The sequence below is a fragment of the Cygnus atratus genome, chromosome 4, assembly GCF_013377495.2.
Source record: "Cygnus atratus isolate AKBS03 ecotype Queensland, Australia chromosome 4, CAtr_DNAZoo_HiC_assembly, whole genome shotgun sequence".
Taxonomy (NCBI): domain Eukaryota; kingdom Metazoa; phylum Chordata; class Aves; order Anseriformes; family Anatidae; genus Cygnus; species Cygnus atratus.
In genome coordinates this window covers 39,103,853-39,175,941 of record NC_066365.1, presented here as the reverse complement: position 1 = coordinate 39,175,941, position 72,089 = coordinate 39,103,853, and the positions used below count along the sequence as shown (strand labels likewise).

Below are 72,089 nucleotides of genomic sequence, written 5' to 3'. Positions count from 1 at the left end.
ACTGAGGGAAATGAAGATAATTTTATTTATATATATGTGTATATATAAAATGCGCACATAGACCCTTTTTTGTAGTGATTGCTTCTGCCAGAAGGAGTTCAAGTTAAATGTGCTGGTCTCACTAAAATTGTACCTGTTTTCCTGCATTTTTCTAATCTACTCTTTCTATCAGTCCATTAGTCTTTATTTCATGATAGTAATTATCTGCCCAAGCTCTTCAAGAATGAGTGTGCTTCAAACACAGTGGTGCTCATGCTGTGGGTGAATTAATTAAAGCACCAAGAAATTCATGCTTAGCAATGAGAACAATTGGCTTGATGCACTCTAATGTAGATTTACTCACAAAGACCTAAGGGCATGAGAAGTAACTGCTGTGAGCATCTACCACATATTGGAGCATACTGTAATTTCTGTGTCTCTGTTTTGAACTTAGACTACTACTCATACAGCAAGTGGCCCTTTCACCTGCATCTGTTCATCCTGTCTCATTAATGGTGAAGACAGCTGTCCCCATTATGCTTCAGTGGGGTGAAATATAGTGAGAACAAAAGTCTGGAGAAGACATTATGTGTAGGCAAGAAGGTCAGGAAGGTGTCCAGGAGCCTGGAATGGAAGTAATTCAAATGAAGCTCCTATCTGACAGCAGGACCCGGAGACGTGTTACTGCCAAGCCATCTGGGATGGAAATTCGGTAATGAGAGGACAATACTGCCCCATTCCATCATCTGTGTTGATTTCCTGGGGGTTGCAAGCCTTGATATATGATGAAATCCAGAGCAGAAGAGCGAGGACTGGATTGACAACCTTTGTAAGAATTCAGCCCAATAAGCAATAGTCACCCCTAATGCAATTAGACTTTAACAGCCTAATTCAGTTACAGATGAAATTTCAGAGGTATCACTGTGGATAAACACTGTGTGTGTGTCACAGTTCATCCATTATTTAGCCAGTTAGTCTCAGAAGCCAGGTTTGCATTAGGTTACTGGGAGCTTGCCTGTGGACATGTATAGGCAGAAGTAATCAATAGCAAAGGCCTACTGCTGTCCTTATCAATGTCAATGAGTTTTGCAAACCTGCTTCAGAGAAGAGAGGGGTAGCATTTAGGTCTTCTATCGCATATTTGAAAACACATTAGATCGAATGCAAGCTGATCAAATAAGTCTCTGCCTATACAGCATTGAATATCACTATTCATCAGCGTACTGTTATTGCTTGATTTCACATGGGCTGTATTGCTTTTGTTGATAATAATTTCAGACTTTATTTGGTTAAAACTGTGACTTCCTATATGGACACTTTTGCTAATTTAGTTCAAGATTCTGTTTATTTATTTTATATGAGGAAGAAATAACTTTATATTGATATGAATTGGGTTTAAATTGGATCAGAATTGATTGCCTGTAGACACTGGTGAGTCCACAAACTTTGGCAACCTAGTAATAATGACAAGCTTTCCCTCTTTCAAGCTCTGTAATAAGTCAATTGTTTCTCACCCACTCATCTTCCAGCAAGACTTTCCAAAGTGAATTAGAGTTAATTTTGGTATCTTTTTACTTCTAACCTCCTAAAACCATAGACAAATAATGTCTAAAAGTCAGAAGCACTGTAGATAACATTTTAAATTATTAGAATGTATCAGTTGCATTTAACCTCCTAATAGAGCTTGGGGATCTTTCTGTTTAGTTAATACTGATTTTTTTTTTCTTATGTATTATGTCTTAGTGGAAACTTTAAAACATTTGGTTCACTTTTATAGCTGCACACCAAGTCTTCCGATTTAGCACAGTGCAGGTTTAGCACAGTACAACATACTATGATGGAGCCAACTAGCTTTTAGCTACTGTCATGCTCCTCTTGTTCTAAAATTGGCCATTGACCAGTCTGATTTGCTTCACAATTTAGAGAAAATTAAAGCTTATTGCCCTAGTGCTACTTATTGGTAAATAGGAATTGCTGGGACTTAAGGATATCACAGATCTGTCCATTTATTCTTGTGTTCTCTGCAATAGAGGCCCAGAAAAAGGGATGCAGCATCACACCAATGTTCCTGCTCATTAGTGAAAATCCTGTCCCTAGGGAAACTGTGCTGTTGGGCATATCCATTGATTGGATTCAAAGGAGCTGAAATAGTGCTATGTCTCTGGTAGTGGATTGTTGCATGGCAGTGCTACCAGCAGTATCCAGATAATGTCTAAGGTCTGAAATATATTCCTTTTAAAATATCTGAAAGATGAGATATTGGAAGAGAGGTAGTTGTTGCTTTGTTTTAATTGGGCACTAACATATCACAATAGGAGCAAGAGTAGTGATACTTTACAAGATTTTGGTTTTGCCTTTTTGTTGCTGTTCTCCCGAGGCAAAACAAAACCACGCACTAGCAAGCAGAAACTACCAGTTTAGAGGAAAAAGTACAAGTGAATGAAGGTGGTAAGAGAAAAGTGGTGTGTCTTGTTGCAATGACAAGACAAAACCAGATACAGTTGCAAACAAAAATCTTTGTCCTATTAGTAATGATTCGTGTCTGTCTTTTTCTGGTGGTTAGACATCCCACTCCTGGAGAATGTAAGGCTAATGTCTAAAAATGATGACAGTGAAATTATATCGGATTTGAAAAAAGCCATTTGTTCGAGGAAACAGCCTGTAACCTCCTACATTGTGCAGCAGTAGAAAGCTAAATAATGTGAAGTTATTGTCATTTAACGTTGGACATCAAGATGTGGCATTGTCAGACTGAAGGGCCTGAATGAGGTCTGAAAATACATTAGGAACTAAATTATTATAGTCATACTCAAGTAGTGGAGTTTCATTTTAGAAAGTAGTTTCACTGTCAGATGCAGTATGAAAGAATTTGCAGGAACTATGGTGTCTGGAAACATTTGAAAGAATAATTTGCATATTTTTTTTCATCTTTACAACTGATACATCTGTAGCCTGTGACAGAAAAGCAGACAAAATTACCAGAAGTTTATATTGCAGGATTTCTATTCAAAATGACTAATAGTAATGCCAGAATCTCCTAGAAATAACATTCCCTTTGGAAATTCAAGATACATATTTTCAGACTTATGAATTCAACATAGTTAAAGTTTACATGCCTAAAGGCACGTCTGAATATAAGCTTGTTGAATCAGAAAAAGGATCTGCATACAGATCACATCTTGTATTAGTCATACAACAGGTCAGATTAGATAGTCTCTTCTTGCCTCAAAAGTTCTATGAATCAAATCCAGTTTCTGAACTTTGGAAGCATCTTAGATTTCCTTTTCTTATGCAAATCATGTTTAATTTTTTTCCCAGAGTACTTAATCATCTGCAAACAATGTCACTAGAATGAGATCAGGTTAAATCCAGTTCATTGAATTAAACAGTTTCAATAGCTTTACTTTCTTTGAAGACTACAGGAAGCATTCTTATTAGATAATCAAAGTAGTAATTACTACTCTAAAATATGTACTTGAACACTGTGTAGACTGTATTACCAAGGACAATGGAAATGTGATCCGATCCTGCCCAAGGGTCAGATCATGACAGCTGTATCTCAGATGAGATTGCCACTTGTCCCACAGAAAATTATACCACTCGTAATGCATTTTCAAATCCCACATCCCCTTTTTTGAAGGTACACAAAATATTCCTTAATTTGTATTTTCCACTTCTATATGAAAAAATGAGTGAAATTTGGCAAACTGTACTGTTGCCAAATCTTTCATTTATCCCTAAGGTATTGCTACTATCCTTGATGGGTCGGAACACTTGTTTTTTTTCTGAAAGTTGTGGTTGGAGTCAACATCAATCCAACAAAACCGCTAATGATAAGATTTTCTCCCTTTTGAGAGTTGCAATCAAATCAGTATCTTGTGTTATGTGTTGCTGGATACATCCATTTGCTTCTTCATCTAACAAAATGGTTTATTATTGCTATCTCTCTATAATCCTGGTCTACCACGTGTGGCTGATCCAGGAATATTCAGGAGCATTGAGGGATGGGCATTAAGCAAGCATCACGATTAAGTACATATAGAGGAGGAAAAAAAAAAAAATCTTGTTGATAGGTCATCCATTCATGCACTTCTTCACTAACTGTTGCCGAGGCCCCTAAAAGTCTTAGCAATATTTGTTGGTGAATGCAGATGGTTCAGTGGGACAAGGTCACTAGTATTTATTTTTCTGAGGCTTAGCAACTTCTCATTTGTACCTTCATTAAAGAAATTTAGTGTCCAGTATCTTTTTTCATTCTCTAATCTGGCACTATAAGCAATCACTTTGCAAAAGCAGAGAATGTGGGCACCAAGGTCTGTGTAACCCACATGAACAACATGTTACCTTCGCATAGAGAACTGCAGGGGCTGCTGTGTTGGTGAAGCTTTAGAAGTGAAGAAGTGAAGATACATCCTCTTCAGATGCTATTTTCAAAAGGAAAAGACCATAAGAATGGGGTTTACACACTAAGGATAGTATGCTTTGTGCATTATTCGTGGATTATACTTGAATAGGTGTTTGTAGGAAAGGCAGGAGTATATATTTGTTTCCCTCAGTACGGACAAGACAGAACTGTAATTCCTTGAAAGCTGTTATTTTACAAGGTATCAAAGAAGCTTAATGCTCCTGCTGGTAAGAATAGTTATCTGAAATAGTTTGGTCCTAAATCTTCGTGATGATGTATAAAATACAATATTATTTTACATAACTTCAAGTAGTAAACTTTATTATGGTTATAAATGATAGGCATTAATGGATTGTAATGATATATCCATACTGCATTTTTCATAAAGCAATTTCAATTAATTTAAACTCTCCTTAAGAATCTTTGACACCCTCTACCAGAAAATGACTATTTTATTTATCCACGATCATTCCACACTTCTTTGGTTCCACTAATTACTGCTTCAATTCTCAACTATTTGTTCAGATCACCTTTAGCTGTGATTGCCATAAATTAAAATACAGCAACAGTTTGTCAGACTTCAGATAAACATGTAGATTTACTAACCAAAGTATATCCTATGACATAATACCTAAGAAGACTCCACACATGAACCTATTCTACAGAATAGGGTTATATTGCTACACTGTGTGCAGTTACTCAGACAGGTGTTTGCCACCTTAAGTAATCAGTCAATTATTTTATGTCTCAAGACAGCCTGAGATCTGCAGTTAATGATTATCCTCTTTCTGAATTTTGGCAACTTGATTTGTCTAAGTAGGACCTCATCAAACAATGATTGTTGAATTTCTGAAGTCATAGACTAAAATGATAATAAATGAGGTTGTACAGTTTGAACAGCTACTTTTGAAAGCTGTGTCCTGGGTTTAGGGAAAACTAAACACTAAACTCTAAGAGCTTATTGTTCACCTTTGTGTACTATGCAAATTTTCATTAAAGTCTATGCCTTTTGATTGATACCAACTGGCGTGTTCCACAGAAGTCAGGAAGCTGAGCTCAATTTATACCTAATGCAACAAAACTGCTCACGATCTAGTGAGTAAGCAAGGACAGGCACGACAATCTCAAAAATCAAGATCCTAAAAGGTCACAGTCACTTATAAACTGGATTAGCATGTTGGATCTACACTGGCATAATAAATCTCAAAACTATCCACGCAAATTTGGAATGAGTCTACTTGTCTGGTTTTTCAAATTCAGGTCTTTTTCTCATGGTTGATTGCAGTCTGAAAAAGTGTGCCTGTGTGTTTTGTTTATTAAGTCTGGGTAAATAACACTGTGGAACAAGTTAGGAACTTTTTGCAGTTGTGGCTGGTAAGTTGTATTTAATAAGTATAAAACAACTTTTTCATTGTTTAGATTTTTTTTTTCTTTCCTTCAATTGTTAACAAATTTAGATATACTTAAGCACAGACCTTTAGATGCCCAAACCTAGATGCACTTAAGCACAGATGCATCACTTATAGCTGCCTCTGCCACATTCCAACCTCTGGATCCGGTTGGATTTCTGGGTGTCTCTTCCTCACTCAGAGTAGTTGTATTTAAAAAAGAATCAGCATGATATTTGCTTTCCATGTACTCACATACTCTGCTAAAGTTTGACTAGTATTAGGAGCAACGTGTTTCCCTGAGTTCTGCTCTTGCTCCTACTTGTCTCAAGCTCCTACTTGTGATACAGAGGCTGCCTACTTATAGATTGAAGTCCTTCATGTCTATTATACTAAAATACTGTTCATAAAAAACAGGGCATCTAGAGATTTATTCTGACCGCTTTTGTATAATTTCTATGCTTATTGAACCTCAGTAGTAACCAGTTATGAACCATATAGATAGGCATCATCAGACTCCCAACAACATAACAAATACTGTATGTAGAACAACATATAAGAAATTTTATGATTTCCGTAACTGAAGCTAGAGGGTTTTCTCTTTTAAGCTAGAGGGTCAAATACTTGTAATACTTCTGGATCCAAAGGATTGGTATGATAGTAATGAATAAGATTTACCCACACAAGTATGTTCTAATGATCTGATTTTTATCTCATTTTACTAGATTTTAGTTGTACTTGTCATCAGGCTTCTATTCACTTTCAAAACTTCTGCTTTTTGCAATTTTCTTTAAGTAGTCCAAGTTTGGTTCAGTATTTTCAAGCCAGATATTCTGTAAGAGTCACTTTTGAGCCTTTTGTCATAAGCTGATCTTTGACAACACAGAAAGAATTTCAAATAGAGTGTGGAAATGCTTTGGTATTTTCCTGCTGTTTGTCAAAATGTTTTTGATTTTATAGGGGTGTATTTTCCTTGATCTTCATGTTCTGATTGACAACTTTTTTTTTTAAGTAACTTTTTTTAAACTTTCTCTGTAAAATTAACTTGAATAATTATCATATTTCTTCACTGAAGTGTTTCTGTGCTTTTTTTTTTTTTTTTTAAAAAAAAGGTGCAGTGATTGTTTGTTTCTGAAGAAACATCATCATGAATCAGTTGCTGCGTTTCCGAAGATGTAGAGGTCTTGGAATTGTCTCAATATGTTTTTAAACTTTATTTAAGATCCAAGAAGAAAAGCACTTAAAAGATATCCCTGTAAGGAATCAGTCCAAAATTCATATGAATCCCAACCTAACGCTCCTTCAAATTCAGACCGTGTCTGCAAACTTTCCCCTTTCTTGGAACTGGACATGTTTAGAAGTGACAGTCATAAAAAAAATTCTGAAATGATTTTCTTTCTTTGACCAGTTAATGTACAAATCATCTGCATAGAAGTAGGATAAACCTCCTTAAGAATTTGTTATGTCTGGTTTTCTGCAGTCAGAGAAAGAGGCTTTTTTTTTTCCTTTTTTTTTTTTTTAAACGCACCTAACTCACAGATATATTCCACATGGTCCTTGTGAGCCATGTAGCAAATTTTGCTATTTTTTTTTTTAGCTCCTGCTGTATAAAGAACACAGTATGTGAGACGGGTAATGCTACTCTACCTGAAAATAAAGATATATAAGAATATTTGTGTGAATGTCATTGTTCAGTGATAAAGTTCTAATTGCAGAATTCAGTGAATGTTTCACAATGATTAATCAATCTACTACATCTACTTTCTTGTTCTGGAAGCAGAACACCATTACAATGACAATTTATTGTATACTACAACACAATATTTACAATTGAAATGCTAAATGATAGAATTACTCTCAGACTTAAGGAAATCTAGAAATAATCATTTGTTTGTGGGCTCTTTTCTGCATTCCTTTTTAAATTCTAATGTATGTGATTTGCATGGGCATTGTAAATAAGCTGGTTGTAGGACATTTCTGAGTGAGAGAAATCATTTGACATAGTAGCAAATACCTTAGCAAATCTTCAAGCTATTCTATTCAATTTACAATGTTATAATTTTGCCATATAGGGCACACAAAGGAATGATAAAAAAGCTGATTTATGATGTGGTGATACTGTAAAAAAAACTATGATTTTACAATGGATCTGAATCTGAAAATAATAGAAATTTTATGTAGTCTGTTTTCCTTTTTTTTTTTTCTTTTCAAACCACCATATTAAAATTTTATCACAGGTTCGAAGAAATGGAGTTAGTTTATTGGAGGAGTCTGGTGAAGAAAAAACAAAAATTATCCTAACATTCTATTTTACATTTGTATTCTTTCAAAATTAGTCTATGACTATTTCTTCTTGTCTTATGAAGTTGCAGAAGTAATTTTTGGAGCTGTATTTTAAAATCAAATATTGAAAATAAGCCTGAGATCAATAAAAAGCTAAATTATTCAGTATGAGGAAGAACAAAACATTCTATTCCACCATTATTGTTGATAAATATTGAAATAAAATCTCTGAGTATTTCTGAAGTAAGGGAATATCTTATCTTTACAAAGAAAAGTGTGAGTCTAAAATCCACTTGAAGGCTAGTTTATTTTTTTAAATGCCGTTCTCTTTTTAAATTGAAAAAGAATTATGACTAAAGCTTTTCTTGTGTTGAGCTATTTATGTAAAACAAGGGAAAGATGTCAAGAACTTGATATTTAAATAACACAACCAAAGTAACTTCAGAAAAACAAAGAACACATCTTAAGCATTTAAAAACTAAGTTCAACATTTCATTGTTTTGAGAATTTCTCAGACTATGAACGGTGCACTTTCCAGTTCGAAACATGAAGCATGTGTTGAAACATTCAGGAAACTATGCCCTTCTGCTATTGGCAGAGCAGAAATTTTAGTGGAAGCAACTTTTCATATCTAGATGATGCCAGATGTTTCATATCTACAGCTGCCACTGTATCAGAGATGACCTAGTATAGCATTCATATACTTCATAGCAAGTATATAGAAACACAACGTTACTCACTGTATCCTGCTCAGCTACCACAAGAAGGGGCAGGTAGTACAATCAGATAAATTGATTTTAGTTTCAAGATGAAAAATGAGTAGAAATGTTGAAGTATAATTGTGAAAATGTTTATGAAATATTTTCATGAAACTACTTTACAATTTCAGTAAGAATAATATTCAAATTAGGCTGTAATTCTTTTGTTTGCTTGTTATTAATCAACCTTTTGTTGTTGCACTTCCTCTGCATTTTTACCAGCCAGAAGATCTTTATGATAAAGTGTTTTGATTGAAGATATTATGAGGAATTAAGAAAATAACATTTTACTGAAGAAAGGACTTTTTTTTTTTTAATCAGAGTGAAGCTACTTAAAATACACTTGATGGGAGAATATTAGCTTTTGCAAAATTGAAAATGGGTAGAATGCAAAGAAAGTAGAAAAAAATTTTCTTTTTGCCTATAAGTGTAGTTTTTTTGCCTCTGTAAATACCATCTTCATATACCATTAACAATCCACTTCCTCTCTTTTATGATGATAAATATTTTTTAATGTTCTAAATATTCCCTGAATACTCAAGCCACATAAGGCATCTACATGCTGGGTCTTTCAAGACAGCTTCTGCTGAAGTCTAGATGATTTCTTAGGTCTTAATGATTTTTTTGGTTGGCTTATTTAAATTCAAACCTCTGACATGCTGTGCCTTTACAAAGTATGTTACAAACTAAAGTTTCTGGGGTTTATAAGACTTTTTGAGTCTTCATAAAGTGTAGTACTGTCAGTTGTTTCAGTTAACAGACTTTTGCTATTTTTTTTCCTATTCATAGAAACAAAAGGAGAATTTGCATTTTTGTCTTCATGTGATTATTGAGTGCTTTATGTGAGGCTTCATATAAAGTTAACAATTTAAAGAAGAAAGAAGAGAACATGAATATTCCAGTGGCTGAAAGAGGGATACAGAGATAGAAGGCAGGCCGTTTTTAATTTTTAATTATTTAATGAGCCTTCAAAATATGCTGTGTCCTTGCACTGTGTAATATAATATAGTATATTATATAGTATATATTAGTGTATATATATATGTATTAGTATAGTATAGATTAGTATAGTAGATATAGCACATCCCAAAGTATAGCCAATGGTCACTGTCAGGATACTCCTGATATTTCTTCTCTGAGTGTTGATGACTAATTTGTAAGTAAAAATTAAAATCTGGATAAGACTGACATACTACAAGATTATATCAGACTAGTCTACACCAATTAGTACACTTCTCTTTCACGAGAGATATGTCAGCAAAGATGTACTATTGAAATTTCTGTTGATTTGTCCTTTTTGAAATTATTTTATTTTTTATTAACAGCAGGATGTGATACTAGCATGGGAGATGGCAGTTTTCCATAGATGACAGAGAATTGTATAGCAAGGTGATGGATACCATCACAAGGACAAACCAGCAAGGAGATAAAAGATACAAGAGCAACCATGCAGCAAGAAATAAATGGAAAGGTTTACACTCTTTAAAGATGTGGATCACCATGCCGTGTTTGAAGCTATAGGGCTTTGCAAAGAATTTTGCTTGAAGAGACCAGCAAACACCTGAGATTGAGAGCATTCTTGCTCTGAGCACTGAGGAGGTGGGGAACAAGCAGGTGATGGCAAGTTGTAGCACTTATGATGTTGGTAGAGACAGAATAAGGCCACCTGGTAAAGACAGCTGTCACAAAGAGAGTTATGTTCATCACTCTATCCATTTTATGCTGCTTGGCACACAATTAGGCTGCAGTAAAGCAATGGTTAAAAGAGTAATTGTATAACATGCAGTGTTATGGGGAGCGCAACCCCAATCTTTTTCTAGCTCCCTGTTCAGCCAGTGGAAGTTTTCCTTCCTCCCTCTGCTTGTGAGGCAATTATTTTAATTCAACAGCTTTCAATGCTGCAAAGATGACTTTGGTGGAATGAAACCGTTCTTGTGGAGTTGAGGTTGAATACAGTTATGCTTTTCTTCTCTCAGTGAGATAGCACACATCATGAGTTAGGAGCTGCATTTGATACTTGTTGTGTAACCATGCATACTACAGAAGATGCAATTCACCATTTTGAAAGGTTTACTTTTAGCAGCCTGCAGCAAACTCACGTCTGCTGCTTTTCCAGTCATTAAAATGCAATCATTTTGGTGACGGCTTCCTTTCTCATAGCAAGGTCACACCATGTGCTGAAGTTACAGACTACATTTTTATGAAGAAAGGTAGTTTCAAAAATTTGCAATGTTAGTTGCTTGTTCCTTTTCCTTTCCTAGTTCAGTATAATGAATGTCAGAGAAGTTTCTAGCTTTGGAAAGAGTGCACATATGTAGAAGGAAGAAAACTTCTACTTATGTTTAGTACTTCTACCACAAGATAGAAAAAAGAGAGTGGGGAAACAACATGACTGACTGAACGCAGAAATACAGAAGGCAATCTAAAAGATTAAATTGAGCCTTAAATACATTACACATCTCAGAACTGTAATGGACTCTTCAAGTGACCCTATTGCAGCTAACATTGTTTAGAAAATGTGGCTGTCCTACCATTACTTTATTGTTTGACTAGTTTGCCAAGATGTCATGCTTTCCGTGCTGGGGCTGTAGCTTTGTGTGTGTTGATCCAAAAGCTGGTACCAGTTTGTCATTGCCACCATCTAAATGGTACCCAGTTCTTTCAGTATTATGCTATTGCAGAAATGCAGGGATTTTTTTCATTTTTCTTCTCATTCCTTAGCCTTATGATTCCTGTACTTGTCCTGGTTTCAGGTAGGACAGAGTTAATTTTCCTCCTAGTAGCTGGTAGGGTGCTATGTTTTGGATTAGGATGAGAAGAGCGCTGATAACATGCTGATGTTTTAATTGTTGTAGAGCAGTGCTTACACCAAGCCAAGGACTTTTCAGCTTCTCGCTCTGTCCTGCTAGCGAGCAGGCTAGGGATGCAGCAGGAGCTGGGAGGGGACAGACCCAGGACAGCTGACCCAAACTGGCCAAAGGGGTATTCCATACCATCTGACGTCATGCTAAACAATATATAGGGGTGGCTAGCCGGGGTGGAGGGGGGGGGCGGCTGCTCGGGGATAGGCTGGGCATCGGTCAGCAGGTGGTGAGCAATTGTATTGTGCATCACTTGTTTCGTACACATTATTATTATTATTATTATTATTATTATTATTATTATTATTATTATTATTATTACTATTATTATTATTTTCCTGTCTTAATAAACTGTCTTTATCTCAACTCACAGGCTTCACTTTCCCGTTTCTCTCCCCCATCCCGGAGAGGGGGGGGGGAGGGTGAGCGAATGGCTGTGTGGTGTTTGGCTGCCAGCCGGGCTAAACCACAACAGTACTTTATATTGTATGTAAATATCAATGGATGAAACATCTATGCAGAAAGTTCTGGAATTGTAATGACAAATCTATATGTTTTTTACTAATAGCTTTAATAAAAACTTCAGGCCCTCTTTTCTATAGTTATGGGAGGGTTGGGATTTTTTTTTGTTTTTGTTTTGTTTAGTCTGGAAGTGCTAACTGATGGATAAAATAGGTTTATTTTGTATTATTTATTTGGAAAATCTGCTAGTTTCCATGGTTGCTCAGAGATCTAAAAAGGTGAATGAATTTTAAATATTTAAAAATCTACCCCAAGTAGCGTGTATTGTCAACTCCAGAGATAAAGAGAAGAATCATTTTATGGACATTTGTTAAGTCTAATGTTTAGAGGAAGGGAAGAGATACTATCTGTATCTTCAAGGAGGAAGAGAGTAATTCAGTTATCACATGGATGTTGAGAGCTATGCAGTGTTTATGGGAATAAGAGAGCAGAGGGAGCATATTAGCTTAATGTGGACTCTGAACACTGTACCCATCTTTTCCCATATGAGAAGATGTATTTGCAGATGTGACCAATATTTCTTAAATGACAAACTTTGCTAGCTTGCAAATTACAAGATGTTCATCATTTATCATATTATTTTAAACCACTCTTGTGGCCTGTCACTATAGCAACTCTATTGGCTTCTGCAGCAACACCTGGTCCTATCAGTAGCTATGTACAGTGGAAGTTTGTTCATAAATAATCCATGTGAAAGTGAATGTAGCTGTCATGTTAATTTGTGGCTAACCTGGTTCTGGCAAGTTTATAATTATATTTATGAAGCAAATAAAGCAGATTGTTTGCTTTTTCTTCTGCGATGACTTAACACAAACTGACAGAAACAAATAAAAGAAGCTTCACTAATCACAGTCAAAGTAAAAAAGAATGTCATAGGGATGTTCTAGATACCATCTCACGAATATAGTCCTAAATCTGGCCTACTGTCTCTCTGACCTCCAGTTAATAGACAGTGTGGTGCTCTTGTAAATGTGTTTATCTTCAAAGCAAATATTATATACAGGGTTACTTGCTTAATTCCCTTCCTCCTACACTACACTTCCCACCTTCAACTCTTTTCTAATCTTGTTCACCCTGCTCTTAGAGTTGGAGATAACACTCACAGATGACATATAATAATCAATAACGTTGATGTTTAAGAATATTACTTTAAATCAAGAAAGACACATTTTGGTTAAGCTTCTGTTCACCATTCAGTCTAAATGTGGATAATAGCAAATTGAGAATTTGCAGCTCACTTGAGTTCCAGTGTCTCCTCTCCAGAGGAGACATTTTGTGGCGGACCTTTTCACACATAGGTCATAGAATTGCTAGCTTTGGAAGGAGTCAAAAATAGTGAATTGTGCTGGTTTTTTTGTTTTTTTTTTTTCATTGCTCTCGATAGCTGAATATATGGGTAGGAGGTAGCTGGAGAAGTAGAAGAGTCTGCAATTCTACCCTTCTTTTGCTTCAACAGACATTTCAACTAGGAATTGCAATATTGCTGGTATAAAGTAGGAGCAAATAATCTCAGACTTGAAAATGAACTGTTTGAGAAACTGTAAGGAGAAAGTGTACCCACAGGACATAATATCCTTTGGAATTACTCCTTATACATCACTGTCTGATGAAAACTTTCTGATTATATTTATAGGACTAGAGTGTTATCTCTTTAGCCAAGATAAACAGCTAAGTTGACAAAATATTGATTGTCATCAGTAGGCATTGCAGTTTGTACTGAAAAAGATATGCAGATGACATAATTATAGTTCCTTGTCTCTACTCCTGTTTGGTAAAATGACTATTTAAATTATTAGCAAATTTTATACTTTTTTTTTTCTCCTGTCTGTAAAGGTATTTTGCACTCTATTTGCATTCCGGCAAAGGAAATAAACTTATTTTATCCACTAAAGGATTACTAATGCACATGTTTAATTTATTTGAGATCCTATTTTTACTATTTCCTGTGTTACAGGATACTTTCATTAGTTTATATATAACAATTTATCTGTTCGTAATTATGCCAATTACTCTTTCTGCTATTCTCTGGAAAGAATTCTTTAAATACAGTATATATGACAAGATTTACAAAACAGAATAACCAAATAACCAACTGAAACCAAAGGAAATCTGTTTTCAGGAGTAAAGTCTGTACAACACAGCTACAACTCATGCTGTAGTATTGTTGCTATAGTAAGTTAGCTTCTTCAGTTTCCTGCCTTGTCTTTTGTAAATGCCAGGGTAGTTAGTAATGTCTTTGAGTTTATATCTGTGTATATAATTCATAGAGAAATTACATTTGGAGATGCTGTCTACTGAAATAGCTGACCTGCTTTTATCCCCGGAAGGATATCCATTCAATGGATCCCTGAAGAAAAAAAAAAATCCTACCTTGTGATAGTGCAATACTTAACAACAATGAAACGTGCATAAAAATCTCATTGAATTGAACAAGCTCATTAATGCAGGAGCAGCAAGTGAGAATATAGTAGCAAATGAGACAGAGAAATGAACCCCACTGTTCATTGGACCTAAAAGAGAGGACAGGCTACCTCAATGTCACAAGGATACAATGTCCAGCTAATGAATCTGACCTTAGTAGTTCTAGTGTATGCAAAGGGAGGACAATCCCAATAAACTGTGTACCTAGTTAGTGTTTTGAAAGAGCTCTTTCCTGAAAGCTGAAAGAAATTATGAATATGGGTGATTTAATACAATTTTAAATATCAATTCATGTTAGAAAGTTCTTGTCTGAGCAGCCTATTACATGAAAATAAATCAGACCAGAGCAACTTTGTTAAGTGCATCTGATTTGAATAATCTTGCATGTATTAGATATCAACACTGGCCAAAACCATAATTACCTCTGCATGTGTATTTTTAAGATTGGGTTATCATGTGATCCAAAAACAGTATTCAAAACAGAACCCTTACAGTATCTCACTGAAAGGCTATGTAATCTGCATGGGATGCAGTCCCAGTAGACACAGCGTAAAGGTTTGCTCTTGGCCGAACTGGTAATACCACTTTTTTTCAGAAAAGAAGCATCATGAGGTTCTCTGCTTTTCCCAGGCTTAATACCCGTAAGGGGAATCAGATGTAATGTGCATGCTCCTTTGCCTGTGCACAATTTCTTCTTGACATGTCTTAGTTTGTTCCTTCAGGTGATTGACTTGTAGAGTGAGTCATAAGTATAGAGGTGCTGAGAATCCAGAAATAATCTACAGAAGGGAGAAATAAGGTAATTATGCCTATACTTTAGTCTTGTAAATCTTTAACGTTTGACAGTGAAAGGAGCTGAAGTGTATCACTAAAGTCTACCATAATTAGGTAAATTATTATACATACCTGGAATGCTTTGAGGGGCAAATGAAAGTCAAGAAATGAACTGGGGAGGTACGACTCCAGAATTTCTATTAGCAATGATTAGCTTTATATTTTTGCTTGCATTCCTCTTGCATGTATCTGTGTGAAAATGGTAACGCTTCCTATGACAATCTTTAATAAGATTGCAACATTTTCATACATAGATTTTTTTGCTATGACTTATCCCATTGTCTCCAATGAGAATGCTCGTGTAAAAAGATGAATGAAAGTATTTGGTTATCTGTCAACTTTTTGCTTAATCTGTCTACTCTAAATTCTACTGTCGTCTGCCTTTAAAAATCAGCATTTCTGCAGCCTTTCCAGTTTCTTGACCTTTGTTAGTTGCTTTTAGATTCAGATTTGGAAAACACCATGTACAGTCCTGCTCTTTCATGTTTTCTTTTTCTTATCATAAAGACAAGAATGGTGTCAATTGCCAGACGTTTGTTATATGAGAGAGAAAGGATGGTTTTAAAATGTTAGGAGAGACTTTGGTAAAATGTGTTTTTTGAGTACAAATATGATTCAGCAATTAAATTTGATTTGATAATGAAAAAAAAAATCAAGAACAAAAGCCAAATAAATTTTCTACTACAACAGGGGGACAGCCCATTCCCCAAACCCCAGACTGTATCTTAACAATGTTAAATGATGATTTGCAATTTCCCTACACAAAACCTTAGCAAGCAGCTTTCTAAACTTTCTTAAGACTTTTCAAGTAGTAGCTGCAGCTAATGTGAACCACAGTAAATAAATCTTACCATCACTTTGTGGTGTTACTACAGGTTTCTAATTTTATAGATACTTAATTGGAATGAATAAATAAATAAATATTTTTTACTGTGGAGCTGAAAATGATTATATTTTACTGGAACAGCAGAATCTTATCCTAATTGTTATTGATTACTCTAACCTACAGCAGATTTACAAATATTTCTGAGCTTGTAAAAATATTAAGTATTTATTTGTGTCAATTTGAATTTGCAGAATACATTGTACTTGTTTTTCTTCAAATGATTGCCTCTATCTCAAGTTACTTTTTTAGGATTATTTATTTTTTCTCCTTGCTTTAGTTAGCAGGAAAATGTTGGATAGTGACCAAGTGGTCCCAAATCTCAAAGCTTTTTCCACCAATTGATCAAAACAGAACTCAGGTGGAGAACTGCAATTTGGGGTTATAATTCTTGGGTGTTGGTAAACTGATTTAAGGTAGCTAATGCCATTCATTCATCACTGAAATAAGAAAGCCTGTGGGATTGGAGAACCAGATAACTCTAGACCTCAGATTAAGTAGAAAAGATCAAGTGTACATCTGAAATAACAGCAAGTTTTCCACCCCAAATATTCTCAGCACAAAGCACAACATATTTTGATCAGAGAGTATCTAATATGATGTTTGCAAACTTCATAAAATATACATACATTTCTCTGTCTGATCTTAAAACACTTATGCTTTAAAGAAATTATTATGAAGTAAATCTTGTTCATCTATTTTTGTTCTGTTTATTGCATTCAGGGGTAGAGAGGAAAGATACTAAAATGAGAGAACCTGGTAAAGAGAGAAAACAAATTCTTGTTTATAAAATGAAAATGAATAATAAATTTATTAAATAAATAAAGTATAGGGAAGCCTGAAATGATTCTGTAGGAATGATTCCAACTAACTATTTTAAAGCTTCTAATAGGAGTTTAGTTGAGTTATTGAACATACTGCCATTTCCTTGTATACACACCTGGATTTCCTTTGTGTGGAAATCAAGGAATGTGAAGATAGCGTGCAGCCACGTCTTGACCCACAGTGTGCAGGCTGGAGAGGTAGCCTAGCATGCACCAGACCTAGAAATTTTGGGGTGCCCCCATTTCAGATGTATTCAGTGCATATATCCAGCCTGAAGAAGAGAAGGCTCTGGGGAGACCTCATTGCAGTTTTTCAATACTTAAAGGGGGCTTACAAAATAGATGGAGAACAACTTTTTGCTCAGGCAGAAAATGATAGGACAAGGGGAATGGTTTTAAACTAAAGGAGAGGAGATTTAGATTAATGTTAGGAGGAAATTCTTCACTCAGAGGGTGTTGGGGCACTGACACAGGTTGCCCAGAGGAGCTGTGGATGCTCCATCCCTGGAGGTGTTCAATGCCAGGTTGGATGAGGTCCTGGGCAACCTGATCTAGTGGGACGTGTCCCTGCCCATGGCAGGGGGTTGGAACTAGGTGATCTTTAAGGCCTCTTCCAACCCAAATCATTCTGTGATTCTATGTTAATGTATTCTCCTTCTGTGCAAGACAAGTCAGTCTACAGAACTGCTGCTGTAACAGCACTACTCTCTGTTGATTAAGCAGCAGGTTAATATTACAGTCCAATGTGCAGGTGTCCTAAACTGGCTATGATGCTTCTTTGAAAGAGATATCTACACCAAACAGAGGATGGAAACAGCCTTAAGTAAAATAAGTAAAATGTCTCTGTGTTAAAAATAGAGAAATCTAAATGTCGCCCTTGGTAAGGCTGGCATTGCAAGTTTGGTGTAGTCTGTTGAAGGGAAGGCAATGAAAACCGGAGGGAAGAAATAGGAGGCATCTGTCTGAAAAGAGGTGGTACCCAGTTCTAGCAGCAATAAAAGATGAAAAACCAACAATCTGCATCAGCCTGCATGTGCAACAAACTGTAGGAGCAAGAGAAAGATGTTCAGTTTATCTGCATGCAGCAACTGCTTTGGGGCAGGGTACTTGGTTTCTCTTATTTGCTCTGCTTCTGGCCACTCACTGGCCATCAAGGTGTTGTATGTTTGTAGCCATCTATTCTGCCATTGCAGTACCTGGCATGCTGTGGCTCACTACTGATAGTTGCTGTACTGATGTGATCTGGCTATGGAACCCACTCCCATCTCAACTGAACTAGCAAGGCTTTCAGCCTCACCAGTGGTTCTCCCTTGGTATGCTGTCTCTTTACCCCTTTACAGAAGCTCTTGTGCTTACAGACAGTGGCATAATGCAGGGCTATCTCTGAAAACTGCTGGGCATTTTGGAAGGAAGATACTTGCAAAAAAAGGTTAAATGATAAGAACCTGAGAAACAAATAAAAGAATGATACAGTATATTTTGTATGCTTCAAAGTTATTCTATGCTTTAAAGTTATTCTAATAAGCAGAATTCCTGTCTCCCTACTGTTAATTAGGCTTATTTATTCTGGTCATCAGTTTTTCTTTTGTTCTGCAAACGATTTTCTGACTTGTTAAGGAGTTTGATTTTGACAGAAGACTAGAGGTCCCAAAGCTTTGAACTACCTACAGTTTTCAGATCAGTGACTCTCTTGAGGAATTATATTGTTTCAGTGATAAGAATTAAGGGAAAAAAAGGGGTGATCATGGTGGAGCTTGGGTTTACCTGCTTTGCTGATGTGCTAGGTGACTTACTGAAAACTGAATCAGCTGTTTCTCCTTTCTTAATAGGTTTTGGAGGGAGATGGGAGGGCAGTGGGAGGAGTTTGGAGGATGTGGAGGAAGGACTTAATATTGCAAAAGTGACAAAGAAGAATACTAGAATGCATAGGAAAGAACCGAGGGTACCGTAGAGAGGGACAGAGAATAAAAGGATGAGAGTCATAAATCTATGGGAAGGATTTAGTTAGCCATACTCCTTGTGAAAGATGTAATTTAAATGTAGAAATTTTCTGAAGTCTCATATCTTTTCATTAATCTCCAGGTTAGCACTTTAAAAAGGCTTGCCATAAATTCAGCAGTACACAGTTTCCTCCCATTGGTGCAAGAATTCCCTGTATTAGATTTTACACCTCCATTTTTTTTCTTTCAGAATTAGCGCCAAGCAGCTATATGCCACATGCACGCTTCTCTATTATAGGCAATCCCCAGGAAGCTCATTAAGTTTTCTTTATGGCTCCTATGCACTGCTGGAACCATACCTAAGTGGAGTGTCTGACTGTCAGTGATTAGATACCATGATGGTATATACTTTAGAAAATATCATAGTTGGCATACAGAAATAGACAAATATAACAGCACTGCAGAGGGCCATTTATTCAACAGGAATTTCAGTTGCATAAACAGTAACACTTACACAGTCCCTGACACTGGCTTCCAGTTTCAATAGCAAAATTATTTCTGAAAGAGCTCCTGTGTAACCATACTGTACAGTAGAAATAAATATATCCTGAATTCCGAAAAAAACGTGGATGTCAGAGATGAGCAGGTAACTACTAGTTTAAAAATTTATTGTTTATAATTCTATTTTGAGCATATTGGTGTAAAATACTTCTCTGAGGCAAATACCCCCATGAGAAATATGATATTGGTGCAATTTTTGGTGGATAATTGAGGGAAAATAATATTTTTAGTAAAATATTCCAGTTTAATGTGATGCTTATTGTTAAAACACAAGTGACAGACTGGAATAATGCCAACAGATGGTCTATTCTGAAACGAAACATGCCTGGTCTTTAACTCATAACAAGAGCTTTTATTGGTGCTTGTGCTGGTAATCATGAGGAACTGATGATGTTAGCAAGGACTACTACTTTGACAGTACTCTACTAAAAGTACTATGGTAAAATGTTCTTTTCCTTCTCCCTTTATTTTGTTCTGACTTTCCCCCCTTTCCCAAGATTTCTGATTATCAGTTAAAGTTCTTGACTCTATTTTTCCATGACCAGTCATCTTTTCTGTTTCGGCTCTCCTTACTTTTTTCTACAGCTACGCCCTATTGATTCATTGCACGTTTTTTGTTGTATTTGAGTAAATGGGTTGATGTTTCATACTAACGTTGTAGTTTCCAACACTTATGAGAAAACAGTAATAAAGCCATGATGGTCATAAGATCATAATGTGTATGCTTTATAATGTTATGAGGCACAGCCCACTAAGGTGGTTGTACCAGTCATGTTTGAAAGGGTCTTGTAAAAAGTTAGTTAACACATTGGATCTCAGCACCCACTAGTAGTCTAGTAATGCCACTAGTAAGTGCACGGTTCTACCTGTATCAGTTGGACTCAGAAAAGAAAGAATGTTTAAAATGTCAGTCCCCTTTTCCCCTATTTTCTATTGCTTGGTGCGGTCTAAGTAGAGCTACACATGTAATATTCTCTGTTTTGCACTGCAGCTCTCTGTTTTGTTTATTTTTTTTATTTTTTTTGAGAAACAGCTAAATTCTCAGTGACTTTCACTGTAGCCTTACACGATGAGATGTGAATCGCACCAGAACCATGTGTGATGTAACAGAACCATACATTCCACAGATTCCCTTTCCAAAAAGGTTAGTACAACCATTTTCTGAAGATTGTTACCTCATTAATAGCACCTTCACCATTTCAGCTGGACCCAGAATGACTGCTGAAGCTGAAGGGACGTCTTCACTGGTACACATGGACAGAACTGGAAATGCTCATGCCTTTGTTCCTCTATAAGGCCCATCTGAGCAGAGGGGAAAGCAGTGGTTACAGGCTGCACCTCTCTGACCCCACAGCCCTGGGCATGGCTTGGCTTCCACCATACGTCAGAATAACAACGAGCTGCTCTAATTTCTCTTGGCAGAAAGAGCTCCCTGGAGGCATTTCTCTGTTTCTGAATACTTTGCGTTAGTCGCCGACACTGTTTAAGATACTCTCTATGTCTGTGTCAAGGATAGGGAATATGTTGCATAAAGCACTTTGCTCAGAGGCCTGTTAAAGGCACCTTTATGTCTCTAATGGACTAGAGCAGTGCATGAGGGATTAATCAAAGGGCAGAAATGATTCCCCTTCCTATTTCAAGAAATATTAGTATCTTACAGACCTTATTTTCATTTTCTTACAGCAATTCAGAAGCCAAATGGATGCTTCAGGACAAGTCTCTTATTACTCAGGGTCAGTAAAGGATGGGAGCTTTACTGAGGCAATATATTTACTTCTTGGAAGAGTATCTTCTGTCAATTCCCATTTTATTCTTGTTTCTGAGCTTGCCTAGGAGCAATTCTGGCAAGTTCTGAAGGAAATCACCATGGAAGGTCAGTATGACAGGACTCTATAAGAATGTCTCAGAGAGCCTTCAGTAGGAGTTAGAGGAACATATTTTATTTTCTCTAATAGTTTCTACAAAACAACAAACTCCCAGTAATAACCTGTGTACTTGTGTGATGTTTTTCCATATCTGAAACAAAATTGCTAATGATACAGTTCACAGCATGCACCATCTCCACTGTAATATATCACATACTTTGGAAGCAAGTTGGTCTAGATGAAGTAGGTTAACCCTTTCTATTTGTTTACTAACTTAATTAAAAAAAAAAAAAAAAAGGAAAACAAACCACTGAATTACTCTAAGCAGCTTTTTAAATTACCATTTTAAATTATTTTAAGTTCTTCCCCTTGTCCCTCATCTATGATATCCCTATACATTCCCTACTTTGTAAAACTGATGTAACTCATTTTCATCCCATCAGGTATGACTTTTCTGCAATCAGCTGTAGATGAAATCGGAGTTTTCCAACCTCTGTGAGAGAGAAAATAAGTGTTCTTATGCTTTTCTATTTTAAGTAACAAACACGTTAGAGGTATAGATGGTGGAAGTTTCTAACCACCTCTCTTTCCCTTTGTTCTTTGTTTCAGTGAGTTCTAGTTGGCCCTGACCTGCTAATACCTGATTTGAAAACCAAGAGAAGAAATGAACTCATGATGGGTAAATATTTACCAATGCAATGACATGTTTTGTATGTACTTTGTTTAGTAGTACTGTTGCCAGTGTTGGTTTCCAGAAAAAATCTATAATAAATCGTGTCACCTACTACTATTAGTCCCTATTATAAGGGACTAAGAGCCGTTTCTTAAGAGACTGGTTCATCATCAAATTAATGCACAAGAACAACAATAACAAAATATATATATATATATATATAGGAAAAAAAAAAAGGATCAAAATGTTGGTTGAAAAGAAAGTTGCCTACCGAAATGTTCCTCTCAAAGTAGGACTATTACCAGCCCTTGATCAGGTCAGCGAGAGCTGTCTGTTGAAGTCTGAAGAACCTCCAAGGACTGAGTTTGCATTGCTCTGAGAGTGCACTGTTAGCTCATTTTCAGCTAGGCATCCACAGATACTACCCAACCTTTTCCAGCATAGTTGATACTCTTCAGGTTGGCTTCAAGTCTGTTCTGACACACAAGGTTATTCTGCCCTAGGTGCAGAACTTTCTCCTTTTTCCTGTTGAACTTCAGTTGGCCAAATGCTTAAGTTTTTCAAGGTCTTTCTGGACTGACTGGGTAAATCTCAGTGCTTAGAGATTGGATCTCTGAAATGTCTCGAAAGTTCAGACTTAGATAATTTGACCACAGTGAAGTAAGCTTATTATTACAGTGAGTGTCTTCATTGTTATAAAGACTCATCAGCAGTTAATTTCTTTACCCTTGATGTAAAACTTTGTGAACAAGAGTGTTCTGCTGAAGCAGATCTATGCCTGGTCTTGCCCCATGTGCTTTAACTTGCCTTATCATCTATCCTGTAAACTTCCAAAGCCCTGAGTTTTGTCTTCCTCATTTGTTGTACTGCAATAAATCCAGCAATAAAACCAAAAGGTTTCACCTAGTCCAAATCTAGAACAGGCGTTCTAGATTCTGGCTGGCCCATTTCAAGTATTACTGATCTTGCAGGTATAGTTAGCTCACAGGCAAATTTATTTCAGAATCATCTTAACCACCAGCAATTTTAAAAAAGCTACTGTATTAAATTCTGCCAGGAAAGAGTGCAGCAGATTCTGCTAGTAATTTATTTCATTGATCAACATAAAAATATACCTCATTTTCAAATACATAAAATAAGAACAGTGTTAAGATTTTCTTTTTTAAAAAAATAAATAAATTATTGACTTTCTAAGGTCTATTTTCATGTTTTACTCCACCATTGAATCATTTAAAAATCATTGAAAGCAAAGGTGTTATACTAGTGTAAAATCAATAAGAAGGGAGTTGAAAGGGCCGTATTTTCCACATGCAGTGAATGAGAAATGAAAGAAAGGTTTATAATATCATAAACCTTGGAACTGTGTCTGGTGATTATCCTAGATATGGCCTGCCAGGGAAATGACCACCATCTGCTGCTGCCCACCAGTGTCCTGAAAATGCAATCAGGCTGCTAGTATTCACTGAAGCTAGCAGTAAAGTAATCCTCTCAGTTTCAGCTCTTAAGATTACATGTAATTGTGTGTAAGATGCAGTCTCAGTCTGCACAGATTTTTCAGGTTCTCAAGTTCTGAAGATCGAAATTGATCACATTTACCTTAAACTTGCTGTTCAGCTTCCCTCTTTGTATTTGTATTTCATTGCTGCTTTAGTTTTTAAATTGCTGATAAAAACCAAACAAAAAAAAAACAAAACACCTGCAGAGATTTCTGTGCATTCTCTCTGGTTCATGGATTCAGAAGTGGGGCTTTTTTTTTTTTTTTTTCATGAAGCAGCTTTGGACTGAAGTTAATCTTTTTTCTTTACGAATTAAGATAAGACTGCTTTTAAAACATAGAAAATATTTCAAGGTTCTGAGGGAGCTTCAGGTATATACGCATATCTCCGCAAGGAAAATACAGAAACTAAGACAAGATGTGATAAAGAAATCTGCTGAAGTGAAAGTAGGGAGAAATGGCATAGAAAAGTTAGGTTACAAGAAGGACGTGAAATAGAAAGGAAGAGAGGTTGTAAAGAATACAAGGAATCCCTAATTCAAGTTTGTCTGTTCATATGTGCCTGTAACTTTTCAATGCAATAGGGTACCTTCACAAAAGATTTCACTAGTAAAATGAGCAGAAGAATAGAAAAAAAAAATCTCTGTGAGTTCCTAGTACTTCAAAGTATAGCAGAGTTTTAATATATTCAACCAATAGCTTCTAAAAATGGAGGAATACAGAATTCAGGGAGAAATGGGAATATGAATAAAGCACAAAGGAGAGAAGTTGTGTGGGGATTCTGTTTTGTTTGCTCTCACTCCCCCATTTCAGATGGATTAAAGAATTATTAAAAATTAAAATGCAAAATCACTCTCATTCTCACTTGGTTTGTCTGGTTTCAGCTTAATTGGGTAATGGAGGATCCAATTCTTCATCTGTTTTTGGCTATGATATAAGGGCTCTCCCCTAATCATTTGGAGTGGCTTGCTGCAGTAATGATATATTCATTACACTGCTATGAGCAGTTGCAGTGCTCATTGAGAGAATGCAGGACAAAACAGGCAAAAAACACTGGAGAAGGATCTTTATTTATTTATTTATTTATTTTTGTCAGTGTGAAATAATACACTTTGGCTTCTGTGAATGAAAACAAGACTCAGGATCTATAGTGATATTAGACACAAACTAAGGATGAAAATAAATTCTGCTGTAAGAGGTATTTCCCAAGAGATAGCTATCTCAATTTTTGGTCAGTGCTCAGAAAAGGGAAAAAGGGTTTAGCATTCAAGCTGAACTTCACCAAATCATACAATGTGTTTGCAAAAGTAGGATTATGAATGTTTTACAAAAATATTCTACAATTTTTTTTCACTTAATTGTGAAAGTATCATTGGGGTGCAGTGGAAGATGTTACGTTAATGGCAGCATTACAAAGGAAAACAAATACATTGGCCTTTCAAGCTGTAACAGGCACTGAAGATATAATTTCCACTCCATGACACAGAAAATCCTGTTGCGTATATAAATAGGGAGGAAAATAACAGCTTACGTATTATACTAAAACAACCTATTAGCCTATATTAGGGACTCCCATGCATAAGCTTAAGAGAGCAAGAGGGTTATAAATTCCTCTAACTCCCTTGCCTACCTCACTGCCTCTGTGACTGTTAGTCACACTGCCTTTCCCAAACTCTCCTGTGTGCAGTGTGGAAAACACAGCTGATAATACAGAAGCAAAGAAGGCACAGCAGTTGCCTGTAGCAGCAGGAGGCAGAGGGCACAGCAGAAGATATTCTCATTGGTATTGGTCTTCTGAGACGGCTGTAGCAGCTTTTTTTCCTTCCATCTTAACTTTCTAGTCTGTGCTTTCCTTCTAATTATAAAATAATAAAGGAACTTCACAATGGTTCTGTGCAATCATCTTGAGGTTTTAGTCCCAATTCTCCATTCACAATATTTTTATTTCAGCTTAATTTCCTTCTCTCCAGTGATATTACTTCCCAGTTACACTGAAACAAAACTTTCTGAATTATCTTTATGGATAAAGTATATACAAACTCAGCTAAATGTATATTAAGCAATTTATTGCAAGTGTTGCAGTGCATATAATAAGGAAGATGAAACCTAATGAAGAAAAAAGACAGTTTGTTGTAACATAATTCTGTTTCTACCTTTGCCCGTGGTGAGTGAAATATGGCACAACGCATAACTGAAGACAAAGGTACAATGTAATAGATTTATCCTTATACTACTCAAGTGGAACATCCATGAAAAAGATAAGGGTCCTAACCTCACAAGTTATATATATGATAAATGTGCTATAATATTTACTCCCTGTTTTCTTTCTCCTTTGATAATACTGTATACAGTGGCTGTTATCTTAAGATCTCTATTACAATGCTATATAATTTATTTTATTGTTATGTAAGTTGCTGTGTTATCTTTATAAATATGTTCAGTGTATCGATATCTTAAATCAAAATGCTAAAATTCTCATAGCATACCTACAAAATGAATAGCATCTTTACAATGCTATTTGATATGCTGAAGCCTAATAGTCTTTCTTGTTCAGAGTCTGTACTCATTTGACATGAAAAAAAATAATTAAAACAAATTATAGCCTTAGAGTCTACAAACTAAGGAGACAAACAAAAATAGCTGTGCAAGAGGGAGGTTAACACAGGGATATCTGTTGACAGTGTTACGAAGACCTCAAAGGGATTCATACATTTGTCTGCCTGCAGTGATATGTGTGAGAAATTCCATGTCAGATTGTTAAGTTTAGTAGACAGGATTTCCAGTAATAGATTTTCAAAAATGTGGTTACCCAGGGGTTTTGTGTACTTCCCAATTACTAGAGCATTCAGTGAGACTTTGGCCTTTTTCTTTTCCACTTGTGTGTGTGTTTATGCACATAACTGTTGGGTTTGCTTTTGTTTTGTGTTTTTCTGCTTATTTGGTATTACACTCAATGTACTGAGAGAGATTTTTGTGACCTTTAACACAGCTGCCAGTCACTTTCTATAGGTGCCTTCGAGGATGCATGTTGGTTTTTCTGATGGTGATGAGTGACTCTCATAGCCATTGTCATTTCACCTCACAGCTTCTTTTAGTTGTCTTCCTCTGTTGTTTTTCTCAATGTTCAGTGGAAAGTTCCCGTGTTTTGGAAACTTTAGGTCCTGAATATTAGAAATGCTGAAGGCTTTGAAATGCAGGCAGGCTCTGCTGTGTTGAATAGCTAATGACCATGAAGTTTCTACTGCAAGGAAATCATTATTAACAACCCAAAACTCTCAGCTTGGGGCAGGGCATTTTCTTTACTCCCGTTTTGTGTGTTCCAATATCTGTTTATTGGTGCTCATAGTTTCAGAGGCAGTAGCCAACTGAGGTGATGAATGAGTAGAAACAAGGAAAGAATTTTAATAAGGAATGCTGCCTGGGCCAAGTGGCCTTCTCCGTACTTTAATATGCCTTGTGGTCTTCTTGTCTCTAAACACAGCAGACTATAAATAGCTTAGTTTTCACCAATCTGCTACTCTTGCAGAAGAGAAAAGAGGCTCTAGGCAGGCCTACACTGTCTTGCTGGGAAAGAGAAACCCACATCAGCCACCTCGGCATGTGAGCTGCTGAGACAGCTCTTCAGACCGCATCCAGATCACAGGTGTCCTGCCCGTGGAGCACCTGATTGGGGTGTTTGGAGTCTAACACCTGCCCTGCATGGCCTATGTCACCCTCCAAAAGGTTTGATCTTTTTGCAGCTATGTGTATAACCTAAAAACCGGCTTTGACAGCTGACATATAAACAGATTTATGTGGCAGTATACTGACTGAAAAGGAGAAGACTGGAGGGACAAGGACAAACTGGGGTTTTTGGTGGTCTGCAAAGGAAGTCCCCCCCTCCAAAGGATGTCAGCAGCTGTGCCAGAGCAAGCAGCTGAACCTATTCCCAGTCTCTCATTATTTGAGTGCTGGAATAGAAGATGTTATCCTGCACAATGATTCAAATTCAGCCTAATTCAATATCTGAAATTTAATTTGTTGTTGGCTTATAATCCTTTGATTTTGTAGGCTTCTTTGAATAAGGCTGGTAACAAGATGTCTTTATTTCTACCCCATTCTTCTTCTGTCCCAGCTGTTTTTCCAGGACACATTAGTCCATAAAAAAAAAAAAAAAAAAAAAAAAAAGAGAGAGAGAGAATAATAAAAAATATGGGGTGATGAAGTTTCCATGGGGGGAAAAAAATAAATAAATAAATCTAAGTAAATCTGAATTTAGATTCCAAAGATGAGAAAAGTTCTCGCTGAGTTTTGATTATTTTAAAGTTATTAACTTTCCCTCAACTAATGTATGAAAATGAAATTTTCACATTTAAAAAGGAGGTAGTACTTTAAATTTGATGATGACTCTCTTCTTTATGGTGAGCTACTGTTAGTATGAACTCGTATCAAACTTTTTTTAATGTGAATTAAATATTTTCAAGCTTAATGGTATCGTATTTAGCAGCATATTCACCATGTTTACCTCTTTGGATTTGAAATAATTGAATGAGTTATTCAGTTACAAGTCCAGAAATCAGAAGATTTGGGAACAGATTTTAGACTTGTCTGAATTCATCTTAGCTGTTGATGACTTCAGAGTAGCTTACCTAATCCATATTAGCTCAAGACATGGGCTTTACAACTTCTTCTAATCTATTTCTGACTCTGACAAAAAAAAAATAAAATAAAGGAACCCTTACGTAAGAAGCCACCCTAGTTTTATCCTTTGTAAAATAAGATGGCAATGATTGTTACATACATACATAGGATGATGAAGATAGTTATCACTTGGATAGTGATATTGAACAATGGAATTTGAGATTTGCAGAAAACTTCTGTGGAAATAAGGAACTCTATATAGGAGTGATATTTAGAAATATCTTGCAAGGGAATGGTGTACAAGAAGCAGTTTGATTTTTAAAGGGCAGGCCTGTTTTGCCCATGTTTTCATCCAATCTAGATCACAACTCTTTAGGGATAGATACCTTTCGCTCCTTACTGTGGTTGCTGGACCCACTGATAATAAACTTAGCTAAAAATGCTAAGCTTCTGATGACATGGGAATGTGCATAGAGCACAGTTATTGCAATGCATTTGCCATTTCTTGGCCTATGAGTGTCTTTGTAGAAATGAAAGGTGATTTCAGTTCTGAAAATGGTGTTCCTGTTATTTCATTGTGCTGAGCTTTTCATGCAGTGCGGTAGCTATGAGAGGTAAGAGAGCTGTCCATTTTGGAAAGAAAAAGCTGAGACCATCCATTTAATGTCACTTAGGACCTATTACAGCAGGATAATTTGGTCATTTAGAATTTTAGATCAAAGTATAAATAGTTTGGAGCTATACCACATCCCAGAGGTGAGAAGATGGAGACCATTTGCAGTCATAATACCAGATGTTTAGCCATTGCTATAAATTCAACAACAAAAACTGAAAATAAAAAGCAAGCTGTTAATTGGGGATATTTGGAGTCATGTCACAGGTGAAAGATGATCTAAAATGCTATTTCATAGTGCAATGCAATAGTGAAATTGGCACGTGTCTATTATCACTGCTTGCAACTCTGCAGGAAACTAATGGAAATAGCTTAATCTTTTCAAGCTCCTCTAAAAGGAGAAATATAGGATTTCACCTGTTGCTGAGTTTTTACTTCTCTCTTATTCGTTGCCAAATTCTTACTGCACAGCAGTTTTGTATTATTTAATGCCTTGGCTGTGGATTTAATAAATAACTGTAGAGATGACTGATCCAATCATTCATTTTTAGTAAGTGACAGCTATAGTGATGCATTGTGATAATGGTTAGAAAGGAAAAGGGTGCAGTCTTAAAATTCCCCCTCTTGAACCAGTTTCAGGGAGTTCTCCTTCCAAAGCAGTGAAAGCAAAGGCATTAATTATGCATTTCCATTATGACAGAGCCAACATCAGCAGTGACTAAAACATAATTTGTTTAGGTGGCAGTGCAGGCTGTTCTCTGATCAAGTTTTGTTTCCTACAGGGAGGCATCGGTCTTAAATTACACAGCAAGCAGGCAAGAGAAAGGAGGCAAACAATAAAACACTTCCCAGAAGAAGAAAAAAGCAAAATTAGTCTCTCATCATCCTACTAAATATATAATTCTCTATTTTTGTCACTTAACGAAAAATCAGGAAAGGGGTTCAGCTTTAATTAAAAGAGTATGTTTTCTGTGGGACTCTACAGAATTATATTTTAGATTTCTAAGAATGGGTTGCTTTTAATGCAAAGGAACTGTTCCACTGGAAGGGAGGAAAGGATGATAGAATGAAAAATCCCTGAGAAGTGCTTATAAGACAGAAATGAGGGTTAGCTTACTACTTTGTCCTACTGTAATCCGTAGAGTAATCTGGATTTTCTTTAGTAAAGTGGGCACAAAACAAGGACCTGTATGTATCAGACAATTTAACTGTACAGGCATGGTAATATCTATACAATTAAAGTTCAACATGCATCTTTTTGAGGAAATATATATATATTTTAAGCTAGAGTTCAGTTTAATGTTACTAAGCGTGGACCTAATTTTACTTTATCTTCAACTTCAGTAGATCTATTATTTTGCATAAATCTATAAATGTATTTTAGCACCTTACTGAATCAAAGACCCCAAAGGAATACTTTTGTTATTTGCTTTTAATTTTTGGCTGCTGTAAAGAAGTGTTGGTTGTGATTTTGTAGTGTAATTTGACTTTTAATATCATATCCCCATACTGCTTCAGTCTCTCTGTATTTGATGTGCATAAAGCAAAAGCAAATAAAAGCCAATTTCTTATTATCTTCATTGCTTACAGGAGAAACAATAAAACTAGGATGAACTGTGTGCCATTTAACAGGAGTATCTTCCCGTTCAGCATTCTGTTTCCCTTCCAGTGGAGTTTCCTGGCAATTTCAGATGAACGAATAGGCAAATTCAAAAATGTACATCATTTACCTCATGTGCAGCAAATGCTCCTTTGGAACTGCTATTGTGCAAAATTAGATTCTTTCTGAATACAGGTAAAGAACTACAAGTGATAAAAATGATTGTGAAGAATGTTGTGTGAGCTCAGCAGATTTGATTTTAATTGAAATAATTAATATTTGATTAAGATACTTCTGACCACTCAAACTTTCCAAAGTGATTAGATACTAAAAAGTCAGCGTTAAATATTTCTTTGAAAGGGAGTGAATGCAGCATTGTCACCTTATTGGAAGCTTTCAGCTTAGTGCAGTTTATTTCATGATTTAAACATTTAACGTGATTAAATTATAAAATTAATTATACCATTTTTGTTATTTGGAACCTTAAAATACAGGGGTCTAAGAGCAGATATCTCAATACATGTCACTGATAAATGGCCAAGTTACATTGCTGTTTCCTAAAAGGAATAATGCAAATGCAGATAAAATGCTATATAAAGCCATTAAAAAACAACAACAACAACAAATTGATCTTTTACATGTGCTTTCAGTTTCATTGTTCTTAACAGGAGCAAAGGGTTAATATGAAGACTAGCTGACCTGGTGGCCTAAGGTCAGAATTTTGTACTTATTATTGAAGTGGCAAAGCCTGCAAACTCCAGTGATATATTATGAGTATGTAATGGAGGGTGGATGATGTACGGGTTGCACGATACATGGACACCCTCTTCTGGCTATTTAACAGGTAGAAACTCTAAAATTAAATATTTAGAATATAGTCTGTATCCCCTATGCTACATTCCTACTTTCCTCTAGAGCATTCCATTGAATTATAACTGGATTTGTCAGTCTGCATTGAAAATGACTTTCAAAGGGTATGTCTGTATTTTCTAGTAATGGTGCACTTTGCACAAGCAGGCAGAAGAACTGCCTGCCTACAACCAGCAATTTTCTCCTGAGTATTTCAGGATAGCAAAAATAAATCAGATTGTTTTGCAGGCATTCCATTGCTCTCTTCCCAAGGTAGAGGACACTGGAGGAGCAAAGCAGTTCTGCTGATGCTCACTTGCTTAGCTTTAATCAATGTAGTCAGACAAGAGAAGTCATATGAAACAGTGACAGAGAAGTGATAAATTTGATTCTGAATAGAATGCAAGAAAGGTGGTTGGCCAAAACCATGCTTGAAGGATCCAAATTTTAATAGGAAGGATTAATTTTGCTTTGTCTGGTTACACTCCTGAAATGCAGAAATGGGTGGAGAACAGTGAAGTTACAACCCTGAGGTTCAGACCATCAGATAATCTTGTGTCATGTAGCAATGAACATATATTACAACCAGTTTATCATAGCTAATCTTATTTTGTCCCTCAACACACCCATTTCAATGTAACAGATAATAAGACAGAGTTGCCATAATACATGCTAGTGATTTTGCTTGAGAGGCAAGATTAAATGACTGGATAGAGGTTTGTAGGTGTCTATGTATGCTGGTTGGTGTATATGTATGCTGGTACATGTATGCGATCTCATCTGATGAAAATGGATAATAATATGCCAATGAAGTAGGTAAATAGGACAAATAAAATGTAAAATGCTAATTTTGAAAAATGAATGCTAATTTTGAAAAATGAAAAAAATGTAAAAATAAAAAATCCAGGCCCTACTGAAATCTATGGAAAAAACTCCCACTGACTTAGGTAAGGGCAGAATTTCAACCCATATGCCAGCGCTGAACTGTTGCAGGATTATAGATTGAGAAATCTTGTTCAGCAACTTACTCTTGCCTAAAAAAAAAAGTTGATGCATATTTCAAATCAAAACAGTGGATAGAAGAACCTCCATAAATAATGAAAATTCAGATCAGACATTAAATGTAATTCAGCACCACAGTTATTTTTTAGTACCATCTTTAGTTTTTTTTAAAGTGTTCAAGTTACTAGAGAATTTCTATTGAGAAATTGTTCTGAAGTATGTGGCAGTTAACTGTGATGACCAAATGGTCTCTCTCTGATTATCTCTTTCGATTGGAGTAGAAGATTGCTGTGTTTGGGGAGGCAAGAAACTGTTCAAAACAGTTCTCGCTTCTGTTCTTCCTTTAGTATGCAAGAGTGTGAGTGTCAAAAATACAATTGCAGTGATAGAAGCCTGCCTGCTGGAGAGCTACAAAGTGAATTCCTATGTCACTTGGTTAATTTTCTTTTTGTTTAGTTTACTAATATATATATATATATATATATATATTAAAATAAACCATTATGTTGCTTCTCTCTATTCATAATTCTTCTTTATAGCTCTTGTTACATTCTAATAGTTCAGAGTCAAACCAAAAAGAACCAGGCAACTTCAAAAAGTATGTTCGCTTTTTTGATGCTGGAAACTGAAATTAATTGATTTTTAAAATGTTTTCATTATTCTCAGATTTTGTTTGTGAAATGTGAATATTTCTAGAAAGAATTTTGCATCCTTGGTTTTACTTTCCCTCAAAGAACAGAGTTATTTAGTGATGATATGTTATGTGACATTTTACATTCTGTTTGAAAAGCTATCTTTTATTTAGCAGCATTCTGACAATGTTTTAAAGATAATTTACCTAAAGTCATTGTCATTTATTCACACCATTAAAATACCATGCAGGCTTCATGAACGGGGACACTAAGATGATCTTGAAAGTTCAAAAATACACTTTTTGCAAGAGCAGCTATAATACAGCTGCACTTGGGGAACAGTTTTGCTCTTATGCCTTGTGTTTATGCAGTTTTTATGACCTTAAGGAAAGATCTCAAGCTGATCCATAGTTGAAAGATTATTTTCCTCCTCATAAATATGGCACATAAGACTGACTACCCTGATTTATTGAAATCACTGAAAATGTCTTCAGTTTCTTCATGTTACAGATCAAAGCTGGGCAGCGGGAAGAGCTTTCCCCCTGTGTAAATGTTCTAGTTTTCATCTGGAGACATTAGGGCTTCCTGGGAGATGCCAGACTGAAATGGTTTGGATGTGAAAAGCGTTATTTGGTTATTATCCAGAGAATAGTGAACCATTATCTAAATTGTTTTTTTTTTGGGGGGGGGGTGCAATGAATGCTGGAATCTTAGCAATTTCCTTTCCAAACCCACTGAAGTGGACTAAGTTTTGGACTAAACACTGTTGTGAGCAGATTGGAGACCCAGATAAAAGAAATTAAGAAGAGAGGTTGCTCTGCCTCTTCATCTCTGTAATGTGTATATTTGAAATTTGGAAATCTGCTGCTCCAGATTGGCTGCTTGTTTCCCAGACACAGTCATTCTTAAGTCCCCTTTTAACTTGCTCTCCTCAGCAGGATTTCTTTTGCTCGCTAATTGCCAGCAGTGAAAATCTACAGGAGGCAAATTGATGAGGAAGAAAAGGTTTTGAAACCAAAGTGGCTAAAAGAATTCCAGCCATTGTGAGGTGGGAGTAAAAAAGTCTTTTTTATCTTATTTTATTTTTTATTTTTTTTTAATTTATTTATTACAGTAAGGAAAAGGTCTACTAATTCTGCTGACGATAATTTAGCATCTCAGGAAATATTTCTGCAGATTCTTATAGTTCCAGCTCTCCCCTGTGGGGCTCTTTAAATAGGCACAAGATAGACAACCAAAATAAACACGGCAACTAAATCTTCTAGATTCATGTTAAATAGTATATATTTGCTATTTTTTTCCAGCTCTGAATCACTCTATAGCTTGAGTAGAATGGCATGCAGTCCCCCTTGGTGGGGATCAAGAAGGACACATATTTTAAAGCTGCAGGTGAGTGCATTTCTTCCTTCTTCCCCCCAATCATTTTAAATAGCAGATATCTGTAAAATACGATGATAGATCTTAAAAAGTAGTTGTACATTTCAAATTTTCTGCTGGGAGAATTTCTAACAATTTTTGCTTTTTTTTTTGGGGGGGGGTATTTTTTTTTTGTTTTTGTTTGTTTGTTTTTGTTTTTACTTGGCTTATTACTAGCTAATATCAATATCTATTAACTGAAGCCATAGGCCAGGTTGGTATAGTTCTAGATGAAGACAGCAGTTGGCTGCACTGGGCTGGCATACTTACAATGAGACACATCATTAAAACAAAGTACAACATTTTACAGAGAACTGTAATATTGCAGAGGTAAACTGGCAAGACAAGCAGTTTTTACAGAATTCTCTAGAACGTCAAATTTTCCATATTTCCAATATGTAGTTATATGTTATATGTGTATAAATCAATATCTCTAAGGCTCCACACTCTTGAAATAAGGACATAACCCACACTTATTCAAGAGACATGTAGCATGACAGGTTTAAACCAGGCTCCTTATTTAAAATTGTAAGATATGATTCCTGGGTGAAAACTCAAGGGAATATGGAGTAAAAGCGTATATTTGCTATTCTACTGCATGTAACATTCATGAGAGCACTATCAGTCATTGGGTCAAGTTTCATTGTATTTCTAGAATGGGTTCAAGAAAGAACTGCAGGAGTGATTTAAGAATACATGCTCTTCAGCAGGGAATTAAAGAAAGGCCAGTGTACTCTTCTAGTACCCACTCAAAAAGGTTTATGATGATTTTTCAGTTAGCATGCTGAATTGCAAGGAATCCTAGGAGAAATTTGAATCCAGTTTCAAATCAAAAATAATACTTCTTTGTAAAAGGATGTAATGAATTAGTGAAGCAACATTATTAGGGATATTACAATTGAGGTCCGTCAAATGAACTTTTAGGGACGTGTCTTAGCTAAAACAGAAATGCTGGATTTCTTGCAAGAATTGCACGATGCCATTTTCTAACATTCAGAGCTTTCTGTGCTTTACTCAGTGAAGTTGAGAAGCTTTTACTATATGTTGTCTCTTTTCTACTCTCGAGTATTTTTCTGTGGCTACTTTTCTGTGACAGGATGATCACTTTTTTTCTTCCAGGAGATGAACAAGCTGAGGTGCTTTAACTCTTGCATGAGAATTAGAATGAGGTCTTGTTGAATTCATTTTTTTTTTGTTTGTTTGTTTTTCCACACTCACTTTGAACTTTTGTATGTTTGAAAACAAGACAAGAAGACTTGTGATAGATACATAGTATGTTAGCACTGTGTGTATATTCTTCAGCTTTAAATTCCCTTTTTTGTATAACCAAAGATTGCATTAGTCCTTTAGCAGTGGCAAGCTTGTACAGCAGTGCTTGTAGCTGATGAATCCTAAACACTATTTTCTCAGAATAGGTCTTTTGTCATAGCTTGACCGTTTTGTTCACATACATATTTCACTGAATGTTTCTGTAATAAAAAATATTTATTGGTGATCAGATCATTCTTTAATGGTTATTTTACTTGTTTATTATCCTCAAAAACTTATGTAAGCATGGCAGAGTTACTGATCATTTTATTGTAATCTGAGTTATTAAGGAAAACTCAAAAGACCGCTTGTCAAAAATGGATCCTCATTAGGATCTGTTAATGGTTCCTATCAAAATTTCAATTTGGTTCAACTTGAAATCCATTTTATTGCATAATCTATTCATTCAATTTATAAGTTTTCTTTAGTTATGTAAAATGATTTGAAGAGTGCAAATTAGTAGAGATGGCTTTATCAATCAGGCCTGCAATCGAAAATAATAATAAGAAGAAGAAATGAAAATACAAGCCTCCTATAAAAGATTTAAGCATAGAGAAATGTGTTAAATACCTTTAATTATTTTTATGAAGTTTGTTCCTCTTAGAGTCCTAAATAGATATTTCCATTATTCGATTCCAGATCCATCAAGACAATCACTTACTGGTTCTCCAGGGACAACTTTCTTATCCCATAGTTTTTTGGGTATTGAAAGGGATAGATATTGTTCCCACACACTGCAGAATCATGCTGGTAAGGTAACATCTCAGAAAGCCGTACAATATTTCCATCTTCATTGGGAGGCTGATATGCTTTCCTCATTAGAACAATTCCCTGAAAGGAAGCTGAAAAGTCTTGTGATTGGCTGACAATTCTCTGAGTAGTTACGTTAAAGAATGCTTCTCAGAGAATCAATTATTCCTATTAGTTCTGTGTACTTTAGAAAGCAGAAGAAAACAGGAAAGTACAAATATCAGCGGGGAAGATTTAAAGAGCCATTAGGTCCTAGGTCACATGACTTTTTCTCCAGAGGTCCCCAGAGTCCTGGAGAGCTCTGGTCAAATGAAATACCAGGCGTGAGGACACAAAGTGGCCTTTACTAAGCTACCTCCCCTCTTTTAGGGAAATATGTGGCCTGTCATGTGGAGTTGTATAAGAAAAACATGGACTAATCTCTCCGCACCCCTGACAGCCTACGGAAGTGTCATCAGCAGTAAATGAGCATGCTAGGAAATCACAGCATATCTTACTTTGCTCTGAACCAATGAGGTATGGAAGGGGATGTAACTCCTTCCCTAAGCTCTTTTGCTGTGACTGAGACTGTTAATTTGCCATCTCACACAAAATGCTGAAAGGAAGCTCCAACTATCTCAAATAAGAAAAGGAAATGCTGATAATTCCTCCAAGATCTCAGGGGGCAAATTACAAATTTAATTTAAAATGCAACATGCATACCATCATCAAAACCTACTAGATATTTTTTTTTTTGTATCAGGTAAGTTTCAATTCTTTTTTTAATATGGATTTCCAAAGTAAAGACAAAGAAAACACATAGTAAGAGGTGAGAAGCATTCTTGATATGTGTTAAGAAATGAACCAGAAATAACACCCAAGTAGGGGAATTATTTATAGAAAGCAGAATCTGAAGAGAAATGCCAAGAGATGTCAAAACTGATTGAAACATGCAGCCTTGACAGCTCTGAAATTCACAGGCTTCCTGCCTGCCAGAATTTGTGCATGATGCTTTAAAATCTTAGCCACTAGGTTTGGCTATCAGTATGGTGTAAGTGGGTGAAGGAAAATAAGAAACTATGAAACGTTTGTTAGCTCTACTTCCCTCTCCCAGTCTTGCGTAATGTATACTATTAACCACTATATACAGTTGACATAATGCAACTAATGCAAATCACTGAAATACCATCCTTTTCATTTAGCAGAAAAAAAAAAAAAAAAGCAGTTTAAAATATATTTCAAATGGATTAAATTAGATACGTTTCCTATGCAAAGGTGATTCTTGATTATGATGCTGAATAATGATTACATTCTTATCATTTTAACACTTCTCCCAACAAACAGAATTATACAGAGAAGAAGCACCAAGTGGGAATGATATACAACCACATGTATTCTTCTGTCAGGGTACATGAGTACTATGTCTTTGCACTGAAATCTTTGAAGTTACACTATTATGAAAGATGTATAATAAAAAGATGATGAAATACAGTATTTTTTTCCATTATAGTCATAGATTAATTGTAGTTATGTGACAGTTGCCACATAACATCAAGGTAACTGAAGCATATTATATAAGCCTTGCAACACCACTGGCATATAAATATTATTACACTGTTTTTTTAATTTTTTTATCTACCTTATTGTTCTCCTTTCACAAAAAGGCAAACTGAATTGTACAATAGTTAAATGACCTATTTAAAGTTGTACAGTATTGTCAGTGGTACTTCTAAAACTAGATCTCAGTTCATCTAACCCTGATGTCTGCATGAAGACCAATAAAATTATTTTCCTTCCTACAAAAAGAAAAATAAATAGGCTTCGCACAATGACATCTTATGTAGATACATATAAAAGATTTGTCAGATGTAACACTGAAGTGATTCTTTCTTATTCAGGACCCATTATAATCCAAATCATCCTAGAGACTTACACAAAAGCAAGATACGTTCCTTGTTCTTGTTTTCCTGTATTTAGAAGAAAAGTATCTTAAATAAAAATAGGAATAGCAATTACCATTCTTCTACAATTTTAATTTGCATCAAGAACTCATGTAGAGATAGATTAAAATAAGTACAGAGATATGTTAGGAAGTATTCATCTGGTTTCATTTACTATATATTTCAAACTGGCATTTTCAAAGAGTATCAGTTATCTATTCATAACCACTTCTTAGAGTGGAAAAGTATAATAAGGGCAGATTTAGGAGTAATGCATTACAATTGCAAAAGAGATTTTTCTACTGATTTGCTCCAAACAGAAGACAAATTAAACACTTCAATATTTCAATAATCATCAGAAATATCTTTCCAGTTTCAAGACTTAGATATGTAATCAATTTTGTCTTTCTTTAATTATGTTTCATAGCATAACCTTCCGCTGACAGACTACTCAAGGCTTATGTCAACCAGAATAACAGGTTGCACATGTTATTGATTTAACTATCACTTCTAGGAACTGATCTTATGGTTTTATTAGACTGTTTTTTACAGTTACTTTTGGATAAGCTAATTCTACACATCTAAACAAATATAGATCATGTTCTCTTGAGATGTGCAATCATTATACCTTCCGTGTAACCATCTATAATAATCAATTGAAATTACTGAGTATTCAGGTAGATGTTCAGATGCCTTATGTTGGATGCATTAAAGATAGAAAGATGTAAGTTAAGAAAGTGTGTGCATATGAGAGGTTTATACAGAGTCATTTTATCTGAGAAGTGATCTCTTAAAGCTGTAACTTTACTTTCCATAGAGTTTCTGACTCATACAGATTTTGTTCCCCTATTTCAGTTTCAGTACATGTTCAAGAACTAAGGACATTGCTTAGGAACACTGGATGAACCTAAAATGCGTGATACCACATATATAATCACGGTTATATTATTGTGTTCATTCTGTTCATGGCACTCAGGCCCCTGCTAAAACCCTCACTTTCAGTGTTCACATTGAAGCAGGCTGTCTTTTTCTACCCATACTTCAGTAGCGTCTGTGCAGGTTGCCCTCTGCAACTGGCATAGTTTGTAAAGGGACAGAAAATCTCCCAGAAGGACACCTCAGGGACTGTAAACTAAACACTACTTCTGGATTGTCCTCTGGCATATCTTGGTTCTTTTTATCGACTAAATAAGGAGCTTTTAGGGATTACCTTCAAATATCAATTGTGTGAATAACCTTAGAAAGCACTTTCTGACAGTACAAAAATCGTTGGAACATTCAGAATAGATTCATGTCCAGAACTAAACAGCTTTCAGATTCCTAATAACATCTTCTGCTGTTATGATTTTAATTTGCATAGATTTTGTTTTTGATTTAATTAATAAGGAATAATTGTCAAAGCCTTAATTAACACCATGGTAGAATGTATGGTGTTTCTGAAATATTACGGAAATAAAGTGTCTTTTTTTTTTTTTTTCAGGTTAACAGTTACAACAAGCATATAGAGGACTACCTTCTACATACTGCGTACAAGTCCTCTATACCTGCTTAGAACATTTGTAGGAGAATGAGGCAAAATGCTAAGCACTCAGAGTGTTGAGTACTCTGAAAAAAATGTTGCCTTGGCTTGCCTGCTGCAGCTGTGGATATCTATCTCATGATCACTCTCACACTGTAAGGATACAACCTAGTCTCCTGGAGTGGTACTCAAGTACTTAATCATGCGATTGACCTTTATCCTTTTGCAGTTATCTGTCTCACTGACTACCTCCAACAAACTTTCTAAGGGTTATACAATTAACATTGTCTGTCCTGAGTGCAGAAAGAGGAAAGTTGAAAGGATACAGAAAAAACAATCTGGACAGAATTATTAGATATACCTAATGGTTACATCAATATCAGCCAAATGAAAATTCAGAGAGTCATGAATGTTCTTTCAACGATGAAAGGAAATGGTGAATGATTCTCTTATTTGTACTGGGATACAGGCCAAGAGGGAGCCTAGAAGAGAAGATTGCTAGAACCAATTCTGGTAAGAAAATTTCTGAGGTCTAAGACTAATTGTAGAGAAAATAGTATTTTTAAAGTGGGTTATATTGTATCCTTGAAAATACAGTAAAACTCTTTTTGTTTGCCACAGTTTTCTTTCTCCTTTGGTAGATATGTTAAAGATTTTAGATCTTTATTTCCTAGCATAATTGGAAGGTTCTGACTGATTTTTTTTATTATTAATATTATTTTACATGCTTTTTGTTCTGATTTAAAGTTTTTCATAAACTAAAACTTTCTATTAAATGTTGCTGTTTTTTTAAAATTTGATTGAAACTGCCTTAGTTAATATTTAAATATCCTTTATTTTATATTCAACTCCTAATTCTGTGCTCAATAAAGTAAAAATAATAAGAATTTTGTGTTGATGTATACCTGTGTTTTCTGTCTTCCCTCTGCTTTTAAACTTCTCACCTGTGTGCTCCCGAATAAGGATTCAGACTTATATATTGTGGATTTTTGATCTCTACCTCTGGGTTCATGTGAGTACACTTACATCCTTACACTTACTACTTACTGTGTGCCCACAATATCTTTCTGCTATATGTAGATGCTCATTTAAATCTAAGAGATTGTAATTAGTAAACAAATTTTGTTCCACTGAGGTGAAGAGATGCCTGCCAAATTAAACGAGTTGAAGTTGTTTCCACTGAAAGCATGAAATGTTAGCCTGTGCTGCTGGGCTGTTCAGGGCTCTAAACCCAAAGACAGTTTTGATAGCCCTCCAAGCTCAGGTGTGCAAATGGTCAGATATATAGTGGTGTTTACATGCCAAGCCATACAAACACTTGGCAGATTCTGTCAGGCACCAGTGTCTTCATTTACAAAAGACCAAGAATCCACAGCAACGACATCATACCTTTAAAAACTCTTCCATGATTACAGCAGTTTTTTTTTTCCCAAAGTCTCAGCTCATCTGTTTCTCTCATTTGAAAGTTCTGGGGATTTCTGACAGGTGAGGAAAAGGTGAATATATTTATTTTCATTTCCATGTTTCCTATGTTTAATTTTCCTTTTATTTATTTATTTTTTTCCTTAATAGAGTTGAATAATTAATGGAGTTCCTGCCTCCTAACAGTATAAACCAGTGAATCATTATAGATCTTTCAGTGTTACTTTTAGGAAAACTGGGAATTACCTTCAAAAACCTCCTATTCTGGGTAATAATTTGATTTCTCTTCCCCATAAATCATTCTTTTTTAGAATATAAAATTAAAGAGATTTCTTGACATTTACGTACCTTTACCTAGAAAGAAAACAAAACTGAAAGACACTTCTTTTATGTTTCTTGTACTAAAACTTTGCATGTATTTTCAAAGTTAGATGCCTACAAGCTTTACCTTAGTTTAAAACAAAAATAATAAAAATAAGATAAAGAAAATACAAAGTTTTTCTGTGAAACACTCTGGAACTGAATTTCTTTCTTTGCACTTACTCTGAGATGCTGATGAAATGTCAAGTAGATGATATCTGTCTCATCTTCTGAATATAAAGTTCTTGGCAACAGGAATCTTCTCATGTAATAGTTTGTAGGCTTGGTTTGAACACTGCTTTCCATAAGATTCAGAAAAATCTGAACTTTACTTCTCGAACTCAACAAGAGTTGAGTTCAAATATGAAAGTATTTGTATTGCCTTCCAACTTACTATTGCAGCACTTCCTTGCAGTCAGTCTTACTGAAGTTATTGACAAAATTTTATTGACTTAAACAACCTGTACAATTTTGCATTGTTTTATTTGTTTATACTTTTTGCTTACTGCTGTTCCTGGTTTAAAATAGTGTTAATAATATAGGAAACAGGTTTACAATGGTCAAATCACAGCAGATTTTTTCATGCTTTTCTAAATTGCTAACTTCGGCAAAATAACTACAAATATATTGGAAATCAATGTGTATAGCTTGTAGATTTGCTTCATGTTTTCGTATTCTAACTCATTCTCTTGTATTTTTTCATAACATTATTTAAACCCAGCAAAGTTCTTACATTGGCACATTATGATACCGATTTTATCCAACCCCCTGTAATGTGTCCTGCCGCTTACTAACATCTTAAAGTTCAACCTATTGTTTGATCTTGTAGTGGACTCTGAGGTGTGTTAATTGGTTTAGAAGAATCAAAGTCTATGTATATGTACACATATTCTTTAGTTATGAGACCTAAATGTAGCTGTATATGTTGTATGTATACATCATATCAATTCATTCAGTGTGAGTTGCTTTAAAAAAAATCACTTGCTTTTCATCATACCAGAAGCCTTTCTGGTTCTTCAGCTCCCCTTTTAAAATAGTATTTTGGAAAAATCTTGTAAGTTTTGTGAATAGGTCAATTTTCATAGCTATTTTTGCTAAAAATTATCAAACTGAATAAAAATGAAATCTGAACTCAGATTACCATAACAGGTTGTTGTCTGTGAATTCGCAACTGAAAGAATAGAAAAGATCTGTGAAATGTATCAGTGGCAGTAATCACTGTTTAACTTATTTTCCTTCTTGCTAGTTAGGGGGATTGTCTCTTACAACTCTAAAAGCGTTATGATAACTAAACAATGTAAAAGTTGCATTATTTTTTTTTTCTTTTTCTCAATCGGATAGGTATAATGTGCTCTAAAGAACAGTCCGAGGATTTTGTGTAATCATGCTTATTTTGGTGTCATTTTAGGCCTGTTCAGTACAAAATATGACTTTTAAAATATAGATTAAAAAAAAAATTTTTTACAAAACTCAATGATATACAAATAATGGCTTGTAGGATCAATTAATTGCTGTACAGAAAACTAGGAGGAATAGAAAAATACATGGCAAGACTGGTGAAAGCAGAAATGAGGTAGTCAAGTTGAAATGCCCTTAGAAGTACTGACCTTGTGCTAGTACGTAGAGCATCAAGAGGGTGTAAAAGGAAAATGGTTATTCGTAGTTACATACTTCTGTTTTGCTGTCTTTTCTATCAAATAGAATTTTTATTTAGTTTTGGAAGTTTTACATAATTTTGTAGCGATCTTTATCTATCTGGTGCTTCTTCAGGGACATTTGAATGATCATTTTACACCTCCAGACTATTTTAACATTCATGGCAGAGTTCCCCAGAACATCATTTGTGTAATTGCTAGTTTCTAAATTTTAGAGTACCCTGGATCCCAAGCACAATTTCTTTGGTAAAAAACAAACAAACAAGCAAAAAATCTGAAATTCTTCAAATCACAGTACACTTTAACGAAGAATTAAGTTGATCTTCAATATCTGTCACTAGAACAAGTTAGTTTATTCTGCTTGAGAGACTTGGAAAGAAACGATGTATTTTGTGCTACTTTTTGTTAAGAACACTGTAAGCATAAGTAATATTAAAGCTGAATATGTGGTCAGAGTTCAGAACAAACTAGGTCTGCAAAATGGAGATAGTGGTAATTAAAACTTCCATTTGGGGTAACAGTGTCAAGTTAGTGCCTGTCTGCTTGCTCCTATTCTTTTTAGGTACTTGTTAAATCAAAGATCAAATGCACTAGGTATAGAGTAGACAAATTTTAAGCTTCAGCAAAGCAGATGCATAATGTTGTACTTCACTTTTATGAAATGCATCATAGATTACATTTTTTCTGGGGCCTAGAGAAAGATTCACAATAAAGGAATCTTATGTTAAAGAAGATTCAGTTAACTGAGTATTCATATATTTCAGATAATGAGTTCATTTAAATGCAATTGAAAGACATTTTGAAGACTACAAGAACTGACCTGTCTCTAAACAGACTCAGTTACCTGTGGTGCAGTTACAGTTTACCAATAGAAGTGTATCTTTCACTCTGAACGAGAAGGCTGTGTGCTTCTCCAATGTTTGACACTGTCGTCTAGCTCTTGTTAGCAATTTTTGTCAAAAAGCTGACACCATTCAGAAAACTTGCAGTGATCCTAACACAACTCAGTGCAATGGTTGTCTCTTAAGTTCCTGAACACTGTGTATGGGATTGGTATTATAATGATGTTTCCTTGAGAAGATTAACTCATCTTTTCATTTTACTGAGTCTCATGACATTTTTATGTTACTATCCAGCCACTAGTACACAGTATTGCTATTGGGTTGATTCTGAACTTTCTGTATTGTTCAGTTACAGAAAACGTGGTAAATCTGGAAAGTTCTTCTTCCTTTTATTAAATTAAAACTTGTAGTTACAGCGCTCTATGATTAATGCCATATGTGATGTTTAGCTTTTGTAAGTCTTTCAAATCTGGGGGATTTTTAGGAAAAATAAAGAATCTTTTCCCCTATTTTTATTTTGACTAAATATATTTTATTCTGCCAACCAAGAGATGATGACAGCCCATTTAAAATGTCAGATCCTTACCTTCATTTTGACAGTGAACCAGGTTAAAACTGCCTTAAATCTCACCTCACAGAAGCATCTCATAGAGACGGGTGCAGAAACCTTAAAAAAAAAAAAAAAAAAAAAAAAAAAGGATACTGCATTTCTATTAGTTTTATTTTTTATGCTAGATTGGTCCTTTGGTACATAGTGCAGCACCACACACTGAATTAGCTGCTGAGAAATGTTCAGGTCAGATAGGAAACTGGAAAAAACAACACAGTGGCTTAAATTTGCCCAGGTCTCCCATTCCTGGATTACATGAAGTTTTCATTCAGCACAACAATAAACATGGGGTTTGCTTACACTGTCTTCTGCTACCCCCTGGATGTGCGTTGAGTATCACAGATCCTGAGGTGCACAGGGCATGTCTTGGCCCAGGTGAGTCAGTTTTCCTTCTTTGCATTCCTGTAGTCACAGTGTAACATAGCACTGTGGTTATTGGACAGGAGTATCATGGGTCCTGCAAGGTGGGGCACAGAGCATTTGACCTTTATTTCTGCTATCTGAACATTTTAGCTCATTGCAAACCACCCTGTGTTTTCCTGGCTAACAGTTCTCTGGATTTCAAATGAACTGCTGACCAAACAAAAGCAGATCCTAATTACTTAGATCCCATATTTTTTTTTTCTCTGATTGTTTAATGGGTATGAAGTGTTACTATTGATTTCCATGGGAATAGGAAAGGGCATGTGTTATCCAATGCATACTGAAAATCCTATGACAGTTACTGGAAAGAGAAAAGACATGCTAACTCTCTTTAAATTGCAGGATGAAAATTGTGTATTAGAACAATTATGCTTCAGGGTGAATGTGTAAGTATAATGATACTGAAACTTTGCTTCTTTTCAAAATATACAAGTCTATGACAGTTTGGTAATGAAAAAGATAGTGATTCACATATGTTAAAAAAAAAAGAAACTGAGCAAAAATGTCAAGGTGTGACAGAGGGCAAACAAATTACTTCTAATAAGAAAAAAAATGTTAGTTTTCAGAAGAATAATTGCTGGGTCTCTTCTTAGGAATATATTGATATCATTAAAATATCATTCATGTATTAGAAATAATTATAAGTTAGATGAAATAATTTTTAAAACTTGGAAATATATAAAGAAGCCTTCTACTCTGCACATTTACCACACACCGAAACAGCTTATAATATGGAGGGTAGGAGTTAATGGTCAGTTTTCTTGCTGGAAAAGGATCACCATGGAGTCCCACTGGGATGTATTTCATCAATGATCCGAGAAAGAGAATGAACAGTGAAGTGACACAGTTTGCGAAGTTATTCAGCATAATGAAGACAAGGGTAATGACAAAAAAGATGCAGAAGGCTCTCTCAGGGACTGATGGTAAAGTAGAAGATCAAGTTCCGTGTTGATATGCACAGTGTGATAAACATAGGAAGAAAAATAATTGTAACTTAACATACATAACGCTAGGTACTGAATTAACTCTTACACTGAGAATCTTGTTGCTGAGTAGTACAAGAAAATGTTATATGATATTCAGCTTAACTTTCCTCTGTAGTCAAAACCCAAATATTATATTTTCAAAAAAGAGAGAATGAAGTGGAGGACATCATTAGCCACTATATATACATCTGCCACATGACCTCAGTTTGAACACTGTGTGAAGGTCTGCTCCACCTTCTCAGCTGTACAGTAAAATGTAATAGTATAGAGATAGCATAATAAAACTCCATAAGATACAAAGAAAGGTGACAAGGGTAAGGAGAGGTTGGGACAGGTTTTGTGCATGTATTTGAGAAAACTCAGTTATGAAAACTGGGGAAAAGGAGGTGGGAATAAAGTATGTAAACAATAAGGTACCTGCACTGCTATGCTCGTACAGGGTTATTTATAACTCACCAGTCAAACTCACACTGTTTTCTAGACCATATTAAACTAGCTTGATTATTAGTTTATGCCAAATCACTACACTTATGAAACGTATGTACTTGCACAGTATACTGTTGAAAAAAGAATTCTTTCTTTTCATGAAAGAAAATAACTTTTCATTTGGATAAGTATCGTCCTTATATACCCTTGTATAACTTATACTGAAGTTACTGGATGTCCCCCAAATTCTAGTGAAATGACAAACAAGTTGGCACAGGACTGAGTAACTCAGGAATTCATACAAATCCAAAAAAAAAAATTATTACAGTTTAATTTAGGACAAATTGAAGAAGAAACAATAGACTAAATTACAAACATGCTTTTTACCTTATCTCAATTTTTATGTATCTTCTATCTCTATCTTCCACCCCCCTCTACCCTACCCCCCCCACGCTTTTTTTTTTTTTTTTTAAAAACCAGGTTACTCATACTACCAGTTACTTCAGTTCTTTTGTGGAAAATGTGTTTTAAACCAACATGAAATATGTGCAAGACCCTGAAGTATATGAGCTTGTTACTGCTCTTAGACTTAAAGTCAGAGTACTTTTTATCTCCAGCTGAAGAAACTGGGACTTAAGAAACACTCAACTATGAAGAATCTAGATTTATTTTCAGGACTGGTTGAAATGGTGCGGGTTCAGAAATGAACAGTATTGCTTTGATTTTAATTTTACTTGGTTTGGAGAATCTTTGAAGTAGGTGTGGTTAGAAACTAGCCTAGAAGGATGTGTTCAGAGCAGCTGCACTTGCCATCAAATGAAAATTACGTGGATATGCTTAGTTGGTTCTGGCAGTGATAGCTCTTGAAAATCACCATCCATCTCTATTTTAGGTCCATGTCAGTATTTTATTTTGCTATAATGAAGATTTTGTTGAATATATTAAGCTTATATCTCATTCAGTTACCAGTACACTATTAATTTTTCTTTGACAACATGTTTTGGTTGAATGGGATAATTTCTAAAGAGGCACCGTTCTTTGTACTTACTGTGACCCTTTGGTAATGTGATGGTTTTACTAAACCATTGTATCTGTCAATTGCAAGACTGATCATTACTGGTAGTATTGTGAATGTGAATGGATGTTTATGGGTAGTACAGCAGTGATGGGGCCAGAAATTCTGTTCTGCTCCAGCTGAGAATCAGATCTGGGTGAGTTCAGTATTCTCTGATCTTTTCTACATATGAAAAGAGTATTTAAAAGTATGTCATCCATAGTCCTATTTAATCAATGTGAGGGGAAAAAAAATAACAGCATTAAATGAATTCCTATGTAGAAAATTGCCAAAGGACTTAGGCCCCAAATGGTTTGAGTTTCAATATAAAATTAGAAATAGCTGCTTTTCACCCATTACAGCAATCTTTCTCTCAGCTTCCCAATTCTGCCTCTGCATGTTGTGTAGCTTCAAAACAAGCTCTTCTGGGTATTTTTAAATCCAATTTTTATGAATCCTGTTTTGAAGTTACCTATGTATACACCAACCATTTTTCCAGCTTTGTGTTAGTCAGCCACTCCTTAATTGAACAAATGGGGAAATTGGTGTTTATTCATATCAGATCTATTAATATCGCTCTTATTCATCTACAGTGCCTGCTTAAACATACATTTATTAGCATGAAAACTTACTATGAATAAGATATAAACTGTCTGAGTGGTAGGGGAAGGGACAATTTTGTACATTTAGCTGCTTACATATACATTCACAAAACCTAGATGTAACAGTACATAAAAGGTAAGGATGCTTTATTCACTATATATAAATAAACCCAGCTAAACCTATGTGTATATTTCTTTAAAGAAAACACACACACACACACACACACGAAAAAAAGTAATTTGAATAAAGCCTGGTACTTAGATTCAGCACGATCAAGTTCCATTTGGTGCCAAATTCACTAGTGGATTCATTCTGCAACGGCTTAAAATCAGTTCAGGAATGATAGAAATGTTCTCCACTTTTAATGCAAACCTTCCAAACCAACAACATTAGATGTTCTAGTAACCCTGTTTTGAGCTGTGGATCCTCAATGGTTTTGTGTTTCCTTGCATCAATGTAAAATGTCCAGATAGGGCTAATTTAGTCTGCTTCATTCAGATAAATGTTATACCACTGCACTAGGAGACTTCGCTTTTGTTTATCATGATTTGCTACCCCTGTTAAGTTCACACTTGCTTCTCCAGCTTCCTATTTAATCATTTGCAGTTTGAATCCTACTTAGTATGAAAGTAATTGGTGTGCGAAGTGTTATGCCAAAAAGCACTTTTAAACACTCTCCAAACACGTATAATTTCTTATACCTTTTTTTTTAAAGCTTCTACATATTCAAAACAGCTGTTTCCAGCTCAACATATTTAACATACAAGCTTTATTAAATATTCCAATTTAATTCCACTCCATACTAGTTACTAGAAGTATCCTGGATTTATTTTCCTTTCTATTTCTTCCTTCAGAAACAGACTGGATGTCCCTTCTGCCTTTATAAACAAAAATATGCCAAATTGTCCAAATGTGATAGCAAATGTTCTAGACCAAGGACATAAGTAAAATACAGTACAGCAGTCCTGTAAGAGCACATGATCAGCTACAAATATTACAGTTTGGATAGATTCCCAGGATCACATATAACTTGAAATAAACAGCTGCTCTTTCACAGATAAACCGGTATATAAATAGACAAAACCAACCTCTGTGTAGTGCCAGAACTTGAACTGTGTAAGCATCATACATGAGGTGAAAAAGGTACTGTTTTTATTTTTGATTCCAAAATGTATCTTTTTTTTTTTAATAAGTTACAAAATGAAGTAAATGTGACCTTCAATGTATAATGGCCAAATAATTTCAGCAGATGTGCAATTACTAAGAACTACAAAACATTACCTTCAAATCTTGCTTGAGACAAGAAGGAGAGTCATTTTAGAATGGCAGAAAAGGTATTCGTGTACTCAAAGGAATGCCTATGCTTCACAGGCTGATGAAAGAGAACTGAAGGTCACTGCTTATGCAAGGTGTGACCTCTCAGAGACAATACCAGTATTTTATTTTGAGTGAAAAACATTCTGATTTGACAAAGGTCATGCAGAACAGCTCTTTTTTTTTTCTGGAAAAAAAAAAAAAAAAAGGTTTTATTTATTATGCTACATGTCACAGGATTTAAATCTTTTCAACCTTGTGCTGAGCATGTTTCTTAGGCTGTATTTTCTATTGTAATTCACTTATTTGTAGAAAATTCTGTAAGACAGAAATGTCCTTGTCTCTTTCTTTTTCATAGAAAGATCATCTTCACTGAGAAACAACCCTTGGAGGTATTAAAGATTTTCTTTTGCTCAAAATGATAAGACTAAGGTAAACATTTCACTCCTACTCTTTTATATCATTAATAATAATTGATTAGGGGGAAAATTAATAATTTTATTTTTTAGTTCTATGGCTCTCAAGTTTAGCTTTGTGGAGTCCCAGTTTGCATACATTGTATGGGCTCATGAGCTTGCATAAATTGCACTGCAACATGGAATGGTATGAGAGTGCACTTTTTTTTAGAAACTCTGAAGTAACTAAAGCAATTGTAGATCTTTAACCATACAGCAAGCACTTAAGGAAGCTAGCCAGTCTTCAGCTAACTGAGTCAGCACAATGTGAATTCGAGTTTCTTGTTTCTCTAAGAAGGCTTTAACTTACTTATGAGTTACATGTGTAGCTCACAAAACTAAATCACAAGATGTGGTTGGAACTAATTAGTTGACATAACTGTGGTCTTTGACTTTTAAAAAAAAAAAAAAAAAATGAAAACACTTCTACTCTGCACTGAAGCAGCATCAGCACTGTCACAGAGTTTGTGTGCAGAGAAGAATGGCCACGGGGGTCTCCTAGTCCACCCCTCTTCAGTCCAGTTTTCCCATATGACTGAACTCCCTAAATATTCCCGGGGCCCGAGGGCACTGCTGATTCACAGTCATTGTCACCTTTGCATTATGAATAAAGAGTTTGTGACATTGATATGATATTTTTCTGTGGGATCTCACTGAAGACTGTAAGCTGGAAGCTAGCCCAAAATAAGATCCACAGTGTATTATCTATGGTGAAAATCACCTTATTTCCTTCACTTTATCCTGTGCTGGAATTCTTTCCATATCATAACTGAAACTTTGTTACAGATTCCTTTTACAAGATGTTTAACAATAACATAAGCTTCAGCTGAGCCTTTTTATGGTAGATATAAGGTGTTATACATAATCTTCTTAGGAGCTTTGCATTCACTGACATTTATAGGCAGAATAATAAGTTATGTTGGTGTGATAGCCAGGAAAAAAAGAGTTATCATAGCAAATTAAATATTTTTTTCTGAAAAGCATTTAATTAACAAAACAAGATACAGTAGTTATTGTTGGTCAATTAGAGATGTAATAATTACTCCTGATTAGCTGATGAGAAAAGGATAAGTAGGCAATTACTGTTAAAACAAGCTGAAGTGCAAATAAAATCAATTAAAAATGTATATAAAATAAGTAAGTGGTAGCTAAAATATGCAATCATGACTTGTGTTCATCTTCACAAAATACATGTTAAATTGTACTTTAAAAATTTCTCAGTATATGCCTCTCTTCCTTGTTCTTTGCTTTCAGTTGCCCCAGTTTTAAAATAAATAAATAAATAAATAAATAAATAAAATAAATAAATAAAGTGGGCTTCCAGGGTCTGTGAAATTCTTCTCAAAGAGAAATTCAGGATCAAGTGAGGGTATATTTTCCAAAGATTTTTCTCATTTATTAGAACCGAGGAAACAAAATAATAACATATTCAAGAATGTCTGCCCTTATTCTGTTCATAAATTATTCCCAAACAGACTGAAATTAAGGAATTCATTCTTATTCCAAATTACTCAAAAATAGATTGTGCAAAGATAGACTAGCTGTTCACTAGCTCTTTTTATAATACTTACCTAAATCATATTTCATTGCTCCTTTACTTTGATTAGATCACTAAAGTGTTTATAAATCTGTTAAAGGGTAATCAGAGATTTTCTAGTGTTGAGTTCTTGAAGCTATCACTGAGAAGCAGAGAATAACAAATCCATCCATTAATGAAAAATAAATTTGATTAGCAAATATTTAATCAAATGTCATTGACAACAACTTAACCTTTCACTTTTGAAAGGAATGGGTGCCTCTGTTTGATACAAAGTAATTTTTATAATATTTGAAATAATTTAAAGGGAGACACTGATTTTGGACTGCACTGCAGTATATTTTCTGTTGCTCAGCTGCTGTAAAGAGATTACAAAATAAACTCCATCTGCTCCAAGGGATAGCTTTAAAACATGTTCAGAAGTGAATAAGTACTTTACACATCTTCTAAGGCTTGGTTTTTAGGGATCAGATTAGGAGTGAAAGTGGTCACAGCCAAAGTGCTTTTACAGCCATTGGGGTCACAGTGCAGCCTACGCACAGGAGGGTTTTAGCAGCTGTCTAATTTAGATCAGGAGCATGAACTCTTCCCAAGGACTTGAATACTCCCCCTGAAGAAGAGTTCCACATGCATTTCTTTGAAGGTAATACTGGCTTAAATGTCCTTTAACCACTGCTTTCTGCTCCCCTTGCTGCTGTGCTGGTACAACTCCACAGCTTGGTAGGAAACTGAAACTGGGGAACTGATTCATTTAAAAAAACAACAACAAACTTTTTTTTTTTCTTTTTCCATGTGGCATCACTTACCATCTAAAAACACAGAGAGCTACAATGTGTTAAAAATATTTTTTTTTCTCTGCAATATTATCTAAAAATAAAAATAGTTTATAATAATGGAATCATATATTAGATTCCTACCTTAAGGTCAAATTATGTAATTTTTAGATGACATTTATATTGTCATAAACTTTAAGGTAGCTGTGGAAAAAACATTTTCCAACTATAGTGAATTCTTTTGAAATGAGGTTCAGATCATTTTATTTAATTATTCTTTTTTTATTATTGAAATGTTCAGTATAATTATGTAGATCAGATAATGACTGAGTCTATGAAGTGATGTATTCTAATTCTAGCATCAAATACATCTATTGTTTTATTATTTTCCATTCACCATTTGCAACTTAAGAGGGGAGCCATGAATTATACAGCTCTTTTCGTTCTCCAAATACTTTAATGATGCTCATCCCTTGCACTTTTTGAAGCAGCTACAACTTAGAATGAAGCCACTGCTCAGTTTATGCAGTTATATTCCCATCATGGGAATGCAGAGCACTGCAAGTACATTCTGTATGATGATTATCATTTTGTTTGTATGAAGATGATGTGTATAGACCCCCATTGTATTGGATAGTGTTCTTATTTATCATCTTCTTTAAATAATTATTTGTAAACTTCACAGGGAGTTAAGCTAGTGAAAGGTTGGAGTTGGGTGGAACTCATTTTATTGTCCTACCAGCAAGTATAAGGCTTTTCCCTGAAGGTGCTAGGGAGAAGAAAAAGAGAAAGAAGAGAAAAAAAAAAAAAGGCGTTCCATGATGATCTGCACATCAATCACCTTGGGTAGGTATGCACAAATTTTTTTTCTTTTTTTTTTTAATTAACACCTTTAGTACTTAATAAATAAAAGCCCAAAGCATAGACTCAAACCTCTGATTCTTTTTGTGAGATATTTTGCAGTGTTTGGTTTCATCTTGGCAAGAAATGTTACAACACCAGCCTATTTTCCATTGGTTTTGTAACTTTATTTCTTCATCATACTCAAAACACCAATATGACAAAACCAGAAAGGTTAAATGGATTTCTATGATTCAAGAGTTTAGGTCAGTGGTCTGCTGCACTGTAGGAGTGGATTGAAGTCATGAATCCTGTCCATAATCATTTATGTCACAAATAGTAAAATCTTAGCCTAGGAATTTGGAAGCTCAAGAGAATAATATGATTTCAGTATACACTCTTTAGTATGATTTACAAAATAAAACCATTTTTCTTTGTTCAGTAGAAATGGTTCTTACTTTATCCCAGCCAGTTTTTTTCCCATAAATTGCTGAATCTTCCAGTCTTTTTTTTTGTATTGTTTTTGATAATGTTTGTGGTGCAACTTTTGTCAATTCAGAACCTTAGAGATACAGATTATCTTGCCTATAGTTTATTCAGTTTTAATCCCGCATAAACAAAGGTATGCATCCAAATATTTGTAGAAGGATATTTATTTCAGTAGACTTGGAGACAACTCTTAAAAATAGGGAACAAACTTTTGGTGCAGAAGTGCATCTAATAGTGGTCTACACCAACGTTGCTTAGTTCTCCTCAGACCAAAGGCATTTTCAGCACACCTGCTCTGCAACAAAAGTGTCTTTGGAGAAAGCACGATGGCACGGAACTTTCAAAATAGCTCTTAAAAAAAAAAAAACCTTTCTTAATAAATGCAATAGGTCTATCTGTACAATCACTATTTGTTGTTGGCAACTAAAATGAGAAAGAGCAAACTTTGGGTTTCTCTGCCCTTTAACCATTGGATTAGCTGGCATCACCAGAATCCAAGGACACCTTCTCACTGCACTTTTCATCCAAGTGAGCTTGGCTACATCAGTTTGGAAGTCTGGCACAATATATTCTGAAATGAGGAATCAGTCCTTAATTTAGCAATAATATCTAATTAAACACTTGTAATTTAAAATATATAGTCATAAAGAACACTTTCCTAATTAATGTACTGGCAAGAAAACTCTCTCAAGGAATGCCAGACAGGTATTTTGAAGCATATTATATATATAACTATAACTATATATATAATTTGTTAATGTGATACTGGAGAAACTTCTCATTAAAAACTCTAGAAAAGCGATCTGTACTTAAAAAAATCTTTAGCTTAATGGAAGCTGGAGCACTTAAAGCCAGATGGAGAAAACTGAAGGGAATCCATGAAGAAAAGCTCATTTAATTCCTAAGGTTCAGTAATTTAGAAATATTGAAGCATAAATTGAAATCTTCATAGTCTTAAAATCATATCCAACCATCCCAGTATAATTGCTTGTTGAAAACCAAATTTAAATTGTTTAACCTTACATTTCTTAAAAACAAACAAATAACAAAAAGCACAATTCTGACATTTATATATTGCCATGGTGGTAGAAAGCTTAATATGTCAAAAGAGAAATACTAAGTCATCTAAGTGTTATAAAGCACAGTCATTGTGCATTTTCTGATTAAACCAATAGGTGTATTACTATGTAAGCAATTTTCTTGACACAAATTCAATATTTCCTTTTGTACCCTGGATTTTCCACAGTGAAAGTGTCCAAACCAAAGAGCGTATCTAGTGCAACAGTAGAATATAACACTATTCACAGTATTCATCGTTATTATAAACATTATTTAACTACTTAACCATAGATTAAAGCATCCACTCACTCAAGTTATGTCATTATTAATAGCTAATAAATAACTTACCTAGCAGTAAGATTCCACTGAGTTTTTTTATTTTATTTTTTTAATAGTGTCTGACCTTTATCTGTGTTCTCCTGAAAAAAAACAAGTATAGACATATTCTAACGTTCTCAGTAATCTGGTCATTTATATAAAACTGGAAACAACATTTATCGCAATTCAAAGTTCTGACAGAAATAAATTCTTCATGTGGTCTTCCACGGAGAGGTGGACTTTTTGGCTAATGCTGTTGTTATTCCGTGATTCTCAAATGATTTTTCTTTAGAAGTGAGGTTTGTGGAGTAATAGTTAGCCATCACAGCTACAGACTGTTCTTGGACAACTCAGGTTTTTGTAGAAAGACCTGTCAGAAGCCAGACAGGTTGAAGTATTTCACAAGCTGTCCATTTTAAGTAATGACTCAGGAAGTAGTAGTAATAAAATTTATAGTTGAGAAAGCAATCTGCTGTGTAGTCTCTTGGCATTTAAGAGCTAATCATAGAAGAAAGACGCTCTTTGCAGTTGTATTTTTAAGAGATCAGAAGCCAGTAAAATAAGCAGACAATAACTTCCTTTTACACTGTAAATTACCTTTTATTTTTTGAGGGGGATGTAACACGGAGAATGAATGTATCCTTTGTGTGCTTTCAAATTTTGAGCACCACTGTTTCACGTGCCACACTGAAACTGTGCTGAGATAGAACCATAGAATTTGTTTGTTTGTTTGTTTGTTTGTTTGTTTCTTTCCAAAGGGACTTCTGGAGGTAGCTGATCCACCACCCTACCAAAAGCAGAGTCAACCCTGAAGTCAGATGCCACTTCAGAGCAGAATGAGGTTTCTCAGGGCCTTGTTCATATTCTAGTCTCTTCTAGACTCTTCAGTGGCTTTCTACCCCATTAGCAACCTGACTGTGCATGTGGGTAAGAAAGTTGAATCCCACGTGCAAGGCTCTACATTTTCTTTTATTGAACTTCATGAAGTTATTCCAGCTTGTCAAGTTCCCTTTGAATGGCAGCTTTACCCTCCAGCTTTTCAACCTTTCTCCTGATTTAAATAGTTTCATATTCCACCATTCAATTAAAGTCTTCACAGAATATTTTCTGAAGGTGGGTATCATAAGAAGCATTCAGTAAATAAGGAAACCATACCATGGAAGTGTAGCATGAAATGTCCAAGGTGATGGAACTTTGGTAATGGTTCTATACAGTAAAAATATAATGGAAAAAAAAAAAGTATATATGAATTTTCACAGAATGAGATAAAATGAATATATAGTATCTGAACTTACAGCTCTTAGGCAAAAACTCAATTCAAATACCACTGCAGAAATTTTTGCAAAATTATTGCAAAAATTAATAGCAAGGTAAAAAAGAACTCAGAACATGTATGATGGTGGCCTGGGGAAGAACCTCAAGATCAAGTCACTCGTAAACTCTGTATGTATTCAATACTTTCTTAGATATTATTAGAGGTTATCTTAGAGGTTTATTAATATTTATCATATGTGAGTCAATATCAGTGTACACTCCATTAATAAGAACTTCTATATAATAGAAAATATTTTAAAATGTAGCTACTTGCTTTCTTTTAGATACCTGAGTTTAACGGTGAAGCAACCAAAGCAACTTCAAAAGAGCAAATCTTCACTGGGTGAGTGGCAGTTTTTTTGTTTGTTTTTTGTTTGTTTGTTTGTTTGTTTTTCCTGTATATCAGACCTTTTAACATGTCTTATGTTAGTGAAAGCAAACTTTTTTTTTTTTAAATAAAAAATCCAACTTTCTATTTAGTTATATATACATATATTTATCAACGTAATTCTCTTTCGATATAGAACTTTGGGAAAGTATGTTATTTTCAGATTTGATTTTTAAGGTAACTGAAAAGTATTCTATCTAGACCCTCTTTTATCCAGGAATATTGGAAAGTCTACTTTCCAGTAAAGTAGTCCAGTAAAAAGTTAATTAATAAATAGTAATTAGCAAACAACAATAATAACAGACTGATGATAAGCTAGATACATTCATGATGAAATGAAGAAATAAGAAGTGAAATCCTGCCTATTTGATAACTGGATGCGGAATTTCTTTAGATAATATTCTCAGGGGATAGGTTTGAAAGAAACGCATTGGACACTTAAATCTAAAATGTAAGGTGAAGATCACAATAACAAAAATTGTCATTAAGCATAAACTTTGTTGACTCTGAAGTACTCGTATATCCTCTATAGTCTCATGTATAAATAAATTCTGAAAATCTGTATGAATAAGAGATGGAAATACATGATGTTCCACAGTTAAAGTGTATATGCAAATTTACATTTCAATATTACATTCAGAAGATATGATATTGCTTAGTACTTCTAACATATTATACTAAAGCACATAGACATATACATAATATAGTAGAAAAAAAAATGTGTTGTTAAAAAATAAAAATGCTGCTAGTTGTAAACACACATTGATATGCTCTTCCAGTTTAAGAATGCATAGAATAAAGCTAGAAGGAAGCATTAGATAATATAGTTTTGAACTCTTCTGTACCAAAGGTGTTACATTTTACCTACTCCCAGGTATTCCGCCCAAAGACAGAGAAGCTTTATTTTTATTTCTCTCATAGTTAATCGTCCTTACTGCATACAAAGGTACATATACATGAGCATATCCTTATAGTTTCCAATAACCCAATCTTAAATACCTCAAACTTCCCTTCACTTTCACTACTTTTCATCTCCATTACAATGAAATCATCTCACCTGTATGAGGATTTTTTTTTTTTTTTGATACAAACTACTTCTGCTTGCATGGTGCTTGGGTTTTTTATATACGTTTCTACAAGAGATAAAAAATAACCTTTCAGAATTCAGTATTTTCTTGTTCTTCACGTATAACTCCATAATCAGGCTATCCCTAATGGTTTTCCTATAAAGGCAAAAAGATTGAGGTCTTTTTTTTCTCACTACAAAAAACATGATCTAGTATTTGTGACAGCTGTTCCCATCTCATTTTCTTTTCTTTTTTCTTTTTTTTTTTCCTAGTTTTTCATTTTTAATGTGGATATGAGATCGGGATAAAGCACTTGAGCATCAGTATCTTCAGTGCCACCTATAAGGATTAACGCCACATAACTGCTCCTGTCCATTATTTCCAAGTTTAGAAGAATATGATAGCTTTATTTTAATTTCATGTTTTCTGTACTTAAGTTTGTTTATCCCATATAATCTCTACAACAGACTTCTGTCCTTGGAAACCTTAGATCAGTCCCCTGTGCTACAGGTAGAACTCAGATTCATTTTCATTAGAAGAAAAACATTTCACTTTCTTCTTTTAAAACTCATTCTGCTGGAATGAGCTCAGAGTAACAAGGGTAAAGGGATTTTTAAGGAAGGCACAGATGCTTTCTACCCCTAATCCAAACCTAGACAGCAGCAAAATGGAAGCTGTACAGTCACGAGTAGCAGGACAGTGTGCTCAATAAGCTAATAAACACTGCTGGGATTTCAACCATGCTGTGAGGCTACTGCATCTGCATGCCTTTTGAATCAGAGCTAGCTTGCGTCTGGCTGCCTCAGAGCAGAGCCAAAAACAACAGAAGTCAAATAAATGTAACTATTGTAATCCAGATCATTCCAGATGAATGCGAGGCCTGATTATAATTATTTACCACTCAACCAATCATTGCATCAGCCATAAATTTTAGCAGCAGTGATTTTGTGCTTACTTCCAAATCATTGCCCAAAATATTGAGAACCATTTATCCTAGAGTGGTCTTGTAGCATAGTCCTGTATCATTCCACAATGCTGTATGTTTAAAGTGCTTGACTCAAATTACTTCAGAATCATATACATATATCATATATATAACCTATATATATATATATATGTATATATACACATATACATGTACATATATACATATACCTATATATGTATGTACGTTGGAAGCATATGTATGTATATGTTGTTGGAAGCGTTCTGTAGTAGCAAGAGATGCTCCTAGACTACTATTTGTAATTTGTCTAATGGTAAATTTAGACAAATTGTATCAGGTAACCATATACAAATCTTACAAAAAATGTGTCATTTTTTTATCCTTTAAAGATAGTGAAAAGAGCTTGCCACACACAGGAGTCAGAGGAAGAAAAGATGTACTCATACTACCAAGTTAAATTACCAGTCCTGACAGTAAAGACTGGTTATTTAAAACTAGTAGCCTGGATTCTGGCATCCAGACATCAGTCTGAAATGGAAAAAGCATGACTGATTTTATATCCTTTAGGATTGCTCTAATTTATAGTCTTGAGTGCTGCTTGGATCCTTAGAAGATTGCCAGAATACCATGTACTCTGGCCACTCCTCCCCACACAGGACTCCCTTTTCTTTGAGGTAATTAAAATATTTGTTTTAACACTCAGGTCTTCAATTATGCAGTCAGTATCCCCAGCTGGCCACTTAATCCAGTTTAGGTTTGTTTTTTACCAGTAGTACAGCATAAAAGTACCTTTTATGCAGCTAGATCTTGACTTACTTTTTAGAAAATCAATTAAATATTATTTGCTAATTTCATTACTGCTGTCTAACTGATGACTGTGCAGTCTTGGTCTTTAGAGTATATTAAGAACATGCACCAAAACTGAATCTCTGCATAAAGAAGCACTGGTCTGAAATGGAGATGGAAGAGTAATATGAAATAATGACTGTTTTGTTTATTTTTGACTCCAGTCATTTCTGGCTTTAAATATCTACTTAAGAACTTGTCTTCAGATGTATCATCAATAGAGAAGTATGCAGTGGTTTTCCGAAGGTAGGTTTTCTGGCCAGTTTTCCTGTACAGGTTTAGGTTCTCAATGCCAGTGCCTGGAGGACATTCAGGGATAAGATTATCGCTAGCTCAGTAATTCAGATCACATTAGACTGAACCGGCTGTCCTAATTTTAAAGGTTATTCTAATTTTATGTAAATCTTTAACTGCCACCCCCCCCCCAAAAAAAAATAAATCTGCATAATATGCCTTGCATTTTAGTTTTACTTGTCATTCACTTTTGTACAAGATTCAACTTTTTTTTGTGTGCCTTCTGGTACCCCAATGTCTTCTCAAGTGACACTGATATTAAAAAAAAACTGAAGAGGCTTTTCCCCCCCCGTTTTATGAAATCCAAACTTGTAACGCCCCTTTCTTATTTCTTTTCATTCACCAAACGATTCTCAAAATTATCAAATCATAGTCATGCAGCTAAACCAGAAAAAGATGACTGTTTCTTATCTATGAAAAGAATAATCTGAACCAAGGAAAAATATTCAAATGCTGAGGCTAGACCCTGACCCCAGTGCTCATATTAGTGAAGGGTTATTCACCTTATTAAAATTAATCCCATGTTCATGTCACTACCTGCCCCAGAAGGCATTTATTTATTTTAATATTTCTTATATTTCATATTCTGTACTTTTAATTAAATTTTATCTTTAATAAATCCATTTTTGCTGTGTTTCACCCCCTTCGATGATTCTCTAGAGAAACTGCATGATATGGACTCCCATTTCCTGATTGGTTATGCCTGCTTCCAGAATGAATCCACTCTGACTCATTCTCTAAAAGCAAGAGTCCACATTTTATACATTACCAGAAAGTCAAAAGAGAAAAAGAATCAATGTAAGAAACTGCTCCCTCCTCAACAGCAGCAGACGATTTCTTCTGCTCTGTCACTGTATTTTCAAGTTAATTTTTACTATTTAAAGTTGGCACTGGCCGTGGCTGAAAGAAATATCAGAGCACATTCTTTGAATAGTGCCTACTGTTTGGTAAAAATGAAGACTTCTCATACAATTATAGCATATGCTTTTGTGTTTTAAGCAGAGGACACGAATCTAAGGAGGTAAAAATTTTCACAGTTATTGGTGTATGGTAACATGTATGAAATTCACGACGTCCAAACTCAGCTATGTAAGAACTAGACATCTACTCTTGATGGGTCTCCTAGGCCCTCTAATGCATATAGGGTAATAAAAAGTAATAAATTTATCCTGGAAGCCTCTGTAAAATAATGGAGAGAGTCAGCCTTTGCAAAAATCTGTCTGTCTTAAAAATAATGCTAAATATTCAAAGTATTTTCCAGAATGATAAAAAATATATACATTTCTGAAGAATGGATTGAAAACTAAAATAAGATCGTTCCTTTCTATCATAAAACAAAACAAAAACAAAAACAACAAAAAAACACAAACAAACAAACAAAAAAACACAGTAAAATCAAGTAATAGAACATGTTTAAAAAAAAAAAATGCTTCCAGGTGAGGAGGAAGAGCTTTGTCTAAGACACTAACACCAGTAAATTTACCTTTCTATCTATACTGTGGAATGATTTCAGTTAGTTTTGAGGTATTTTAACAATCTGGATCTTAACTGTCCTGGATTTAAAATGTCCTGATACCTATAGCAACATAGGATGGACCATAGGTATCTCATTTATTTTCTTATGACATTCTAAACTTGTTAAACCTTCCTTTCTATCCCTTCACACCTTTGTTCTGACTAGAACATGACGATAATGAAATACTCATAACAGAAGAGTGATGTTAATCTTCTATTTGTTGCTGTTGATTCTGGACTTTATTATATTTTAGTTCTTTTTAGTTTAAATCTCACAACAACTTTTTTCATTGTTTTATGTTTGGCATGCTTGTCCAGAGATGAAAAATGCTTGAAGCATAAGAAACATCACAGAGACTGTCAATTAATATCTCATTAATAAGGAAAACAACAGCAAAATGAACAAATAAACAAGGAAAATAGGAAATTGGAAAGGTGTTAATTGAGGAAGATCTGAAAGACCTGGAAGATCCAAACATAAGGAATTAACAAAGCAGTTAGTTTTTCATGTGAATTCGTCTGCTTATAGGTTTGAGGAATTGGTCCTTCACAGTTGTGATGTTGTGAAACAACATGAAATATGCAGGTATAAGTGAAATCAGCAGAACGGGGAAAGAGAAAAGATGGACAGTCAGGATTCTGAATTAGTATAGATGGAAGACACTTGGCTGAAAAAAATCATTTTCACATATAATTGAAAAAAATATTCCAGTCATTTCTACTAGCTGAACACCAAACCAGTGACGTGAAGCAAAGAAAAAAGATAAACAACATTTAAGACCCCTGCTTTCCTTCAAGGGCTTGGTGTGAAGGATGTGAAACGTGTCCTAGGTGCTTGGAACCCACTCAAAACATTTTACATTGTTCTCTTGACCTAGCTATGTTAAATGCCAAAAATGGATGAACAAAATTAAAGATTTGAAAACATTTTTGGAAAATGAGTAGGTGAGTTGGGAAGAAAGGAAAAGGAAAAAAGAGAGAAAGAGAATCCTTCATGTATAAATCACACATCTCTTTTAAATCCAGTTAGGGCAATCATAAAAATAAATCCTGTGAGAAAACTTTCAAGAAACAAGTTAGTATGTCCAATGGAGGTTACAGACAAAAAGTTAGACTGGACCTCCAGCTACTGCATTATAAGCCCTTGTTGAATATTCCAATTAATTTAAATCATTCATTTTTTTAAGGAATTTATTTTACACTGCAGTATAGGTCTAGCTATGATGAAACAATACAAACACATAAAATATAAAGGTAATTTTGATGCATTATGTTTAAGAGAAATTTTAATTTGTCTTCTGTATGATTCCTATTATTAACATAACCATTCATTATTGCATGCAGTTTTTCTTCTTATTTTCACTGAAACAAACAGAATAGTTTAAAGATCTTGTGATGCTAGTATTCCATTTTATTTTTTTAAAATTATAATCTTGAAGGTTTTTGTAAGACAGAAAAAACTATCTAGTTAAGACCAGCACAGACAGAATAAATGAACATGATTATTTTTAGAGTTCATCCCTTGGGTTGGGTATGGGCATTTGAGCTGAATGGAGAAAAATCTTGCAGTTCCAGAGTCATACTTTCTTTCATTTCATATTTTAATTTCTAATGCTGTCAAGTTAAACCATTTTATTAAAACTAAACAGACTGACCTAAAAAAAAAAAAAGGCAAAACAAAAGCAAAACCTAGACCTTCTTCATTAACCACAGTGAATAAGGTGTACAGTATTTTTTCCCCAAGACCAATTTATTCTGTGAACCATGCATGCAAGCTATCAAAAGCTGTAAATTAGTGGTCACCTCAGGCATTAGAAATAAGAGCTTCTTTACAGGAGCTCCCATGGAGTCAGTCTTTTTCATCTTTCCTAATTAACACTTTTTTACCATTGCCTTATAATAAATAATTGAAACTATCATGTAGGACATGATTCAGAAAAGAGATAGCAAAAACTTTAAACTAGATCATTTTTCAAAGAAATCTTTCTGATTGGCTTCTTCCGTAAAGCCTTGAATAATTAGAAAATAAACAGTTTTCTGTTTCAAAAGTGTTTGAAACTCTGTATTACCTGAAAAACTTTAATTCATGTGCTTATAGAAACATGTCTTACTGGTACTGAGAACCAAACCAACCAAAAATTTCAGTCCCTGAAAAATCCAGGTAAGTTATAAAATACTTATCAGTAGTACAGTAATTGCAGAATTGTACTTTGTAAGAATGTAAGAATGCTGCAATTATTATAAGATCTTCTAAAATGAAGACGCAACTTTTAGTATGAAAAGAGTTAATTTTAAATCTAGTGGATTGTGTGCCCGCAAGATTTCTAACTAGAACTTCAAAGTATGTGAATATATTCTCCCAGAAACCTCTTGCACTCCTGTCAGCTCCTGTCCTGCATTCTGGAGCAACATAACATTACTGCTATTAGATTTTACATTGAATATGAAGTTTGCTTATGATCACAGAAGGATGATGTAAGAAATAAACAGAACACACAGCTAACCAACCAACCATCCAAGCAACCAACCAACCAAGGCTTCACTGTTTTGCTATTTCTCAGTAGCTTTTAAAGCATCCCACTTTGTACTAATTATGTGCTAGTATTAGTTTTCAAATACTACAAAAGAGAGCAATTTGCGTATTTTGAGCTACCTAAGGTAACACGATCACAAAAGAACATTTTTACAGTCCCAGCTCTCACCTGCACTTTTGTATACTCCAAGCAATTCTATAATAATTAAACACACCTGTGTAGCCCTCATTTGTGCCCTTGAAGAAGAAATTTGTGCCATACAGTGACTGCCAATATGAAGACTAGTTTGATTAAGCTGTGTTAAGCAAACGTTGAGTGTGCTTTTTTCAGGATTGGTCCACAGAGCTTCACTGCAAGGAAATGCTGTAAGAATAAATATAATTAAGGAAAAGAAAAACCTAACAGTAATTTGATAACCCTCTGCAGAATTTAGCAAGGTGTCTAAGAATGAAATGTTGACATTTCTACAGTTACTTTACATATAAAAGAGGTACCTTTCATAAAAAACAAAGCACGCACTTAACATTCCTTAAAGGTGGATCTAGTATTCTTCATTAGCGAAGTTTCAATTGCCTTTGTCAAACTCATCTTCCCTGCAAAGAAGGTCTCTGTCAACTGTGAAATCCACTTAACATAATTAGTATTCTGTTAGATTTAGCAGAGTCTGTGAATTAGAACTTTAACAAAAGAGAATGTCTACTTGGTTCTTCATCATCAAACAAGTGGAACTTCCAGCTCCTGTGGTACCTAGATCCAAATCCTTTTCATGTCATGTAAGCCACACTTAGAGTAAGGATTAATAGCCCTGCTAAAAAAAATTATTTTCTATCTTACAAGAAAAGATGACATTTCAATATGTTTGTATTCTGATTCATAGCAGATGTAAATCTCATATTCTTCACAATCAGGAAACAGTTTCATCTAAATTTACATTTAAATTTTCTGAAGATGTTGAATTTTTTGTTTAAGAAAAATGGTTATTTTTTGATTATTTGTATATTTGAATGTGTCACAGAAGCGGCAGCCTACTGTTGCAGTAGGCTGTTTACAACCTAAAACTGACATGCAGTAATGTTTGAAGTATCCTAACGCATACTTTATTTTTAACATCTATCACTGAATGTTTGCCACTTGTTGATTGAAATATTTTCTCTTGTCTAAATCAAACAGATTTTTATTTTTTTTATGGTATAAAACAAAATAACTTTGCTAGCATCAGGCCTGCATAGACTTAGAAACAAAATGTCCTAAGTAATTATAAGCAGATAAAAAATTTGGAAGAGGATATAAAAACGGGGGAAAGACTGGGTTATTCATTGTAAGGTCAAGAGACAAACAGGAAAACAGTGAATCAATTTGCTGCAAATCTTTGCTGCACACTAGTGCCAGAAGTATGGTGAATAAAAATGAGAAATGAGGAAATCTTAATACGCTATGAAAATGTATTTTTTTAGTCTGAATTTATGATTTAGCCAGCATAACAGAATTTTATAAGGCAAGTCTTCTGACTGGAACATATTAATATTAAAAACCAATATCTTATTGATAAAGGTTTGCATAAAATGAAATGAAAATGTGTTGCCCTGTGCTAACATTACACATGGACCCTTTGAATTGCAGACTATAAAATGAGTTAATTTTGTTAGTAATCCCTTGACAAAGACTGGCTCCTTTTATCATTTAGATGTCCAAGGAAGGGTCCCTATCAGGAATATACTAGTTTATACTGAGATATGCAGGCTCTTAACACTACCCATGCTAGTTAAATTCAAACTCAAATGGCTGCCTGTACTATAATCACACTTTCAGTACACTGTGTAGGCATACTTTGACATCAAAGTGTTTTCTCTTTGTCTTGTAGTGACACAGTTTGACACTTTGAAGTATGAAACTGCTTCATTACAACATATAAGAGACATTTTTGACTTAGAATTTCTGTTTCAGTCACTAGGAAGGATTTATCTACTTGAGCATGCTACTGGGAAATTAGGAAGTGTGTGAGTCAAGAATTAGGAGCTGTTGCATACTGACTTTGTTTGGGCATTCTTAGTCTGTGCTGAAAGCCTTTCTGCAATTTAGCTAAAATGTGCTTCTCAAGTGGTATAAAAGTAAAATGTTTTTATTAAGAAGCAGTAAGAGCCAGACTAGAGACTACTATATTAATGACCTTGGTTTCAGAAAACAGATTCAAGTAAAAAATTTCCTCTTGACGTGAGTTAAGCTGACAAAAATATGAAAATATGAGAGTCCTATACTACTTAGTGTGAGTTTGGAATTCTGAATTTCAGCTTTTCTTAAAGTTTGATAAACATAGTAGCCAGTCCTCTAGTCAAAGCTTTCACATTCCCAGTTGTCCAGTGTATGTACTCTATATTGCCAAGCCACAGTCTCACAGAGTATCGTTCAGGGAAGGAATTATTTTGTACATTCACACAGTTGCCCTGTGGTGCACTTACTTCTGATAGATTTCTTCAAGCAGCTTTCATATCTCTGCTGACATACACATATAGCTTGCCTTACTATCTTATTTATGTATATATTTTAGTTTTAAATATACCAATACTTTTTCCTAAGTGCCTGCTATTGTTATGAATTGTTCAAGTGGCTTTTCATAGCTATGTTAATGCATACACAAATGGTGGGAGAGAAAGAGGGAGAAAGAAAGAGGAAGTCCAGCTTGTCATCTTATTTATGTATTTATTTCCTTCTAAACATACGTATATTTTTCCCTAAGTGCCTGGGACTATATATGCAATAAACACTATTAATCAATAACCATGCTCAAATCATTCAGTTCCTTCAGCACAGTGCTGTGAAACAAATGTGAGAAACTAAACAGACCTTGTAGAGTGCCCTGTAGTTCAATAAATCCAAGGCCTGTCTGATCGCGGAGACAAGGTAATTTTAGCAATTGACATCTCATCTGCAGTGCTCTCCCTCTGTTTCCCTTCATCTTCAACTGGAGAATTATGAACTTTTTTTTTTTTTTCCACTGCTTTCAATTTATTGTAACCATTATGACAAGAAACAGGAGGAGAGATAGTTAAAATAAAATAAAAAAAGAGTAAATGAGAGAAACTCAAACTAGTGCAAGAATGATAAAGTACCACAGATAGTGTAATTTTGACTCAGGAAAAGATCTCAGACAAAGACGAAAAGAATAAAGAAACTCAGTGGTAATCTCAAGAAAATACTGAAATCCAGAAGAAAACTAAGAAAGAAAATCTTTGTAAGAGGGAAGAAAGAAGAAACTGTCAGGCAAAAGTACAACTGCATGTCTGAAGTGTCAGTGCTATTTCTGGTCATGTTTTAATTCTTGTACAGACTTTGTGCACTTCATATTGTATTCAGTAATACTCCATAGTAATCCATAAGTCCCATAAATCTGGGAAACAATATTAAAAACAGTTTCTTCTAATCAAAAGCTGAGAAGAAATAAATAACTCTGTTTTTCAAAATCATGAACCTAGCAAGCACTAGATATTATAAAAATACATTTTGCTCAGTTTCACTTTTACATAGTATAAACATCGCAGGTCAAGATTCAGACTATGAAACTGAATAACTCATGCACAGAGATTCTTGTCATATGAGAATTAAGAAATTTGTGTATCTATAGTATATTTAACAAGTACACTTGTAGAATAGGCCTGATAAAATGGAGACAATTTATCACTGCCTGTAAGAATCAAATTTATTTATAAAAGCTGTAAAAAGTGACAGTTAACAAATGTTTATCAGATGTATTATTACTTTTTTTTTTTTTTTTTTTGGATAGCCAACTTACGCAACCTACGTTATCGTTAAGGAGTTAGTGGGCTTTCACAGCCTTTGAAATGTAGTCCCTTTGCCAGTGGTCTTTAATTGAGAAATGGAAAGTGAAGGCAATGACTTCCCCTCCCTCAAGACATATATCTATGCTAATAGTATATCTGTGAATTTGTGGGAGAAAGAGAACAGATATATGCATCCCTCATGTTTACAAATTTATTTTTACTTTAAACATACCTTTATTTTTCCCTCTGTGCCAACTATGGATGTGAATTGTTCAGGTTGGTTTTAATATGCTAATAACTTTCTTCATATGCTTGTATCGCAGTATTGCTCAGGAGACCCAGTCATGGACCAGGCCTCTTTGGGCTGTGAAGGGTGTATAAACTCAGAAGAAATTACTGGTGATCCAAGTAATCTGATTTTTGTCTATGTTTTGTTATGTTCTAATAAGCACATCCTTAAAATCTGCTCTTCATGACTAGGTTTAGAATTTGAATAATTCTTTTGTTGCGGCCTGATGATTTGTTTAGCTCTACAGTTTCAAAGAATATATATTATTATTTTATATATATATATATATATATATATTTAACAGCAAGATATACTTGTTTGTGAAGGTTTTATTGGTAACTGAATAATTATACCAGAGACAATATATTGCATTGGCAAATCCATCTCTTATTTGTATGCACGCAGCTTGATGTTTTTCTATGAGGTTTGTGTTTTGAGCACTGCAGTCTAGATGTTCAGGTTGATATCATTCAAACAAAATGGAAAGCCGAGAACTAAAATGCCTGCTTATCCTCAGGGATGCCACAACAAATTAGTAAGATGATCTGGTATTATAACAATGCTTTCTGTTGTTATGGCAGTTGTCATAATTAAATTCTTTATGAGCTTTCATTTGGGCACTATCATCAAAATTCTTTGTACTAGCTAATTTGCTTTTGAGGTAAACCTCCCTTATTTCCCAGTTCTTTCTAGTATGTGCCAGCCTGGTCCCCTGTGAATCAGAGCATCCTGAGAACAACTCCATTTTCTAAGAGACTGCCTGTGTTCACAAGGCATCCTTTTGGCAGCAGCTGATGATAGAGGCACTGCAGCCATCTCCAGTTGTCCAGGGCTGTGGTGGTGGTGTTACTGCAGAGAATAAAGCAACTCTATACCACTTACGGATTAGGCAGGAAAATCATCTGAGAGCTATTTTATTTGGTTTGCAGCTGCTGTATGCTTCCAACAGGGCACAAAGTGTCTATAAAACAACATGTGGGGCATTTGGGGGGGGTTGCGGTTGGACGTTGTGACTGTCTTTTTGTATCTTATTCTAAGCTGTTAAGCAATGTGTCTGTAAATATTGATCTCCAGCCTCACTAACTTCAGACTGAAAATCAGGAGATAAAATGATGCAACTGTCATTCCTAGTCTCTGAGTCACTTCTGTTCTCAACTCTTGAAAAGATGAGTGGGTTTGTTGGCCCTTGGGCACAAGATTCTTCAAATTTACATTGCATTTTTTCACTTAATTTAGAAAAAAAGTGTACCACTCAGTGAAGAGTTCATTCTTAAGTTATGAAGTGACCGTTCATTAGTAGTTGCCTTCAGACAGGGTATATGACACTGTCCTACACAGCTGCATTGTGTAGCTCCCTCCCTCAAAATAACTCAAAATAAAGCAGCAAACCCCGATCTCAATCTGAGATCATGCACTGACTAAGCCAGTCTTGCTAGACAGCAGAAGCCTGTGTAGACTAACAAAAGGTGCCATTAGCTGATTCTCATTCCAGAACCAAAACAAATAAAGCAAGAGCTGAAAACAAACAAAAATATATTAAGCTGACAAAAAGTCTCCAGTGGGAAATGGAAGACAACTAGAAACAATGATAATAACATTTTCATGTGCTTTCATTACATGAGCAGTTTGGAGATGTGCTGCACAATTCAGAAATATTTCATATTGCTGTGTATATGCCATAATTGCTGGTTTACAAATATGTCAGATCCTTTACCATGGAGACTTTTTTTTTTTTTCATTGCAAACAATTCTAGATCAGATGTTTTCCATTTGAACTGTTAGAAGAAAATAGTGCAATCCAGAAATAGTATTAATTTTCGTGGCTGCACTGATGAGGATTACTGAAGCATGGTATTGTTCTGGCTTTTATCAATATGTAATCTTAATTTCCATAGTGATATGAATTAGTCTCACTCTACATTAACTCAGTACAACATAGACTATATATACTTACAAAACTATGTATAAACCTGGGACAGTGGGTGGTTAAAATGGACACTTGCAAAGATGCTAGAGTTAAATAGTAATTACCTTTCTTAAAAGTTTATCTGGTTTAAAATCAATGTAAACAACTGATATTTTATTTCTCAGTGTTTGCATGCATTGTGTCAGCAGTTTGCAAATCTGGGGATTTATTATAACAATAAATCTCTTTGATTATTAAAATTAGAATAGTTTTGATATTGTGTTTTTCTAAGTTTGGGATGGTAGATTTTATATTAAAAAAACTCAGAATTGGCACCCTGGAACAGTGGTTACATAAAGATTATAATATGTCTTCTTTATCTGATTTTATCTCTAGAAAGGGAGAGGCAAAGGAAGGCTTTTGCAATTAACTGCCACTGCAGAGCTGGAGGAAATGCATCAGAGGATGTTGGACAACCAATGCTTATTGAGCAGTTCTCCTCTAATGTTCAATGAGGATTAGGACCAACAATGTGTTGTTTAGGAGGTAGCCCACCTGGAACAATTTATTCTTGTATATTCCCTCATGCATTTTTCCAGACTTTCCACATCCTCATCTCCATCAAAAATTAATGCTATCCCACCATGGTGAAAACTTCAGTGGACGATCTCTGAACAGCAATAGTTCCCCTGTCCCATCTCCACTTACAGAACTTCAGTTTGCTTTGTGAAACAGACTCAGACCTTAAGAAGTGGAATGTTCTGGGTGAAACAAAACTAGAAGATGCACATTCCAAGAAGCTGCCTACTGCACTTCAGCCATCCACAAATGCTCAGTCCACAGGGTGAGTATGAAGTAGCCCTCACAATGCACATATAGTGTGAATATTGAACTCTCAACATGAACTGTTTTGCTTTACTTGTGTGCTTCCATTGTACTGTAGTATTTGCCCTGTTAGATATTTCTTTTGGATGGTGAAATAGTACCAGCACCAAGACTAGGTGAAGAGGTGAGCTTAGAACTTTGGGTATTCCTGTGATAAAATTAGGGAATTTCTTTTACATTGTCACAATACGAAAAAAAAAAAAAAAAGGAATCTTGGAAAATCTTAAGAAATTTTAGTCTAATTACATCACCAAACAGAGTCACAAAATATGTTGGCCTCTCTATCTTCATATGATAAATTAACAGACATTTGTCTATGAATCCTTCTAGCATTAATAGAATTGATCTTTAAACAAGATTCTGAAAATAGTCATTTTCATTTTCTTGCAATGCCAAAGCCATACACTGCAGAAAACACTGCACAGTGTCTGAGTAAACATTTTCTATAAAACATGCATAAGGAATCATATTTTAATTGGAAACTCTAACCCAGTAGGGGTTTTAGAAATGGAGTAGATTATTAAAACAAAGATTTGTTTGGGCTGGATTGTTTGCAGGAGATTTAAAAAATAAAGAGGTTGTGAAAAATATGAATGCATTTATATTATTTTAGTTTTCTCTTGCATTCTCTGTAAATAGTCTGGAAGCAGTACCCTGTTAACACATCCATTTGGTGTAATACAATTACTATATTAAAATTTATGTTGTTGATTTAGGGATGTCTGCTAAAACTGCCAAAGCCTCCCACTTGAACCTTCTGTCACCTTATGCTATTTAATGTGACATGATTATCTTAACTGATTTTGAAATTCATATACAGATACACAACACATTTGAATGGGTTCTTTTTTATATAGACAATTTGCATGAGATGGCATTGATGTAACGTAATTATGAGAAGACTGTAAGCAAAATACTAAACATGGACATAACTGTTCGGTACTGGAGAACTGCCAACCAGCAACCCCATACTTCAAAGAAGCTTAGGTCTCCAATTTGTAGCTTAGGCTTGGCTATTGCCATAATGACATATTTGTGTTTATCCTATCATATTGCTTTAGGGTCTTCCCGTATGGACCTGAGGACCCCTCCATACTGAGCTGAGAACAAATTCAGAAGAGATTATTTAGGCCCATGTCCAGAAGTAATGTAAAGGACCATGACAAAACAGTGAAACTAAGTCGATTATCATGATAAATACTGGCGGCCTAAATAATGACAGTCTCAGAGGCCCAAAATATTT

The 72,089-nt window shown here is 34.9% G+C and overlaps 1 long non-coding RNA gene across 1 annotated transcript in view; it reads left to right on the top strand.

Moving 5' to 3' along the window:
- The first annotated feature begins 70,684 nt into the window (after positions 1-70,684).
- LOC118251750 (uncharacterized) overlaps positions 70,685-72,089 on the top strand; it is a 6,138-nt gene continuing 4,733 nt past the window's right edge. Inside the window, exon 1 of the long non-coding RNA XR_004779934.2 lies at positions 70,685-70,805. This is a non-coding gene — a long non-coding RNA (uncharacterized LOC118251750). The remainder of the gene's footprint in view (positions 70,806-72,089) is intronic.